This window comes from Cricetulus griseus, assembly GCF_003668045.3.
Source record: "Cricetulus griseus strain 17A/GY chromosome 1 unlocalized genomic scaffold, alternate assembly CriGri-PICRH-1.0 chr1_1, whole genome shotgun sequence".
In the NCBI taxonomy this organism is placed as follows: Eukaryota; Metazoa; Chordata; class Mammalia; order Rodentia; family Cricetidae; genus Cricetulus; species Cricetulus griseus.
Window position 1 is genome coordinate 174,620,581 of NW_023276807.1, and position 72,089 is coordinate 174,692,669.

The 72,089-nt window shown below is 41.5% G+C and overlaps 1 long non-coding RNA gene across 1 annotated transcript; it reads right to left on the reverse strand.

Annotated features, from left to right (window-relative positions):
* Window positions 1-13,226: 13,226 nt before the first annotated feature.
* On the reverse strand, window positions 13,227-35,459 carry LOC113832566. Its single transcript, XR_003479858.2, has 3 exons — window positions 35,334-35,459; window positions 13,818-13,889; window positions 13,227-13,357 (listed from the first exon to the last, which is right to left on the reverse strand). It is a non-coding gene; the product is annotated as an uncharacterized LOC113832566 (long non-coding RNA).
* Window positions 35,460-72,089: the final 36,630 nt, after the last annotated feature.

Consider the following 72,089-nt stretch of genomic DNA (forward strand, 5'->3'; position numbering starts at 1 on the left):
TCTTGTCTTTGATCACAAGCTCAATGGAGCCAGGGACTCTCTGCTGCCCGCTTACCTATACCCAGACCCTAGTAGAATAAATATACTACTCAGCCTGGTATAGTGTCAGCTCACAGTCCTACTCAGTGGACAGTTGAAAAAGTTTAAGAAATGAGTAATTTTCACTAAGAATGTGAGAGAAGACATGATTGTGGGAAAGGATCTATAAAGAGGAGAAGGCAATGGCAAGAGGCAGTAATGGGAGAGAATGAAGTGGGTGTGAACATGATTTACTGTATACATGTATGAAATTGTGGAAGAACAATTTAAACAATAATTTTTAACTTGCAAAGTCAGGGAAACTGTTACAATTGCAAAGAGAACCAGGGTTTCTCTAGTCAAGAATGGAAATTCTACTAGAAAGGATTTCATCCTAGATCCATTATTCATATCTCACAGAAGTCTCAATTACTTATTTAGTCTTTCTCATATGCTATGATGTCCCCATATATATAATGGACATAACTGTATTTGTTGAAGAGACTAACAAAGTCTAAAACACAGGCATAGTGCCTAACACATTATACGTGTTCAATGAAATGTTCATCAGTTGAAGTACTATGATAGGTAACAATTAGACATACAAATAACCATCATTGATTTACCTATTTGTTGCCCGTGTACTAATGAGCAAGATACTGGGGTAGAAGGAAGCAATAAGACCTAGACCACACTATTAGAAAAGCCAAGGATGTGCTCTCCTTAATGCTTCCAGAAACTTCTATCATATGCATATGAACAATACACTTGTGTGATATAGTAAGAATAAACCTTAACCATGTACTCAATATTATGTTTAACCCTTTTCTCATTTAATACTTAAATGCCATTGAATTGTGGCTGAACAGATGGAAAAGTAAGAATGTAGGTTCATAGGCAAGTGTGCCTACTGCACAGTCACCTTCCCTGAGCTCCGTGGCACATACCACCATACCACCTGCACTGTCACAATGATGATATGGTAGTCTTACATTGTTACATTAAGAAAGAAGGTCTTACCACAGGTCATTATGAGGTATTTTTAAGTCTCTAAGACTTGTCTCTATCCTGCAGTCTCCCAGGTGATCATGGTTCATTACCTCCAAGGGACAGTTACTGACTGTTTTAATGTTTTAAGGCTGTGTGCTGAATTCACACATATTCATTTGGTAATATGATGGGTTGGACTTTTAGTATAATTTGGGTCCTTTATGTTCCTAGCAGTGACTTTGTCTTGAAACCTGCCTTGTCAATTAACACAGCAAGTTAACACGTGCTAGGTATACTAGAACAACGAGGTTGGCTTCCTCAGGCCCTCAGATTCCAGTCTCTCCTGAAATTGTTGTCTTTAAAATGTATGATCTGTCATGATTGCACCTGGGACTGAAAGGCTATCACTCAAAGTATAAATCCATTAGAACACAAAGGATAATATCAAGACATGTGATTGCAACTGCCACAGAAAACTCTTTCCAATTCCATCCTCAAGCCCTCCTTCAGCAAAGCAAAGAGGCTGGATTTTTCATGCAGATTCCCAGAGGGTCTGTCTTCATCCTTCTAGCTGGAGAGTAGGCACTAGGATATGCACAGCATTCCCTGAGTGATCATAAAATTTAAGGGCAGATGTCTTGAAGTAAGTTTTATATTCTCAGTTTAGGGGCTATATAAGTGTTTCACTAGTCAATTATATTCCTAGCCTCAGCAATGTGTCATAGATGCTACAGCCACTCCATTAACACATTCATTATTTTATTACTTAATAAAACAGTGCTGCAGTGTGTGTGTGTGTGTGCGCGTGCTGTGTGTGTGTGTGTGTGTGTGTGTGTGTGTGTGTGTGTGCGAGAGAGAGAGAGAGAGAGAGAGAGAGAGAGAGAGAGAGAGAGAGAGAGAGAGAGAGAGAGAGATCTGACAGGTAAAAGACCTGGGGTAGGAAAATGCAATTTACCATGAAAATAAAAAATGTGTAAACATCCCCAATGAGTCTATAAATGGAAAATCAGTCTGCCTGCTATGTCCATCCAAATTTCCTTAATCTAATTGTTTCAATTTATTGTTCACTAATTAGGTAAAATTGTTGGCCAGAATAAAGAAATCACCACCCGGTAATTACTTCATTGTAAAATGTAATGAGCATTGGAACACTGACTCACACTGTAAACACCGCGGCACAATAAATACAACACTGGTTTCCAACAATCACCCCGGCAGTGAATTCTGTTAGTGTATTTCTTCGTGAAACATGTTTATGTGATAGTCTTCCAATTTTATGGTGGAAGTTTATCACCATAAGGTGCATTTCATGACAGCCGAATAACTACATTCAGTTAGGCTTGTCACCATGTGCCTTCCCTATCAAGACACATGCTGATTGTATCAAATACTGTTGACTGTCTTAGTGCTGCAAATAGAAAAGATGATTGCATTGTTCTGTGCAGATATGATGCAATGTTATTCGCATGGCAAGAAATTGAAGGTCAAAGTTGCCTACCAGCATTAGAAAGATTGGTTATTGAGAAGCTCTTAATGTAGAGATGATGCTCTAATGGGCAGATGGCAACAGGACCATGTGTGGATGATCCTTTATGTAAGCAGGTGGATAGAGGCACGAGTACACTGAGTCTCTGTCTTTTGTTAGGGATGGTGTGAGTTATTAATTTACTTCTTGAGAATAAATCAAAACAATGATTTCATTTTCCCACATAAAATATACATATTGACTTAGCTGAGCGAAATAGACTGCAGGACAATGGAGCCAGAGGAGACAGGAGAAAGCAAGGATGGAGATAATATTTACTGGGATGACTTTCAAAACTGAATACTTTCTGTCTAGTCTTCCCCCATGTCTACATATTTATGAACTAACCTAAAACATGTCACCAAGATTTTATTTTAACAATTTATCAGACTAATACATCCTTCATTTAGATGGAGTCATTGTCAGTACTGAATTCAATAATAGGTTAAATGGTGACATTAGAAATTCTATTGACATACAACTATGCCATGGACACTTCCTATTAGCTTTTCAGGAATAAGAGTCTGGTGTAATTAGAAGCCATGCATTGACTATTTGACTATACCATATATAATAGATATTGATAACTCTTTTTTTATGGCCTTTTTTGCCACAGTCCATAGAAGACTGTCCTGGAAAGACCCTACTGACTACAGTAAAAAGGCAAAGTAAGACACAAATAGCCTATAGTCATAACAGGAAACCCTAGGTGAAGAGCTATCCTCAGGTAACAGGAGAACATATTCCGCAGATCAGTCACAAGAACAAAGAATGGAGCATTGGCCACTGCATGATAATTGGAAATCCCATCTTCAAAGAGTTCAGAATGAAATGACAGGCAATTTCAATCCATGGAAGTGTCCAAAATACTGACAGAAAAACATCTGACAAGGATATCTTGGCTGGCAATCTATCTGTCTAGTTATCAAAACCTTGACCAGGGCTACAGGCCTCCATAAAGTGATGGCGAGACCACACGGCAACAGCTTATTAATTACCTCTCCTCAGTACTGTCCAACTTCCTCCGCATCTTGCTGGTGAGTGTCCTGCCTCTCAAATTCCTTCCCAGAGTTCCTATCTCTGTACAGAAGTCCTACCTATCCTCTCCTGCCCAGCTATTGACCGTTCAGCTCTTTATTAAGAAGGTGTGTTAGGCAGATGAGGCAAAACAGAGACACATCTTCACAGTGTACAAAAAAATTATCCCACAACAAGCATACACTTTGATATGCTAATAGCCATAACACACAGAGATAGCCATTTGTTTCTTCTGACAGTGATGGAGAATATGGCTCCTTTGGTAGAGAGACATAGGTGACAGTATTTGGGGGAGCGGCATTTCCTTTGGACTCTATCCATTTGTTGGTGATAAAGGGCAACAGCATCTCTTCTATAACTGATACTTAGATGAAGTTCTGCCACTGTTTTCAGGGCCCAAGAGGGCTGGAAGGCTGGTCAAAAGCCTGGAGGGGTGAGAGGATGCCAGGCTGGGAGACATCTGTTTCAATTGCTGCCCAGGTTCTGCAGGACCACCTGAGGCCAGTGAAGTGCAGGTCACACTGGATCAGTCTGGAGTTCTGGTTCAAGGCAGAGGCTTGGGCCTGTAGGAAATTCATTCAAAGTATCCAGTTCACACCAGCCTTCAACAAGTCCAGGACTCACTGGTTCCCCTAAAGGCTGTGCTTTTGGAGCAGTTTGAAGCCTGCAGTTGACTGGAAATCTGCGGGCACAGATATGGGCTAGGGACAGAGGTTAAGCTAAGGAGCTTAGGAGAAAATCTTTATCTTGGGTGTACACTTGACACTTCCAGGTCCTGGAAGCTGGAGGAAAGGGAGGACTTCCAAGACCAGGGGAAGGAGAAAGAGAGAAAATCTCCCACCCTCATGGGTAGGCAGTGAGTGAGAAAACTGAAGCTATTGACGGGAGCACTTATCTGGAGTCCACTTGACCTGTAAAAAGTGGATCCAAGTCATGACTCCATGAAGAGTATATGAAATTGTTAAGTTTATAAAATGAGATATAGGTTTAAGATATTTTAGCATTGCCACTGTTTGTAATTTGCACTGAAATCCACATTGCAGAAAAGTGTGGTGATACATTATTTATGATTTATTAAAGCTTGCCTGAGGGTACAGAAAGCAAAGCTAACCATAGGCCATAGAGTCAGACAATGGTAATACACACCTTTAATCCCAGGACTCAAGAGACAAGCAGATGGATCTCTACTAGTTCAAGGCCACAGTGAGCTTTGTGAAATTGATCCAGTCCTAAAGAAAAACAGGACACACAAAGATGATCTCAGCACTTAGGATCACATGCCTTTAACTCCAGGAATTTAGAGCTATAAAAGGAAAAGGCAGAATTCTGGGATTGCAGTCTGAAATTTGGTGAAGAGATTTAGTCTCCAGCCACATTGAGGAGAGGCAGGAGTCTAGAATTGCAATCTGAGGATTCTTGGAGCTAGCAGGATCACCCTTGCAGCCTGAGGTAGAGGTAAGAGCTAGTGGTTAGCTGCTTTGATTTTCTGATCTTCAGCTTGAAGCTTGAACCCTAATATCAGTCCCTGGGTTTTATTTTTTGTTACAGAAAAGCAGTCAAAAAGTGTCTGTAAATAGCTGGAGTAGACTCGCATTTTTGAATCAGAGCAAAAGCTATGATTTGGGGTTTGAAGCATGAACACTCTTTCCTCTGTCCAGAGGGCTCGATAGATAGATAGATAGATAGATAGATAGATAGATAGATAGATAGATAGATAGATAGAAGAGTGACGTCAGCCAGTGAGAAGTCCTTTCAAGTCTTTACTTAGGAAATAACCAAAAGAAATGAACTGTGACAGTGATAATAGTCAGAGCTTTACAAGATCTGGGCTAGTAGTTTATCAGAACTCAACTGATTATTTTTTAAACTCTGAACTTTTGAAATTTCATTGTAACAATAGCAAAAGGGAAAGAAATCTGAAACATTTCTCCTTTTCACATACCTTAAATCACATCCTCGGACCTTTATAACTTGCTTTTACATGCCATAAATCACTTTCTTGGATCCTCAGAACTTACTCAAACTTTTACATGGTCAGACCTTTACAACTTACATCAGATACCTTAAATTACTTTATTAGATACTCACAACTTAAACTTCAAACTATTTCTTTTTCCATCCAATCATTTACCATGAGATATAGTGGTTGATTACTAAGAGCAGTCATTGCAAAGCAAATCCTTCAAATAAAAGAAAAGTTATAAGTTACTTTGAAACCCCTTTCATGAGTTTATCTCTTTCCCTGTGAATTCTGCCTTTCTCAGCGGAAGACTTAGCAGCTCTACAAAATAAGTAAATAAATAAATAATTAAATAATTAAAAATAGAAAAACACACACACACAAACAAAACAACAACAGCAACAAATAACCTGTTTTTTTTTACATATGAAGTAGACTAACCAGGCAGCTGTAGCAGTGTGAGGCAGGGAGAGCTGGTTCTTGCCGTTGTTAAACTCATAAAACTACAACTAGCCATCAACATTGCAGATTTGAGAATGATAAATTAGAGCAGGAAGTATAATCCAAATGGCTGTATCAATTTGAAGTGACACCCACTACCTGGATGGTTATCCTAGGTTCCTCTATGGTCTCAGGAGCTTTGTTGGGGACAGAAGTCACCAGCTTTCAGCTGTCACAGGATAGCATTAATTCCTCAGCTGCCACATAGGACCACATTAGCCTTCAGCTGCCACACCCAAAGATTCAAGAGACTTTCCTGGAGATGAAGAACTTGGGAAAATGATGTGCCTTGGTCAGGCAGAGTAGGGAAGGCAATTCAACAGTGTTCACAGTTTGGGTAGGGCCCTGGTGGTAGGAAGGCAGTTCTTTGCCCAGTAGAAACCTTTGTCACATTTGAAGCAAGCTTGTAATGGAGTTCATTTGTGCCCTGTCACCTTCTTTGGAGGAGACCTTAGGACCAAAGTTCAGAGCTGTCATTTTTGTCTGTAACTGGAAGCTTTTTCATTAAATAATTTAAATGGCATATTCAGCAGATCTCTGGGGTGTTTTGAGGGCCATAATCTGTAGGGAGAATTCCCATGTACCTGTAGCACTGACCATGCCCATTTGGGCATGGTCACAGGTACACAGAAGTGATGGAATAAAATAACTGGGAAGGAGGCGCTCTCTCTCTTTTCAGGGTTCTGGTAGGGTCTTGAAAGGCTGCAGAGACTAACCTGCGTTTTCAGTGTAAGTAATCTTCCACAATAAAATACAAATCTTATTCTTATTATGTATCCTGTTATATTTCCATTACATCTGGTATCAGAAATATACCTGATTTTAATCAAATTTTACTTATTTTTAGTTACTTGCTTCAGTTCTAACCTTGAAAACATACATAGAGATCTAAATAAAGCTTGTCCCTGCAAATGAGTTACATTTTTACTTATCATCACTATAAGCATAGCTCTGAGCACATTAAAGAATTTGATCATTTATAAGGTGAATGAACATTAACTTGCATGTCTTTTATTTAACAGTTTCCAAGTTAGTAGCTTTTATAAGATTAGCCTTTTGCAGTTTTATCCCTGTTAAGTTTGAGCCTTAAAAATCTGAATTGAAGATACTTTAGCATCAAAATAAAACTTAAAACAATAAATACAGTCCACAGAGAGACTGGGAACTTATACAAGACCACAAATGCAGTCCACATAGGGATGGAGGACCTTATGTTTTCAATTCTTTTATTGTGTACCTATATAGAATATCACAGTTTCTTGTATGGCTCAGTTTATCCAAATAGCTTAAGCTTAGCAACATTAGCAATGATAAAGGGAATAGATATCTATGTCAGTTTCTGTTAATCTAACTAGAACTTGGGAATTTATAAACCTTATTTATCAAATATATTTTATTCATTAAATATGTTTATTATCTAAAATTTTTACTCTCAGAACAAAATATACATTCAAATCCAAAATATATTGAAGACTTGCTGTTGTCTCCTTAGTCTAAAAAGGAGATACAATGATAATCAGAGAGTTCAGTAGGACTAAGAATTATAGATGCTGCCTTAGATGGTTTATACTGCATGCTCTTCTTAATCAAGATGGTGGTGAAGTTACAGGGTGTATACTCTCTTTTAACCTTAGTAAAGATGGCTGCCAACCACACCATTGCTTCCATCCTGATGAAGACATCAGCCAAGACTAAGGCAAATACATGGTTGCTAATTAAAAATATCTATTTTCCTAAACAAAAGTTGAATCCAAGTTACACATAAGTCATACCCAATGAACTTACAAATCCTGAGAAAAAGACAATGTGTAGAGGGGTCTTGAGATTGTTTTTGAGAGCCGAGAGCAAAGAAAGAGATTTTCAAGTGGAAAGTAAAAAAACTTAGAAATAAAATACTTTAGGGATTTCTTGACTGTGCAGTAGCAGAAGCTGGTATAATCTACCAACTTGGTAACATCTACCAATGTTTCTGAGCAGGTTCCATGCTAAATCTGGTGTGCAATCTTCCTACGTGTTAACCATTCTGTATGCTTCTATGCAGTTGGTAGATTTTGTGAGACAATTTCTTAGTAAGAGCAGCTGTTTGTATGTTCAATGAAGTAGTCAGAGTTTGGTGTGTGAGAGAGAAGTCTTCTAGATGACTGACAGGAAGTCACCTATCCAGTCATCATGAGCCACAAGCTAAACTGCTCAGAAGTCACACTTGGATTCTTGTATATTCCTGTCTTTGAACATGACTATGCTTCTGAAGTGTCTAAACTATGAAAGTATTGGCTGAGTCTGGTTCCCTGCTCTGAAATTAAAACATGTTTGGGAATTACATAAATCCTTTTGTTTTAACCACCCATTACCTTTCTTATTTTTTCTCTTATTAAACTTTAGATCTCATATAGCAAAGACTGACCTTGAACATTAGATAATAGAAGATAGTCCTGAACTTTTGATCCTCCTGTTCCATCTCCCAAACATGCCAAAACTAGGGAGTGTTTTCTATTAATTGTTCATCTGTTCATTAAACAAACGATACTTAGTACTTCTGTGCACCAAACACATCATAAGAGAAGATACTGGCTCAGCCATTACCACTTTACAGTGTAACTGGAAGAGGTATTCACAAATGAAATGCCATCATAGGGGCATGAAGTAAAGAGAATAGAAAGATAATAGACTGTACAAAGGCATTTGTTTAACTAAGATATCAGGGGGAAAAAACAGTGTTTTAGGGAAGATTCTCATACAAGATTGGGAAATTTCATCTTCAGGCAAACAGAACATTGTTCCTGGAATGACAGAGAAGAGAATTCATTCTAACAGCCCATGGGCCAGCATGGCCAGAACACTAGCATGCAGAGGTAAGTGGAGAAGAGGTAGGAGTTGGTTCATGCCTAATGAAGATCTGGGTGGGACCGGGGCTGTTCTTACACAGTCAAAGCCTTGAAGGATTTCTATGTTCTAAGCTTTGTTTCACTAGTAGGGAGGCAGTTTTACTGAATCAATCAATTTACAGAGAATTCTGAGACTTAGGAAAGGCAAGCAAGCAGGCAAAAACCACACTTCAGGAGTCACAAACCAGAACCTTACACACCCAGCTGCACTTCACTTTTGCTGATATTCTTGCTTACATCATAGAAGGAAGCTGAATGTTACATTATCACTAATGCCTCCTCTGCTTCTTAGGTTAGGCCTGGTATGGCAAATCCCATAGGCCTGAGATGTAAGCAGCCTTGATTCAAAGGCCTACAGGCCCCCCTAGAGAATCTTGAGCAAGACATTTAATTTTCCCAGACCACTAAGGCTCATATTTTTTTTTAATTAAGAAAGGGATAATGATGCCTCGCTCTGGGGAGAAATATGAGGACCCACCATTAAGGGGTCTGTAATATAATGGCAGTCATGATGATTCCCAGAGACCCCAAGATGGAATGTAGATGTAATGTTTACTCATGAACATTATCATTCAGTGGTAGGAAGTCCTGGGGCAGTATCAGGATCACTGACATTGAGCTGCCTGGGGATTAACTTACTCATTAGCAAGAACCCCTGCACATGTCCCAATCCTTACTCAACCTTGGAAGTCACACAGCCAGCAGGCCTCTCCTACATCCTGTGATAACAGGAGTGGAATCCCCTCCAATCCACCCAAAGGAGTGTCCATCTTAGCCTCTAGGATAGTGTTGGCCTCCTAACTCTTCCCATGTTCTTCATTTCCCTACGTGCCTTGCTTCTTGTTCTCTGTCTCCCTACTTTTGAATTGGAAAGCCTGCTTGTCTTGTCATTGGGAAAAGCAAACTGCAGGACTGCCCTATTTTAGAAATTAGCAGCAATATGGAAAAACAGCAGCAAGAGGACGGAGCAGTTAACGGCCCCTTGGTTACAGCTCTGAGGTGGTGCTTGGTCTATGGAATGGTATGTTCAGTTCTAACTGTGTGAAGTTAGTATAGTGTGAAGGTGACAAGTTGGCATCTCCGTCTACATAATGAACCCCTCTGAAGCTGTTTTGTTTATCAAATAGTATATTCACACTTTCCTGGGTCTTATAAGGAGCTGGTTAGGCCATGTAGAAGACAGCCTGGGGCAGGTGCCTTAAGGTCACTTGTACCTTTCACATTAGGTGAGAACAGTGGGCCTGCATTCTGTGACACTCATACTTACCCCAGAAAAAGCTCAAGGCCCCATTGTCAGTGCATTTGCCTGCTCAACAGGGGGCAGGCTGTTTAATTAATGAAGAGCTTCCTTTCCAGCCTGCTGGAAACAGGCAGGCAGTCACTTTGGCCCACCTCTGATCAACCAGCCCTTGGAAGCATAAGTTATGATTATCACTGTCCCCGCAGAGAGAGGAAAATAACTTAGCTTCTCTATAATAAATTCATATTATGCTAAAAATATTTAAGGGAAATAGAAAATTGCTATTTTGGTAGGTCAGTATTTGATTGGTACTTAGATAATTGTCAATGAAGTCTGGTGGTAACCATAGTATGAGTCAGTTAATATTTGTATTTTAATTGTTATTTTACTATTCCTCTTTTCATTTTGGTCAGGGCAGCCACTCCAGCTGATTTCTGTCTTGCCATTAAGCCCTCTCTAGCAGCAGCATTTCTGGTTGTCACATGACACTAGTGGGCCTCAGGCATTTCAGATTTAAGAAACCATGAGGTAAGGAATGTCTCAGTGTGAACCTTCCTGTGCCTCAGAAAATGGAGGCAACTTTGTGGCAGGGAAGGTCAGCACAGAGGTTCCTCATTTTGTATTCTTGCTGAGGACATTCCAGGTTTGACTAGAATCTGATCTTCTTGATGGAAAATCCTGTGGAAAATGACTCAACTCTATGCTAGGAACCCAAGGTCAGGATGTTCTAGCTAACTCATCTTAGCCTTCATTAAAACTGTCCATTTGTGTGGAACTCCTCCAGCTAACTGCTAATTTTAGCTTCTGGGAAAACAACTTGCTTCAAACTGCCCACTTCTGCAAAGCTCCCAGCCTGCAACTGCACAGCAAGATGGCAGATTGTGGTTTAAATTTAAAAACCCCATGTTCTGTATACTCTGCCACACCTAGGTCTCTGAATACCTGGATGTGGTCTCACCCAGCTAGAATAAAGACTTTTGATTGGCTATAATTTGTAAATGAGTTATCATCTCTGATGAACTAACCATGAACAACCTGATGTAGCCTTCCCTATGTTTCCCAGGGACTACTGTGCACAAGACATTCCCATATAACCTGATGTGTAGATTGAACCCCAAAGTGCCAATCCAGCTTCCTGGTATCTGCACTCTATTGTCATCACTGTCACTTTGATGAAACTCCATTACTGAAAAGCCTTGTTCTGAGAAACTGGGGCAATGATACATTCAGTGATTCCCTCTTTGCTTAGTTGGGCTGTCTTACATGGGAATGTTTGAAAAACTGCCCATGGTTCAGCAAGAGTCTATTATCAGTCTGCTCTCTCAGTCCCCCCTAAATATTGAAAGAGAGAACTAATATATCCCCTGTATCATTTAAAGCCCCAGCATGGAGGCAGGGGAACAAGACAAGCTATCACACCATAGATGGGCACTTGGTGCCACACAGGCTCATGGAGAACAGAGTTCGGAATGACCAGTTTCAGCCAGAAAGCCATTCTGCTGCCATGTGGCTCAGCATTATGAAACGGGATGAAAAAAGATCCATTGACTATCAACTACATTGCAATGTCTGTTTCTGTGTGATGGCTTCCTATTCAAGAATAAGATCACCAATTGCTTTCCTTACTGAATATAATCAAGAGGGTTAAAACTGATATCTAATGGGTTAGTTGTGATTATTACAGAATCCCTCTGTTAAAAGAACCAAGAAAACATGGACATTTGTGAAGACTCTACCTCTGTTTGCTTACTCACTCATTCATTCAGCAAATATTTACTAAGAATCCCCAAGAGTCAGATACTTGTGGCAGGTTCTAGGGCTATAAATACAAACAAAGCCAACATCGAGATATGCATTCACTTGAACCATGCTAGGCCATTTAAACTATCAAGAGACCCATTGATTACATAGGAGAAGAACTTCTAGTCACGTGTAACTTTCACATAATCAGCAAAGAATTAATGGATCTGGATGCTCTCTGAGGTAGAAGTAGAATGATGCAGACACAGGAAGTGCTGTGTTTCAGTGCTTGCCTCAGACCTGCCATGAAACTGATCTATTCCTCTCTCCTTGGAGTTTCCACTTCCTCCCCTTGATGAGGCCTCTTCCTGGTCTAATGCTTACATATGAAGCCTAGTTCTGGGGATCTGTAATTCAGCTGCCAATTAGCAGTTTGTAAAGTCCCCTTTATTATTTTGTATGATCAAGATAAGGCCGCTCACTCTACATTATGTGGTGTTCTTATTCTCTTTTATATATGACTTTGAATGAAATACAGAAATAAAAAAGCTAAGGACATGATTACTGCTAGGTATGGTGGAGGAGAAAGTTTATTATAAATAAAAGAGGGAGAAGAACCAGAGGCAGTGACCTCTGGGAGAGTCCAGAGTGAACATGACCAGATTGAGGAGAGGGTGGGGGATGAAAGGGGAGAATAGCTGCCAACCAAGAGGGGCATCCTAGGCCAACAGACTGATCAAGAGTGTAGCCAAAACCTCAGAGAAGGGCACCCAGACCCTGTACTGGAGAAGTTCAGGGTAGTGGGTGGGGTATGCCATCCAGGAGGGCCATGTAAAAGGTTGGGACTGAGGGATGCTGGGAGAACTGACTGCTAGGTTTATCCAGGTTTTGAGATCTAACAACTTTAAAGTACACATAACAACTGAGATGCTTCATTGAAACATCTTGACTTCTCTTGATGAATTACAAGGGTAATTCTCAGGGTAGCAGCAGGTTAGGGACCTCAGTGGGGCTATCTTCTCAGGAGGTCATCTGAGTTATCTGCTGTCATCTGCTTCTTCCTTTTTAGCCTGAAGAGCCATCTCTTAGGACACTACCATTATTCCCAGAGCTCCACACAGTTTCATGTTACCTGTGTTGCTGGAATTTCTTTTCCCACCATGTCCCACCACCCTTCAGCCCAAAATAAACACACGGATACTATATTAAGTATAAAATTGTTAGCCGATGACAAGGGCTTCTTATTGGCTATCTCTGTCTTAATAATTAACCAATTTCTGTGAATCTATGTATTTCCACATGGTTTTGGCTTACCAGAGAATGCCCAGACCTGTTACTCCTTTGGTACATGGCATTCCTGGAGGTGCCTCTCTCTGCTTAACTCTCCCAGAATTCTCATCATCTCCCAGTTCCACCTATCTTCCTTCCTCTATCAGCCAAACAGTGCCTTATTCGTCAACCTATAAGAGAAACATATATACAGAAGGACATCCCCCATCATACCTGTCATGCTCCAGTCTGTGTTTCCCATCTCCAGAAGGATTCTAGATCCACAAACAATGTCTTTCAGGGGCTCCTTGAGTGGATTAGGAATTAAAGCACTGTTCTCACCTGTTGTACACCATACCCATCTAGTGAACGTTGGAAACATACCAATTCCCCAGACACCACCCTTGGCTGATTGAAAGCTGGAAGAGGGAATCAATATTGTTTAAAGTCTCTCTAGGTGATGCTAACCCAGCAGCTACAAGCACCCTGGAGCTCTCATGAATCAAGGTGCCCAAATGATCTTTTGTTGTTTGAGCTCCAGGAGAATTCTCTCTTTCCATGGGACTTAGATCAGAGCACTCCAAGCTTGCTTTAAGGACTGCCTCCAAGGTAACACATACAACATGCTAAAAAAAAAGGCTCTTTGCTTACCTTAACGCTCTGTATGCTTCACCTCGAACTTCTCATTGGGTTTGTACATAGCTGGTGTCTTAGTTAGGGTTGCTGTGAAGAGACACCAAGAGTCATGGTCTTATAGGGAAAACATTTAATTGGGCCGGCTTATAGTTTCAGAAGTTCAGTCCATTACCATCATGACAGGGAACATGGTGGCATGCAAGTAGACGTGGTGCTGGGGTAGTAGCTGAAAGTCCTATGTCTTACAGATAACAGGAAGTCAACTGAGACACTGGGCTTTATCCTGGGCATAGGAAATCTCAAAGCCCACCCCCATAGTGACACACTTCCTCTAACAAGGCCATATGTAGTCCAACACCTCCTAATAGTTGCTGCTTCCTATGAGAATATGGGGGACAATTACATTCAAACTACCACAGGTGCTAAATCTTCATACCAGTCCAGCTTGTTCCTGTCCTGGCACTGGACTTACTCAAGAGGAAATCAGGCCTTATATCTGGCCTCTAATGTGAACTAAACCATTGGCTTTTCTTATTCTGCAAAAGGGGGCTGCTTCTGGGAGAAATTTTTTTCTGTATCATTGCCTGTGTTCCCTGTTGATCTATAAGTAGCATCTGCTCCAAGGAGAAACACTGCTAATATTTCATTTTCCATCTTGTTGGTATGACTTCAAGCTCTGTCAAGACACCTCCCAGGCCAACAACATATCCACATCTTCACACCAGGCCTCACACCCTGTTCAACTTCCCTGCTGGATTTGCAGGGAAGATTCCCTGTGCTGTCTGCTTTGCCTTCTGGGGACCAGTGCAGTGGGAGCATGTGCTGCTGCCCTGAGGCAGCTTTCCAGGTATGAATGCTGTCACAGGAGAGCTAGGAGGCAGCATTCAGCACCCGGATTATCTACCCATTCCATTTAAATGAAGTTCCCAACAGTATAGGAATTAACTGGGTCTTGTTTCTCACGGTGGCACATGACTGTGATCCCAGCATTTGGGATGCTATGGCAGGAGGCTTTCAAGTTCAAAACCAGAGTTGTCTACTTAGCAAGACTGTACTCAAAAGTGTGGGGGGAAATAACGACAAGGAGGAGAAAGAGGAAGCAGGAGCCACACCTCACCATCCCTGTTGCCTCTAAGCCAAAACCCAAACTCGAAAATCCATTGAGCCTTTAATATATTTCATTGACTCTAGGATATATATTAAATTTATAAACACAAGATACCAGCACATGGAGGTTAGGTGAGATTGAAATCACGGAAGACAAGAGTAGGGCACCTATTGACACCTCAGGCCCCATTCTAGTTTTCCTGTTCAATGTAGTCAATTATTATGTTGACATTTTGACCTCTGGCTCCTACAACTGTTTCTCTTGCAGTGTTGATCTGTGGCAGGAAAAGCACATGATTGCTAGTCCACTTAAACCATGACACTGGGATTCTGAACTGTACTTTGCTCCTGCACTCTCATGCTCATGTACACATATGCCCTCACCAATTCCCCCAAGAGGCTCCTTCCCTTCAGCCTGCCATCCTAGATTCAGAAAAGGTCTTAGGGGTGGAGGGGAGCTTCCAGCTGACCTCAACTGACACAACCAAGAAGACATGTCTCAGGGTGTTCTGCTTGTCTGCTGCCAGCAAAGAGTAGGTAAGCTTCGGGAGCTGCTGGACACTGTGGGGAAGTCCAATGCTGTAGGATGAGTGCATATCTGACCACACGGCCACCCCACTTTGCTTCTTCTACCTGCTCCTGCAGAGCAGTGGACTGCAAGGATGAGTCCTCCTGAAACTGAATGGGTAGTGGTTATGGAAGCCAATGGTTGAGCAACAGGAAGTGAAGAAGGGAAGCAGACAGAGCAAAAAAGGAAAGTAAAGCCATTCTCTGCTTGTCTGAGACCATGCTGGTGAGTGTAGGCTATGCCTACAGTGTGCAGGCAGGGTGGCAGTGAAGAAGCGGGTCACACAGGGGTCTTCCCTCCAGAAAATAGCCTCTCTTTGGAGCACTGTTTCCCAGTGTGGAGGGTAATGAACACTACTGTTGATCCAATTTGCTTTTTCTCCAGTGTAGACCCCAGCCTGTGTTGTCAGCCTGTGGATTTATTGATACTGCAGGGAGTTTGGAGAAATACAGACAATGTTACGGCTTTCCGGTTCTTTGTTTGAAAAGAAATGTTTGAATTGTCCTATTTGACAAACAGAAAAAGAAAAGAACAGAAAGTAGAATTGACAGTCAGAATGCCTATTTCTTATACTGAAAGCAGGGAAATTGGAAGATAAAAGCGAAAATAAAATGTTCTTCTATAGGTTTTTTTTTTCAACTAATGACATAAAACTGAAATGATTTTTGTGAGAAAAATATTACATGTTAAACTAAAATACACACTACTAATATTGGATCACTCTTGATTATTAAGGTGGTAGCATTGCCCTGCAAATATCAGAGCAACTGGCCAAAGAAATGGCAGATTGTGGTGTGTGTGTGTGTGTGTGTGTGTGTGTGTGTGTGTGTGTGTGTGTGTGTCCCTAACACTAATATATAGAACAGTTTGGGTCAGGTCCCATTACTGAACACACCTAATATTGTTTTCTAAATTTTCAACAACTATTCAAATAGAAGCCAGAGAAGAAAAATTGCCTCTCACCGGAAAGCCTTAAAACACACAAAAAGGCACCATATTGCCACTTTAGGGACACATTTGTTCCCTGCTGTTGCTATTTTATATGTCATTTCAGTCCTGCAGTTAGCTATAAAGCAAATCTTTTCTTTTTCCAGAGAGGAATAAGAGCTGCCTGAAGGGAAACAAGAATGGGAAGCATCCTTAAGATGACTGATTTACAATTGGCAAGGAGATCCAATATGAAAATTGTAGCTCTCCATTTTAAAGGTAGGAGCCTTGGTTCTTACTCTAAAAACATCCCCTGAGGGCCCCCTATTGGCCAAGCAGAGAGGCTGTCATGAAGGGGCTGCCTGACTTTCAGAAACTATTGGGAGCAGTGCATGGGAGTGTGTGTGATGACAGCAGAGAGGGGGAGATCAGGAGGGCTAGGTAAGAGTTAAAATGAAAATCAGATTGCTTAGCCATGTGGGCCACAACTCACTGTGCACCAGAGCTGGTCTAGCCCAATGTAACTTTGGAATTCAGCTATGTGGAGCTGTGATCCCTATTCTGACAATAACATATAGGATCCCCCTAGCAATTTCCCTGTGTTTGACACTATCTTATTATATGCAGTAAGCAAAATAATACCCACTGAAAAGGAATAGTGTGGAAACTATTTACATAGTCAAAGGATATAGGAGAGCATCAGATCATCAGTGGGAGGCTGGAGATAAGTCAGAGACTGCCTGCCAACAATGCATATGTAGCTCATGTGTAGTTCTCAAGAGATTCTCCTGTCTCTTCAGGAAACAGCCCCCTGGGTTTTAGCTAAGTGGGAAAGACTCCTATTTATCTCTCAAAGAAGAAGGGAAAACTTTACCCAGCTAGGTGTGTTGACAGGCCTTAAAGATGGTTCCATTGATCTTCCCCTGGAGTGTTGCCCTCCTCATGTATCCTCCCCACAAAGTGTGTCATAGCTTGCCTGTTCACTCAGAGCATGCAAGTGTTCAGGTTCCAAGGCATTGTGGTTCCTTTCATCCAACTTCTTTGAATTGTTTCCTCAGAGTGGGTGTCAGCTTCCATTCGTAAAGAGGTTGAAGAAACCCCAGTAAAAAAGCCCAAATACAAAAGGATCAACTTGTTAGCACTTAACTGAGTCACACAGAGATGAAACTTAGAGACAACAAAGCCTTCACTGATATTCAGATACACAAGCTAACTTGCAGGCATTGGCATGAGACAAGTCTAGCACCATTCTATTAAGGAGTCTGCCTTCAAGGAGTGTGCCTTTGGAGTATTGTTAATCCTTTCTGAAAGGTCTACTGATGAAACCTTTCATCCTGTAATTCAGCGAACATTCACCAAGCAGGCATCTGACAGATCCGAGATTGTGCAGTAAGTTCTAGAGATTATAGCCCAGTTAAGGATAGTCCCATAAGATGTCCATCTAGTCCCAGTGGAGTCAAGAAATTTACATAGTAAAAATAAGGATGGGACATACACAGGGTATTACAAAGTCCCAGGATAAGGAAGTAACAAACAGGATGCTGAAGGGTAGAAAATGGCTAGGGTAGGAAGGGGCATTTGATCGTCTTCACCAGTCATGCCAAAGCATCATAGTGAAGCCAAAAGAAGGCAGGAGGGGCTGCATCATGCAGAAGAATGAACTGTGCATTCGAAGATAGAGTCACAGGCTGAAAACTAAAGCCTGTTGCGGGGGGTACCAGTGGTGTCTTTAAAGAAAGGAACTTATACCTTAGGCAAATGGTCCTTCCTAAAATAATGACCTTTATCTTGAGAAATCAAAGATTTCAACAACATGAACTATAGGATAAACAAATGATGCCCTTTCATTTCAGTATCAGACAGCCTTCAGGTTCTTTGCCTGGGCCTCTGCTTTCATAGGGCTGCATGCTTATCATCCCTTCTACAGCTAGTGAAGGGGTCATCCACACCTCAGAGAAGGTGCTCCACGAATTATGAATCTCATTGAGTTCATCTCTGCCATGGTGATGTGTCACCTCCTCCTCAAAACATTTCCTGCTCTTCTATACAGAGGTGGGTTCTTAGAATCCATGGCAGTAATCACAAGATACCACATCTGGAGCTATCACACAACCCATTACACTGGAGCATCACATATTAGTTCATTTGTCATGTGTCTCAGTGTCTCAGTCTTGAATGGCTTGCCTATTTGTCCTCAAATTGGCACAGTTGTAGAAGACTCATAGAAATGGCAATGTTCCTTTGCATTTTCTTTCTTTTCAGAGATGAGGTCTCTAGTATAAGCTCAACTTCACAAGGTAGCTGAGGATAACTTTGGATACTGATCATCCTGCCTCCACCTCTCACCTACTGTGATGATAAAACATCCCCCATGTTTCAACCAGTGTTTACACACAGTGCTTGACAAATGTAAAGAATGCCTTTGACACAAACCTAAAGGTACTCCCTTTGCATTTCTTTGAGAAATCTGGATCCCTCCCCAGGAGAAACCTGTCCATATGAATGGCAGCAAAGGGGTTTTAATAAGGTCCTAAACAGAAATCTTTCTTCACATTGCTGATTGGCAGGTAGGGCCAAGAAAATGAACCAGAAGGTATTCCTGATACCTTAAGAAGGATCCAGAGCAGACAAGGCTGGAAGCTTCTCTGGCAGGGGCCTGGAAAAAGCCCCCAAAGCCTTGGTGAAGATCTGGGCATTATATCCAATGACTCAAGGCCTTGTAACCAGCATTGGTTAAAAGAAACAAGAAATGGAGAACCGAGAGGGGCTTCATCTACCACCCACCCCCAAGGGAGCCCACCTTTCTATACTGTCACTGGAAGGCCTCAGCCAGATAGGAGGTGGTGATTTGAGAATAAAGGGTTTCTAGAACACACACCTCTGCTTAGAGGATGGACAGTGGAACGTTGATGCTGTTTTTTTCCCATAGTCTCCCTTGGAAAATGTGTGTCACTGCTCCAAGAATTTCAAAAGAACAATGACCTGGAAGAAAGTCTAACATAGAGATATTTACTTACTTGAATGAATCATGTGGCTCTATCTAAATACAGCTCTGAAGTTAGAAGAGAAATGTTTTGATTCAGAATTATAGTCACAAACCACAGATTACAGAAGACAGCACCTGAATTGATGGCTCTAAATTCAGTCTCACCATTTGTAAGGAGAGGACGAGAAGAACTCAACTATAAATGTGTATGTTGTACGGGGGTAAAGAGAAGGGTTCCAGGTCAAAGTTTGCCTTCACTAGTATTCCGTGAATCTTTAAAGCATAATTCAAACAAATGGGTAAGATTTCTAGTCAATCAGCTGTTTGAAATTGTGTGTATGTGTTTGTGTGTGCACATGTGTATGTGTAAGAGAGAGAATATGTGTGGATATATGTATATATGTACATGCATGTATGATGTATGCACATGTGTGGGAATGTTGTGCATGTATGTGTATTTGTGTGTACATCTGTGTGATGTGTATATGTGTGTGTATGTCTGGATTTTCCCTGGCTGACCTGAACACAATCTAAGTTTCACTCCTGCAACTATTCAACGGCACTTATGGAACACCGCCATGCAAAGAGGCATGTTTCCGAGACAGGAAATTTATAAAGCTTGGTGTTTGCCTGCAAGGACCTTGGTGCTACAGTCTAGGCTTTGGTCTTGACTTAGCATCCAAACATATCTTTCTTTGTTGGTTACAATGCCTTTACCACACCTCAATGGAAAAATTAAAGGTGAGTTCATTTATAAAGAAAATGTAATGCCATTTAAATCATCACTTCCATGGGATCCTGAAGAATTCATGCAATTTGAACACAATCAGTTTGAATTTTAAAGATGCAACACTTTAGAAAGTTAATAGATGTGGCAAAAGTACTGATCTGAAAGAACTGAGAAGCAGCTAGGCCACTCCATTGACCAATCAAGTGATTACACTTGCTGCTCCCCTTTTCAGTGCCACCCTCAGCTTGTTCTGTTACAAATCTCTTGTAAACTCAGTGTTCAAGGTACTCGAGATTACACAGACTGTGACAGTTTCTTATCCCAACAACTTATTTTAGCCATGGGAAGCTAAGATGCAGAAACACAAGGTGGCTTGCCTCCACATGTCAACTCCAGAGACTCATATAACTGTAACTACAGCTGAGGTCCTTTTGAAGACTTCTCCAGAAATTACTAAAATGATTAGGATGGTTGGTCACACCCCCAGCATGCATGAGTGAGGTCCTTAGGGATATTAAGTTCATGGCTCTCACAAGGAAGTGCTAGCCATTATGAAATAAAAGCCCAAATAGACCCATTCATTAAGCGTTATGCTGGTACAAGTATCAGAGTCTAAGAAGGTAGCAGGATGCTCTGGTTTGGCGTGTGCTCTAAAGCACTCTGTTCCCATGCACTAAGAAAGAGAAGAAAGGTTGTCCTAGAGGGCCTGGGTGATTCCTTTATCAGAAAATGATTTTGAATAGCCCAAAGGAGAAAATAAAATCATGTGATCACCTCCATTTTTCTACTTGCTTCATGACCACTAAATTCCCTACTCCTTTGTTGTTTGGGGGTTGTTTATCAGAGAGCAAGACCATTGTTTGAAAGGGAATATTGCTTTCTGGCTACAGTGAGATGAGCAGCTTGCTCTATACCATGAACTACTGCTTGCCAAAGGCATCTGAGCCAGCCCTAAACCGAAATCTAAGAAATGGAAAGAAAGGAAACTTACCCTCTTTTAAAGTTGATTTGTTTCTGATATTTATCACAGAGATGGAAATGTGTCCAGTGCAGCAGAGTCGCTCAACCTCGGCACCGCCAGTGCTCTGAGCTACTCTTGGAGGTTGAGATGTCATGTGCACTGCAGGATGTTTCTCAGCACCTGTAACTACATCCATCCCTGCCAGTAGTATCAACCAAACACTCCTCCAGATAATGTACTACACCTTCCAAAAAAACCCCCCAAAAAACAAACAAACAAAAAAAAATGTTGTTCTGAAATGAAAGCTAATTCTTATTCAGATGAGAAAGGAGTGTGTTGCAACTGGATGATGCACAGCCAGCCATCAGCAATGCCAACAAAAGCAGCATGATTTTTTACCTTAGAGAGAGAATTGTCCACCTGGACCATGGAGATGAGACTGCACTCCTCCCATGAGATGATATGGGGGGCATGTGCAGAAGGACCCGCTGACATTGTAAGTCTTGCTGCTTCTCATTGGCTGACTTATGAACACAACCCACTAATTTTTAATGGAAATGATCTAAAATTTCCCCTAAAGCAGGTGTCCTTACTAGATAGGATAGAAAGGAAAGAAAACACTTAGCTAGGTAGTACCATGGCTTAGTTTTCAGACTCATGTGAGCATTTTAAACTTAAGGGCTGATCATTAGTTAGCTTACTGTAGTGGTTATTTTTAATGGGTCCTCTTAAGTGAATGATCTTATGGGGCCTAGTTTAAATACTATAGTAGAAGAATCTGTAAAAGAATTTGTTAGGTATGACCTTTTAAACCAGAAGGCTGAGTAAATTACTCTCCATTATGTGGACAGACTTTGTCTGTTCATTTGATGATCTGAAGAAAATGATTGAGGTGCTCTGAAGAGGAAGATATTCTGTCTGTAAATAAACTGCCTTCCAACTTAATACTTCAAAATCAGTTCGTGATGATGCTCTATCCTGTTGAAGCATACAACAGAGTTCTGTCAGCACTTAGACCAGTTCCCTGAAATCTGTAGATAGATGGATAGATAGATAGATAGATAGATAGATAGATAGATAGATAGATAGATATAAATGACATAAAGATAATAAGTAGATAAAGATACATAGGTGGCAGGTAAATAGGTAACAGAGGGATACTAGAAAAATAGATGGTAGATAGATTCTTTTTGTCTAAATTCTCCCTGCTAAGGCACTATTTAACCACTGTTTCAGGTCATTCTTTAGCCATTTCAATTCTAATATTTTCTATTCTACTTACACAACCAGTATTTTAATGTGAGACTCAACAACCTACAAATCAGAGATCACTAGGGTGCAGGCTATGGAATACTCTTGATCAATATTCACATAAGTCTCAACAGAAGTTTATTGTTCCTCTGAATTAGCATCATAAACTTCAATGTTTATGGTAACTCCAAACAGGGTGAGCAACCAAGTGAAGAATCTCACTCAGAATGCAAATATTTCCTTCATTTGAATATGCTTAAATTCATACTCCATATATTTTATACTGTAACAACTTTTACTTTATTTAAATATTTCTGTAAGTGGTGTTTTAATTTCAATAGCATTATATTACATGACCATACCATAATTTACTAACCTACATATGCAATATTGGGCACTTAGTTTGCTTCGAATTTCCTGTTTCAGAAACCCCTTCCCTGACTATTACTGTACACACATCACTTTTCAAATTTTATTTTCTAGTCATTTTTATGCTGATAATTAGAATTTGTGAGTAGAGGACTTTCCTATCCCTATATTATTCTGGCCATGATAATCTGTGACTACAGTTTGGACCAGGCAATGTAAATACCTCCTGAGGGAAAGAAAGCAGGCTTTTCATTTTCTATATTTATCACACAAAGTATTAGGTGTCCTTGTGGCATTTTCAATCTTCCTTCATTCTTATAGGTATTTTTGAAGCTGAGGTAATTTCCTTTTAGCCATGGAAACCATCTAAATAATCACCGTGTGTGTGTGTGTGTGTGTGTGTGTGTGTGTGTGTGTGTGTGTGTGTGTGTGTGTTGTGTGTGTGTGTGTGTTTGTCCATGTGTAGAAAAGAGATCAACCTTAGGTGTCCTTCCTCAGGGATCATACCTGTTTTGTTTTGTTTTGTTTTGTTTGTTTGTTTTGTTGTTGTTGTTGCTGTTTAAGACAGGCCATCTGCTGATCTGGAACTTAGCAAGTAGGCTAACCTTACTGGCAAAAAGCCCTAGAGATATACCTGTCTTTTTTTAAATGTTAAACATGGGTTGTGGGGATTTAACTCAGGTCCTCACATTTTCAAGGAAAGTGTTGTATGGACTAAACCATCTTCCCTTACTTCATGTTACAGTTCTTGTGGTCTGGCTCTTGTGGGAACATTGAGCCAGATGAACCACTTGCCTATTTCCTAGGTATTTTATGCAACACAAACTCTAAGAATGATAAATGACAGACCTCTATAGATCACCTGACATTACACAATTTTGTCCCTTAGGGTATAGTCCATCCACAAACATTCATGGTAAAGCCTCTAGGGCAACTCATAAGAACCCAAACCAAAGCCTTGACTTTAGGGATGATATAGAAGTCAGCTCTGGGCTCCTCTCACACTTCTGTGACCTTCTGACTTGAGTTCACTCTCCAGCTTCACAGAATCTTTTTGTTGAGAGTTTTACCTTCCACACAACCTCAGTCAAAAACTGTCACGATTTCTTCTCCAGGACTCAGCTACCCCTCATCTCTGTTGAACTGTTCTTAGGGAGGACCTGGCCACTCTTTGCCCCCTGGGTTCTGGGAACTTTCCATTTTTCAAGCTTTCACCAACAAATAGAAACCTGATCTGAATTGCCACACTAAGGGAGTGAGGCAGGGTTGTGCCATTGACCCCTGAGGCTGTAGTCAGACTCCTTGAGTGTGAGTAAAGGCTTATGTTTCCTTAACACTTATGACCTCTCCTTATAGTCAAGGCATGAGAGTGAAGGGGCTAGAGAGTCAAGGTAGTAAACTTTCTAAAGACTTCAAGATGCTATGGAGCATATTGCTTAAAGAAATAAGAGTGTTCATTATAGAAATGGGGTACTCTTAAAATGCCTGGAGTCTCCAAGGACAGAGCCATTTGTGCTGTGTAATCCTAATGGAGGTGAAAGATATCTCCAAGCCATGGTCAAGCATTTTGTGTGTCCACTCAACACACTTATTCTAAACCTCTGTTGTCACCGAATGTATCAATTACTACTTTGGGAAAAACAAACCTCTAAAAACTTGGAAAACTGTTTTTCACTCAAATTCTTTGTTAGGATTCATGGCCTTTTATGGACATTTAAAGAGAAATCCCTAAAATGGAAAATCCTTAAAAGAATAATAAGAGAACAGTGTGAAGTTCTGAGTGGGAAAACTCTTAAGAGCAAAGCCAGAAGAGAGCTGGGGGAAGGGTTGTCCTCTGTATTGATACTATTCACATCAGCCCTCCATAAAATGATATGCAAATTTATATGACATTCATGAAATAGTACAACTCAAGTGATAGGAAGTGGTCCTCAATTGCACATGGGTCAAAAGGTAACCCACCAGAAAAGAAATAGTGAAGTCACAGCTCAGATGGTACCAAGAAGTTAGAGAGAGAGTTGAGCATTGGAACTTCCAGGAGGAAACTTCAGGAAGAAAACATCCCAACTGATCCCCATGCTCAATTTTCCCTTTGGAAACCAATGGTCCCACAAATACGGACTTAAAGCAAACTTTAGAAAGAATCCAATGACTAGCATTTTTCATCATTAAATTATTCATGGGAATTCTACTTTACTTTAAGTAAGATGTTTTCAATAAATTATAAAACCATGTGTACCTTACATACAGCAGGTCTCTGAAAATAGAACAGCAAAGTTTCCATTTCGTGAGTTTCTTTGTACAATCATGACTTGTGAAATCAACTTTGGAATATTGTCAACAGAACCTGGAAGAAGCTATGTTTTAACCTCCGTGCTCACACTCACTGTGGCATCAATCAAAACAACTACTCACCAACAGATGAAAGGTCTGAAGAAAATGTGGTACATGCATGCAAATTATATTATACAGCCATGCAAAGAAGACACTGATACAGACCACATAGTAGGTAGACCCTGAGGATATGGCACTGAGCAAAAGCAGTCACTTACAGAAGGCCCGGTTATCTGTGACCCTATTTAGAAGAGATGGCTTCTTCGCAAGTACAGTTTCGGAATGTTTGGTGAAGAAAATGTGTGAGGTCTTTGGGACTGATAGTTCATGATGTTGCACTCCCACCAAAAATTTTAACAGAGTAGAGTCCATGTTCTGAACTGTTTTCCATGGCTTAAGACTCTGATGTATATTCCTTTTCTTGTTTTTTTTTTTTTGTTGTTGTTGTTGTTGTTGTTTTTTTTGTCCTTATGGTTGGGCCCAGGGCCTTATTATTTCACACAACTGTTCCACCACTGAACTTCATTCCCAACCTCTGGAGTCACAGATGTGAACTCCCCAACATGGGTACTAGGAACTGAACTTCAGTCCTCTGGAAGAGTAGCAAGTGTTCTTAACTGCAGATTCGTCTCCCTAGCCCTGAAGTATGTTTTCAGTGCTCACTTACAGCCTCTGTTGTGTCAGTGTGTTTTTATTGTGCTCCCCGCCATTCAGTTAGCTACAGATGAGGAGATGGAGTCAGAGAGAGGTCACATGAGTCACCTCATATCCCACAGTACTCATACTAAGGAGCTGTGTTGAAAACCAGCTACACTGACTCCACATCTATACTGGTCAGCAAGTCCTCATTTGAAGGGACCTTGAAGTCTATAGCTAGGCTCTTCCTGGGTGTGTTCCTACTTTCTGTGATAGATTGGGAAGATATGCAAGCAGCTGACTCAGGTACGTCTTCACAGGTAGGAAATTCTAGCCTGACAGTGGTAGAACAAGGATTCAGAGGTTAATGAAGATTGTTAAAACACAACAGAATTTCCCCACATCAAAGACCAACAACTGACATCTAAATGTCCCCTGAGCTCTCAGCCCAGGCATGTCATCCTACACTCATCCAAGAAGAGAATAAGTTACATAAATTGAGTATGTCTTGCAGCATGGCACAGGACCCAGATCATCCCAAGTGCAGAGGAACATCATCTGATAATAAACTCCTCAAATTATTCCCTGTTAAAATAAATAGGGAAAGCTCATTCCTTCCAGAGATATTTTATTCTAGCTTCTGATTCAGTAAAATTTGCAGAGACACATTTACATTCTCAAGCAAGGGAGAAACGTGTAGCTGTCTCACAGAAAAGGCAAATAAATGCCATGGTAAATGGGTCTAAATATATTTGTAGGTGGCTGTTAATTCCCAGTGTAGCTCAGAATCTGACCGTGATGTGACAAACAGATTAGTACCAGGCCTGGGTTCTTGTCCGGTTTCTGCCAATTCTGATTGCCACAACTTTGAGAGGGGAAATATGACCTCTGTGAGCACCACTCTCACCATCAAAACACTTCTCAGGGAACTGGAGAGATGGCTCAGCAGTTAAGAGCACTGGCTGCTTTTCCTGAGGACCAGGGTTCAATTTCTAGCATCCACATGGCAGCTCACAACTGTCTGTAACTCCAGTTCCAGGAGCTCTGTCACCTTTGTACCAGTAAAAATAAAAAATAAAGTTAGATATATGGTTATAAAACCACTTGTCAGATAACAATCTTGTAGTGATAGGTAGAGTGGAGGGGCTCCTCTTGAGGAACAGACACTTTTTTTATGGATACCAAAACCACAGGATACTGTCCCTATTCATTCCATCAGTATTATAAAGAGGTGCAGTCACCAGTCATTTCTTTATTTCTAATGTTTCTTCACCTCAGCTATTCAACTAAGAGGGCAGATTTTCTAAGCTGGTCCCAGTCTCCTGCCCAAGTGGATCTGAGTGGCTGGTTCATATTGCTGGGGTAGTTCTGAGTCTAAATTGGTAGGATACAGTTTTGTCCTATAAGCACTATCCCTTCAGCCTCCAGATGCTTGTATGAAAACAAATGTCCTCAGCAGAAATGCAATGGAGCTCCTTCCAGGCTGGCCAAGGCAATTCCGCTGAAACTATCAAGAACATTAAACGTAACTACTTGCTCTTAAAATGTTAGTAAGATAATACAGACTGTTCTGAAACATAGGAAATGCTATTGTGGTGGAAATGGAGAGACATAAGACAGAACTGTAATGGTGTATTAACTGTGTGCTAACTGGCTTGACTGGGGGAATGTAGGGCAAGATCTGCCTTCCTTCAGTGTGGAAAGGGAGCACAGGCGACAGCAGACAGAGACAGCACAGGTTGCAGTGAAGAAGACAGCCCAACTGTGGAAGCACATGCAAGCTCTTCAGTCACTGAAAACCACCTGGCCTTGTCGGGACTTGTGTTTGAAATTGATTGTGGGGCTGAAGAAATGGCTCAGAACACTTAGAGTGCTAAGTGTTCCTATAGAGGGGTTGAGTTCAGTACCCACACATCAGGTGGCTCACAACCGCCTCCACTTCCAGTTCTAGGAACCTACTGCCATAGACCTCCAAAGCAATTGTACCTCTGTGGTACACACAGATTCACATATGCACACATAAATAAAAACTAATAACTTTTTAAATTGGTGATTGTGGCCAATGGGTACTAAACTACAATAAGTGCCTGTTTTGTTGTTCTAATACTCATAAAGATATATGACATAAAGTTTGTTTCCAAACAGATTGAAAAAAAGATTTTTATTTTTTTATCACAAAGAAATGAAAAATTTTTGAGAAAAAAGACACCTTAAGTGTAACACAACACAAACAAATATGGAAAATTTTATAGGTTAATAGCTCCAAGAAACAGCTGGGCATGTTGGCACGTGTTTTTAATTCTAGCACTTGGGAGGCAGAAGGAAGGCAAATCTCTGAGTTCATGCCAGGCTGATCTACAGAGCAAGTTTCAGGACAAATGGTACTACACAGAGAAACCCTGTATCAAAAAACAAAACAACAAAAAGCTACAATCAAAGTACTGACAACTGGTCATCAAACACATACACACACACACACACACACACACACACACACACACACACACACACACACACACACACACTCAGTGGAAAGATCCTATGTCATATAATTGCCTCTAGACATTAAAAAATAGTGGTTTGAAAAGGAATTTGTGAGAGTTAACAAAGCAATAGATGAAATAGATGTGTGACCTATGCCAAGTAGAGTTTCCCAGGCATCTTTGAAAAATCACAAAAAGGATTTAATGTATTCTCAAGTGTCTTAGGTAGGATTGGTTTGTGTCTTGGTTTATACATACTTTAGGAATGTTTACTTAACCTACAGCAAAAGACAAAGCTTTTCTAAGTTTGAATCAGTGTTGAAACATGATCCTGGTCAGCCAGACTCTGCTTCCCTCTGCACACTTCCCACAAATTACCTGAGATGATGTCCTCTGCCACACTGTAAGTGTAGAAACTGTTGTCAGCTCTGTTTGATACATGAAAAAAGTCAAACTGAAACTACAGTTTCCACTCACACTGGAAGGACAAGCCCAAGTTTGTTCAGACTCCAATCTCCCCATCCCACAGTCAAGTTCTATGCTGTAGTGTTTTAAGTGAGATTGTCTCCCATAGGCTCACATATTGAAACAGTTGGTTCCTAAAACATGGCACTGTTTGGGGAGATTTAAGAAGTGTAGCCTTTCTGGAAGATGTCACTGGATGTTGGCTTTGAGAGCTTAAAGACGCCTGTCATTTAGTTTGTTCTCTCCCATTCATGCTTGTAGTTCAACATGGGTGCTCTCAGTATCCTGCTCATGCAACCATGCCTGTCACTCCCCTACCATGATAGACTCCTGTACCTCCCTGTAACCGCAGGCCAGAATTAACCCTGCATTCCTTAAGTTGTCTTGGCCATGGTGTTTTATCAGAGCAAATAAATAACCAATGCATACTGTACCAACTTCCAACGAAAATCGGTATGCATAGCCAGGTCTTTCAGCAATGCTAAATACTGATTTTCCTCCTTTCAAATCCTATCCTCTGAGGTAGAATGACAAGATCAAGGTCATATAATTTACATTGCCACCAGTAATGAAGTTATAATATTGTTCTATCCTTCACTCAGGAAATGCTTATCAAGCAGCTACCATATGCAGGCTCTGACGGCAAGGCTCCCTCTTTCTCATCTTGAAGAAGCTGAGTCAGCATGATGCTTGTCTCCTGGTTTGGTCTACACAAAGCATTGTCCCCACCACTTAAATCTGCATCTTAAAAATGAACAGTAAGGGTAAGTGTGAATCCCAGTAAGATCCAGTGCTTGTCAGCATGGGGAGTATAGAGGTCTGGCGGGAAATGTTTAAACTACTCAAAGAAGATGAGTGATATGGAAGAATGTGTAGTGCATTAAAAAATGTTGAAGGTTTGAGTGGGTACGCATGGTCTCCACCATCTAATGTAAGACAAATAGCTAGGATTGGCCTGTTGCCTGCCTGCCTGCCTGCCTGCTAGGAGTGGGTCGGTTACTACTCAGATTGTCACATTCAGATTTTTAAAATGGATTCATATTGTGCCCATGAATAGAAGAAATAAAAATGTTTTGTTTCCCCAAAGGCAGATTCTAAATGTAACAGTGATACTGTGATAATGTTGAAGGCACCATGTTCTCTGGAAAGTAGAACTTTTATTAAAGGGTATCCGTGTCCTAATGTCTCTGCAGAAGGCCTCTTGCCTATGTCAAGCTTCATCTCTTGAGTTGTACATGCATGATTTTGCTTGTAACGGCAATGTGGACTTGGGCTGTGCTAACAGCAGATGATTTGGATAAACATGTTTCCTTCATGTCTCTCCATACACTCATGGGGATATTTGGCAAGATTTGGCCTCAGTCAGATCTTCTCTATCACCTTTGGCCCCTGCTCCTCCATTTTTGATCCTTGTAGAGCATTAGCTGATTCTAAAGCCCTTGCCCACTAGGCTACTTCCCTTTCGATTGTTTCCCTGGATTCTTCCTGCAATCTGCAATCTGGTGGCATAAGAAGTGTGTGTACCTTGACATTCAAATATAATATCCTTTCATGGAAAACAATAACCTCCCCTAAAAATATTTCACAACGTATTGCAACCCAGGTGGTTTCACTATGAAAATCAAAACCCCATCACATAAAAAGCTCTAACTGCACATGTAAACAGCTGCATTCTCTAAGTGGTACCTAATGTCGATTCATGTCTTTAAATTCATTTGATTACTGGCTGTATTGTAGCAAATGAAATGCTGGGAAGTTGAAATGAGAAGTGACTGCACCATTTCCTGGTTTATGAGTTTCATAACATTCACTTAAGGTGCAGTCTTCCACCAGCAGCTTTCCCTGTACCTCTAATCCACAGCAAGCATCCTTTCTTTATCTCCTGTAAACAGGCTGGAATCATGACCTCTGGCCCATCTATTTCCAAAAATAAACATAAAAAATGAAAATGTCATTTGTTTCAAACCTTTAATCAGTTGACATTATGTCTTCTTTATAAGCCTATGGTGGGTTACATAAAGTTCAGCTTCCTAGCTTTGCAATAGGGGTGCTGAGTCACAGAAAGGGGATCTGTGTATATACCGTTACAACTTTCTGTGAAGCCAAATAAATTTTTAAAGTATTTTTCAAGTTTTCTAGCTGTTGTATGTATGGATGCAATGTGTGTGGGCACGTGTACTAGAGCACACTTGTGGAGCTCTGAGGAATCAGTTTTATCCTACCATGGGATCCAGGGATGCAACTGATAGCACCAGGATCGCTAAGTAAGTGCCTGATGACCCATCTCACTATCCCCCTTTTAAAGTTTCCTTGCCCTACAGGGAAAACCTTTGGGTTGAAAGATAGGGTAGCATGTGTTAGCAGAGATCCAAGAGGCAAGTTGTGTAGACATATTGCCCAAGACCGAAATCCCATTGCACTGATATTTTCTAGTATAATTGTTCATATGTACGCCCTATGAATGGAGCAGAGCTTCAGTGCCTCTGAGATCTGCTCTGTATTGACTCCCAGCGCCACATGAATGACTAGTTTAACACCTCTGTTGCCAACAGTACTGAGACTTGAGTGTCAACTATCACTCTGGTAAATCTTACTTATCACAGCTTAACCATCAAGGTAGATGTGAACTAGACTAAATAAAATTTCTATAGGATCAGGTTCTAATGCTGGGAATGATGCTTCATGTGGTCTTTGCAGGTGTGATTAAGCTAAAGCTCTCAAATGAGCAGACCATCTCAATTATTTGGGTGGCCTAAAAATAATTATAATGTCCTATTCAGGCAATAGACTCTGAGTCCAAGAGGTTCCATGCAGGCACTCACACAGGAGATGGCAACATGAAAATACTTGGGCAGAGAGCAGATTTTCCCTGGAGCCTCCAACAAAAGCATAACTCTGTCACTTTCTTGACTTCAGTCCAGGAACAGGGATCCTGGAAGTTTGGCCACCAGAATTTTGAGAAAGTACGTTTCTTGTCTACAGCAGCAAGTGTGGTGATTTTACCACAGCTACTGGAACCAGACACCTCATGATGGGCGGAAGTTACCTATGCTGATGCAGAACAAGAAAACAAAACAAAACAAAACAAAACAAAACAAAACAAAACAAATGAATCTTGGGGTATGTGGAAGCAGCACGGATCCCAAGTTCAGATGCGGCATGCATTCCAGTTCTGAGAACTCTACTGATGTAGCAGTCCCTATTAGTTACTTTTTCATTACTGTGACAGAATGCCTAAAGAAACCTGATAAGGGAGGAAGGTTTATTTTGGCTAAAGCTTTCACTCCATCATTGTGGGACAACATGATGAAGAAACTCAAGTGATGTGGCAAGTGTATGTCATAGACGCTAGTCACAGTAGGAATCATAGAATGTAGCAGGTCTAGGGACCACACATGACCATAATGTCCCACACCTAATGACCAGCCACCAGCTAGGCCTACCTTCTAAAGGATCCACAGCCTCCCAAAATACTGTGACCAGCTAGAGCTCAAGTATTCAAGACATGGGCACAAACTATAACACAAACAACCTAGTGAATGTCTCCATTTCTGCTTCTGTTGAAAACCCTGTGTTCAGTTGGGAGGGGATTTATTCTCTGAAGTTGGTAAATTCTATCTCATAGTGCACCCACATATTTGAAAGCTAAAGCCCATCCCATCATAGTACGTGACTCCAAGCTGGTCCTCCCACTTCTCATTAAGTTGACAGAAGTCCCTAGAATACTACCTCAAACTTTGTTTATGAGCCAGCAGTATGGATGTCACCTGGAATTTCTGAAAAATATAGACTCCTATGTCCTACCCCAGACCCAGAGTCTGCCTGTCACCAAGGTCTCTGGAGACTGTGTTGCAGGCACTGGAGATGCTGAAATAAGAATCAGGAAATCAGCACTGAAATGGTCATAAGCAGCTGAGCCTAAGCCCATCCTGGTTCCAAGACCTTTAATTGCAGTTATACTGCATATCAATGTAGAAAGATTGAGAACCAGAGGCCAGGCAGGGAAACTCCGCAAGGCTCAATCTCAAAAAGGAAACAAAAGGAATTGGAGTGCAGTGGATAGTGCTTGCCTAGCATGTGAAGGTTCAATTTCTAGTATGTAATAAGTAAATAAATACTTGGCCCATGTGTTAAATACATGACTGTCTGAAGTATCATCAGGCAGAATATCTCACTGTTTTACAGACCTCTTAATCTATGTTCACAGCACCTCCTGTCCTGGCTGGCAGAAGATTGCTTTGCCATAACACATTCCTTAATAACATTGCAAAGTGTTTTAAGAAGTAGAGATGGTGTCTTTTGCCCAGGATTTGCTGAAACACAGCTTGTATTTGGTTCCCCCATTTGCCAGCTTCATGTTGCTTTCTGTAAGCTATGTGAGTGTCAGCAGAGGATGAGCTTGTTCAAACCAGCTGGGCTTTCTATTAGCTGTTGTCTGCGGAGATGAGCAGTCTTGCCTTACCCGGGACCCAGCTTGAGAGCACTGTGGGTGTTCTCTGGGCTTGTAATTGCAGGGAGTTTTGGCCACTTCAGTGTTTCCATGGAGCCAGTTGCTCTGTTTATCTGGCTTACCATTACCGATGTTTTGATCTCTCTGAAGGTAAGTCATGTGGGCAAAACTTGTTCAGATTTGTTTTCTTAAACCTGATTCACACGACACAGGAGCATTTTGACCAGATATCCAGAAAATGCCCCGGAACCTTTTCCTTATATTCCTCCAATTCTTCAGCTCAAAACCTTTAGAAATTGGTCTGCTCTGTCCAGATTATATATAGCAAGAGCCATATTCAATCTGTTTGTCCCTTCAGAGCCTGACCATAAAAGGCATTCTGACCATAAAAGGGGTCGGTGTGATGAAACAGCCCACCTAGTTCTTGCTGGTTTTGGAGAAAATGCTCCTCCTCTGTGTCCACTTGAAATAGCCAGGGACCACAGCAGAGAAGAACAGAACAAATGCCTAATTACTGGAAGGAAAACTCTTTGCTAATGACCTTTTAAATAAAAACGAAAAGGACAATGTCACACAAACTGCCTCTAATCCCAGCTCTCTCCTTGATCAGGCCTTGGGGCTGCAAAATATGCCACTGAGACCACCTTCATGAAATCACAAGACCTTGGGGGGTGAATGCAAGAGTGTCACATTTAATTGTCTCCTTGGGCAGGAAAAGCAATCAGAGGAAAAAACAGGAACACATTCAAATGTTACCCAATCTTCAAACCAAATATTTATTTAAAATAACCATATGGCAAAAGAAATGTTGAGTTGATTTGATATTTGCTTTCTGTTCCTCTTGGGTAAAGCAAGAACTAAGTGACTTATGTTTTTTAAATAGGATTAACTGGTTTTAAATGAAAGTATATGCGAAGTTAAAAAAATTTAATGTAGAAGAGGGCATTGCTTTTGCTCTAGAGGAAAGCGTAACTGGCATCTCTGTTGTTTTCTTTTGTGAGTAGATATTTCATAGTTCACATTTCTGAAATTGATTCTAATCTCAGGGTAGCAAAGATTCTGTGATCCATTCCTGTGGCAGACTACCACTGTCAAACTGGGGACACAATTCAGCTTCCAGAAAGCATCTCTCAGAGAAGCCACATTGAAATGAAGGATAATGTCAATAGAATTTGGATATTTATGGGAACTGCCTAAATAGGTGATCTCCATCTGAGATGGGACAGGAAGATCAGCTTGACTGCTGTGAGACTGTATGACAGAGATAACAACCTTCCAGAGGTATATTTTATTGCCATGTGTGTCTGCAATGGAACGAACCTCAGAGATTCATGTTGTGAGCACTTATTCCCCATAGGTGCTAATATTTTGAAGCTTGTGAAGCTATTGGTGGATAGTATAATTAGATAATTTAGGGAGGTGCCCTGAAGGTGATATCTGCCCCTGTCTGGTCTAGCTCTAGGCTTCCTGTGTGGCACCATGTAAACAAGGTCCTGGCTACTCCTGCACCCATGCTTTCCCCACCTGACAAACTGAATTGTATCCCCAAGACAACCCTTACTACCCTTAAGTTGCTTAACTCAGGTTTTTTTTCCTAACAGTGACAAGAAATGTAAAGACACATCAAATAAAAGGCACGGTAGCATTTGTATACCTAACAACGTGCTTGAGGTGGTTGGATGGGATTCTTCAAGTCAACCACCTAGTTCCCCCCCCACACACACACACCTCTCTCTGTCTCTCTCTTTCTCCTCTTGATGTTTTTGTTTTTGTTTTTGCTTTTGTTTTTTTGAGACAGGGTTTCTATGTGTAACAGTCCTGGCTGTCCTGAAACTTGCTTTTGCAGACCAGGCTGGCCTAGAACACACAGAGATCTGCCAGCCTCTGCCTCCTGAGTACAGGGATTAAAGGTGTTCACCACTGCCACTCAGCTGTACTCCGTTTTTGTAACATCTATTTTTTTATTTGTGTATGTGTGCACATATGCAGATATGTGCTATGTCCTATGTATGGACGTCAGAGGACACCTTGTTGGAGTTGGTTCTCTCTATTGATTATGTGGGCTCTGGGAATTAAACTCAGGCCATCAGTCTTAGTGGCATGCACCTTTACCCCCTAAGTCATCTCCTTAGCCCAACCATTCACTGCTGCACAAGGGCCCATAGTTCATGTTTCATGGGTCCCCTTATTAACAAGCACCTTTTCAAGGGCTTTCCCCTAGTATGTCAATCATGTAACAGTGAACATCTTCATGTCCTACATACCTGTCTCCAGAATGATCCTACACAGCCAGCTTTTCCATGACATTGGACATCTTCCATGCCTCTTCTTTCTATCTACCCTTCCAGCTTGGCTCTGCTGAGGACTCTGATTCTTTCAGTCCATGTTTCTGAAAGACATGAGTACTTCCTGACATGATACACAGACAGTCCTGAGTAGGGCACAGGGTCTGTAAGAAGCTGACAGAAAAGCCTGATTGTTTTTTAGGTTTGTGTTGTTTTGTTTTTTCATTTTAAATTTTATGTGTATGGGTGATTTGTCTGAATGTATGTCTATGCATCAAAGTATGTGGTGCCCATGGAGACCAGAAAAGAGCATCTGATGCCCAGGAACTGAAGCTACAGATGATTGTGAACCACCATGTTGGTGCTGGTAATCAAACCCAGGTCTCAGGAAGAGCAGCCAGTGCTCCTAACTGCTGGGTCATCTATCTCTCCAGCCCCTTGATTGCTCTGTTAAGGGGAATAGTTGAAGAAGCTTCCCAGAGTAGGCCACTTTCCCATGGATAACTACTGTCTTATGAAGACTTCAGAGCCTACCAGATGGAGAGACTGACATAGTAGCCCTGAAGGCTACCCTTGGCTTGCAGTGCTGTGTCAGGACCACTGTTCAGAAACTGGCACAGTACACATTTGTCAGTGGACTCTGAAAGTGTAAATCATTGATTCACATAACTAATTTTCAGTTATTTCATTATAGTGGATATCTATTTTAAGGTTTATTTTTATTTATTTGTGAGGAGGGACATGGCCAGTGGTGGTAGCTGCTGGGAAAGCTTGGGCCTGAGTAATAGGCAGAAGATGCAGAAGCAGAGGATGCCTCCAAGTGAGGAGGCAGGAGCAAGTGCCTCTCTCTCTGGGTTGTCTCAGAGAGAGAAAAAATGGGCTATACCTCTTTGTTTTGGTCCTTATGCCCAGAGAATTGCAAAGGTTGTCATTATCTTGTTAGGTTTTTAAGGAGTATAGGGCTATTTTTGAGTGTTAGGATGTATGAAAGGGAAAGTATCAACTCAGGACACCCAAGATCAAGTTCTCAGCACAAAGGAGGTTTATTTACCCCAGAGGGACAGAGAACAGGGATAAGGAACAAACAAAGGAGATAGGAGAAGAGGAAGAAGGGGAAGGCAACAAGGGAGAGAGGGCAGGGGTATTTGTCCTTGAGGGACAAAGGACTGCCTCTGTATAGAGGGGGATACAGATGTGGCGCAGAGGCAAATGGTAATCTATAAATGTAAAGGGGGCCCTTGTCTGCTTTGGGGAATTTGATTTGGGGATGGAAACTGCCAATGATTAAGTTTTTTTAAAACACAGAATCAAAGGAGAAGCTAGGAGTTGCTGCTTCTAGCACCCCAGACTGCATTTTCCTGGTTTGAGCTTACACAGAGTCACCTGAGAGCTTGTCCTGCTATTGGGGAGGTTTCCAGACTTCTGACTTAGTAAGTCTGGGGAAAGGAATGTCCCATTTGATATATTCAAGTCAATCCCAGTGCTTCTCAGCTGGGAGCTACACTTCCAAAATTACTTATTCCCAGAACAACCCTGGGTCCTTTTTTGGTGAGGCCAGTTTCAAGGAGTTTTTCCTTTACTAGGAGCTATCTTATAGTTCTCCAACAAATCCAGTTCTCCAGAAGCTACTTCTACTTACTGGACACAATAACTGGTGATAGAATTTTGAACTTGTGAGATAATTGGGTACTTTTGATTAATCAAATATGCACACTCACAAGACCTGAGGAAGCAAGAAGGAACCTGCCTTCCACCATTATTTCCTGACTTCCATTCAACTTGAGTTTCCTCGGCTACTTGAGCCAATCCTTAGGTTCTTAAAGCCCTACTTTGGGTTCCATACACTTAAACCAGTGTTCCTTGTACAAGCCTTATGGTCTCTTCCTTGGAAAACAGAATAGTTTGCTAATTTACCTTAAGTTTTTTTATGTGTCCAAAATAAATCTTCACTTATAGCAGTGATCTCAAAATGTTTGTTTCTGAGTGCTGGAGAGGAAGCTCTGTCTTTAAGAATATGGACTTCTCTTGCAGAAGACTGGAGTTCAGTTCCCAGCACCCACAATCGACAGCTCACAGCAGCATGTAATTCCATGTCCAGGAGATCCAATGGCCCCTCTGACCTGTATAGGTACTGTACTCATGTACACAACACCTCCCCCCAGCCATCACACACACACACACACACACACACACACACACACACACACACACACACACACACACACTTTTAAATTCTAGATGGCATCATCAAAGTGAGTATTCCACATGGGACATTTTCTCCTCTTCAGGGTCCTTCCTTTGAAATCTAAGCACCATGCTTGATAGCCAGCTCTCCTCTCTGCTAGCTTCACCAGCCCTCAAAGTTGGACTATAAGGTTGACCAATTACTGTCTTTTACAAATGATGAACTTAAAAATAGAACAGAAAAGTAGCGTGTCTATCTGGTCAACCTCTACCATTCCCATAGATCTCAGCTTAGACATCACTTCTAGGGGAAGCTACTTCTTACCACATAACAGAGATCATTGTCCAGATTGTGGTATCCCTAACAGCAACTATTACAACTTCTTAGCAAAAGTAAAATCAACTTCCTACTCTATTGTATTTTCTCAACTCTGAGCCTCTTTGTGATTCTTTGTTATTCTATCTCCAGTGCTCACTCTGAAAGTATTAAGAATGCCTATGTAGATTTATCCTGCTCAGCATGCCAGGTAATCTAGGGCTCCAGTGATGGTTAATTGTCAACTTGTCAAAAGTTAGAATCACCTGAGAGATGGAGCACTGGGCCTGTTTCTGGGGGACCATCTTGGTTCTATTTATTGAGGCGTGAATCCCTAGATAAGGAAAATGAACAGGCTAGTAACATGCTGCAATTCTCTACTCTTCCTCATCAGAAGCCTGGAGCTGTTTTCACTGCAAGCCAAGGTTATAGTTAGGATAGGTTGGTTCTTCACATTTTCCTGGGTATTGCTAATGAATGGCTACTACTCAGCCAATGGCAGATGCACTGAAGTTCTATGCCTCACGACCTCCAATGCAACTGCTACCACACTTTGGCTTTGACAAAGACAACTAGTGTGGTTTCAGAGATCACCACTTTCCATGCCTTCCAAACCTTAAAGACAGCTCTTGACAAGTGGGGGCTCACAGACTCTGGACTGATCACTGGGGAACCTGCATGGGACCCACTTTGTTGACTCCCCCAGAGATGCATTACCCCTTCTAAGGAGTGGATGGGCTGTGAGAAGCGGGAGAGGTAGGGAGAGGGTTGGTGTGTAAAATGAAAAATAAATTTTTAAATAAAAAAATAACAAAAATAAACATGTAAAATGCAGAAAACAAAACAAAACAAAAGACAGTGTTTGAGCCTTCTGGGGAGCTGAATGTCAGGGAAGAAAATGACTCTGCTAATTTGTTTCCTCAAGTGGACCTTCACTTTGCCACAGCATTGAGGTATAAAGTAGACAGAGCACTGGGGTATTAAGGATTTTTTTTTTTAATTTTAGAGGGACCATATATACATATCCATCCCCTCATTCCCTCACCCTCCCATCCTCCCATGTTACCCACCAACCTCCCCAACCCATCCCCCACCTCCACTCCAGGGATAGTGAGGCCCTCCACGGGGTACCATCAAAGTCCATCACATCATTTGGGGGAGGGCCCAGGCCCTCCTTGCAGTATCTAGGCTGCAATAGTATCTCTCCATAGGGAATGGGCTCCCAAAGTCCACTTGTACACTAGGGATAAACACTGGCTCTACTGTTAGAGGTCCAATAAACTGTCTTGGCCTCCTAGCTGGTACCACATTCAGAGGGCTTGGTTCAGTCCAATGCTGGTTTCCCAGCTTTATAACTAGTGTCTCCATGCTCTCACTAGGTCAGGTCAACTATTTCTGTGGGTTTCTCCAGCACCATCTTGGCTCCTTTGTCATCCCTCCTCCCTCTCCACAACAGGATTCCAGGAGTGTGGTTCAGTGCTTAGCTGTGGGTGCCTTTTTCTGCTTCCATCAGCTACTGGATGAAGGCTCTAGAAATGGTAACCAAGGTAGTCATCAGTCTCATTATTGGGGAAGGGCATTAATGGCATCCTCTCCACCACTGCTTGGATTCTTAGTTGGGGTCATTCCTGTGGATCCCCTAATATTTCCCCTGTGCCAGACTTCTCTCCAAATCTGTACTGTCTGCCTCTGTCAAGGCATCTCCTATCTTGCCCTCCTCTATTCTTCTCCTGTCTCAGTCCTCTTCCTCTTCTCCCTGTCCCACCCTTTTCCTCTTCCTGCCACATGCTCCCAATTTTCTCAGGGGTACTTGTCTCCCTCCCCTTCTTTGAGGGACTATGCAATCTTCTCTTGGGGTACTCCTTGTTTTCTATCTCCTCTAGCAGTGTGCATTGTAGGCCTGTAATCCTTTGCTTTATGTCTAAAGAATATATATGAGTGAGTACATTCCATGTTTGTCTTTTTGTGACTGGGTTACCTCACTCGGGATGGTTTCTTCTAGTTCCATCCATTTTCCTAAAAATTTCAAGATTCCATTGTTTTTGTTTTGTCTTTTTTTTTCACACTGAGTAGTAATCCATTGTGTAAATGTACCACATTTTCTCTACCATTCTTCAGCTGAGGGGCATCTAAGTTGCTTGCAGATTCTGGCTATTACAAATAATGCTGCTATGAACATAGTTGAACAGATGTCCTTATTGTATGAATGTGCATTCTTTGGGTATATGCCCAAGAGAGGAATTGCTGGGTCTTGAGGTAGACTGATTTTCATTTTCCTGAGAACACACCATACTGATTTCCAAAGTGGTTTACAAGTTTGCACTCCCACCAGCAATGGAGGAGAGTTCCTCTTTCTCCACATCCTCTCCAGCATAGACTGTCACTGGTGTTTTTGATTTAGCCATTCTGACAGGAGTAAGATGGTATCTCAGAGTTGTTTTGAGTTGCATTTCCCTGATGGCTAAGGATGTAGAACACTTTCTTAAGGGTTTTTCATCCATTTTAGATTCCTCTGTTGATAATTCTCTATTTAGTTCTGCACTCCACATTTTCATTCCATTGTTAGGTGTTTTGGTGGCCAGCTTCTTGAGTTCATTGTATATTTTGGAAATCAGCCCTCTGTCAGATGTGGGGTTGCTGAAGATCTTTTCTCATTCTGTGGGCTGCCATTTTGTCTGATTCACTGTGTCCTTTGCCTTACAGAAGCTTCTCAGTTTCAGGAGGTCCCATTTATTAATTGTCAATCTCAATGTCTGTGCTACTGGTGTTATGTTCAGGAAGCAGCCTCCTGTACCAATTCGTTTGAGGGTACTGCTTACCTTCTCTTCTAGGAGGTTCAGTGTAGCTGAATTTATGTTGAGAGTTTTTTTTTATTTTAAGATTTATTTATTTATTATGTATTCAATGTTCTGTCTGCATGTATGCCTGAATGCCAGAAGAGGGCACCAGATCATTATAGATGGTTGTGAGCCACCATGTGGTTGCTGGGAATTGAACTCAGGACCTCTGAAAGAGCAGCCCGTGCTCTTAACCTCTGAGCCATCTCTCCAGCTCCCTTTTGAGGGTTTTGATCCATTTGGACTTAATTTTTTGCATGGCGATAGATATGGATCTATCTTCAATCTTCTACATGCCAGCATTCAGTTATGCCAGCACCATTTGTTGAAGATGCTTTCTTTTTTCCATTATATAGATTTAGCTTCTTGGTCAAAACTCAGGTGTTCATAGGTGTGTGGGTTAATATCAGGGTTCTCAATTTGATTCCATTGGTCAATGTCTACTTTTGTGCCAATACCAAGCTGTTTTCAGGACTATGGCTCTATAATCGAGCTTGAAGTCTGGATGGTGATGCCTCCGTAAGTTCCTTTATTGTACAGGTTGTTTTGGCTATCCTGGGTTTTTGTTTTTCCATATGAAGTTGAGTACTGTTCTTTCAAGGTCTGTAAAGAATTGTGTTGGGATTTTGATGGTGTAGATTGCTTTTGGCCTGACATTTTTACTATGTTGATCATACCTATCCAAGAGCACGGGAGATCTTTCCATTTTCTAAAGACTTATAGATTTAAGGATAAGTTCATTCCCTGACAGAGAGTAAGGATCGACTCAACTTGGGCTAGCATTTATCAGTTAGTATCCCATTGCACATGCATTTTGTCTAAAAGATAACTGAAAGAAATTCCTCCATCATTGTTACTCAAGAGACCCCCATTTCCAAAAAGGCCTAGAAATTTTAGGAATACCACATGTTTTTGGCTTTTTCACTGGAGATTTGCCTCCACATATCCAGACTTCAAAATCCCCCATAATTTCTTTCCATGTGCTATCCTTATCCTTTTTCTGATGTTCATGAACATCATTACTGCATGGTCACTGTAAGGACTGTCTTCTTCATAGAAATGTGCTTCCATGAGGAAATGGCCTCAGACAAACATGTATTCCAAATAGATGTCTGATTTTTCTCTGCTCTGTACGAATCTCTTCCTCTGAAAGTCCCCTTTCATGCTAATGTTTGAAGATCTGCAAGATACTGTCCTGCTTCTGATGGTCAGGAAGATGCTCCCATCTCCAATGTCTTCTCCATCCTTTGGTTTAGATTCAGTACAAGTACTTCAATGGGAAGCACCAACCTATGACACTTATCAAACATTGCTTTTCCCAGTGCAAATCACAGGGTTACATGGCTATCTAAAATGATGCTCACACTATGGGGTGCATGTGTGTGTGCAAGTGTGTGTGTGTGTGCTAGAGGTTTTGGAGGGCAGAGTTAAATCTCAGGGTCACTCCTCAGCAGTGATCACTTTGTTTTTTGAGACACAGTCTCTAACTGAGACCTGGGGTTTATTGATTAGTCTAGGCTGGTTGTCTAGTGAGCCTCAGAGAACCTTCTGTAGTTGTTTCCCAGTGCCAGCATTCCAAGTGTTTGCAGCCACACAGAGCTTTTTGCTTGGGTACTTAGGATCAAGCTCAGGTGCTCAGGTACACACTTTACTAGCTTAGCTATCCCCACCCTGCCCACTCTGCCCCACTCCTACCCTACACACAAAGAAGTGTCACTAGCCTTGGATGATTTCTTAAGACTGTAGGATGTCACTGAAAATCCTCTGGAGAAAGAGAAAGAATAAAGAAAGAAAGCAGGCATTTCCATAGACAACCTGCTGCTTCTCACTATGAATGAGTAATGGTGTTTAAGTGACGCTGATGCAGGTGAGTACTGATGATGGAACTTAAACCTCTCAAATACTAACAAGTGCTCATAATCAATCATTCTCCTCTCCCCACTCATCACTTACACTTCTCTTAGCTGATGGCTTTGGGTATTGTAAATGTCTCTTCTCTATTTTCAATTCTGTGTGACAAAGTTCCTTTCTTTGGGTAACTGCGTGTAATTTGTTAGTCTCTTAAGAGGTTGTACAAAAGTGTTCTTGGACTGTTACCAACCTGGCAATGTTCTTCTGGCAGAGTTCTTGGTTCTAGCAGAGCAGGATTGGACTGATTTAAGGTGCTAAGGCCTTCTATGTAAATGTTCCAAATCTTTTCTGAAGCAGTAGCAGGGTGTTTTCTAAGCTGAAACAGATAGCTGTGAGTTCTGGCAGGGGAATGAGCCTTTGGTTCTGTTTACTTAAATACCAGATTATTTATTTCAGCAGGAAGCTAATAAACAGGTTATCTAGAATGCAGATCACTTGTCATTAGTCATCTCTCAAACATTATATGTTCACTTATTCAAAAGGACAATACTAGTACTCAGCTTTGAATTATAAAATTCCTGCATATGGCCAGAATCCAAACTCTGTTCTATCTAATATTTGCTAAGCCCTACAACAATGGTTTTCAGCTGGAGACAATTTTCACCTCAGATTGTATCCAGCAATGAATGTCTGGAAACATTTCTACCAGAAACATGTTAGGCAAAGAGTCCCTACTGTCACTTCTTTCCTTCCTTCCCTGAGTCCTTTACACTAGTGCCCAGGCCATGGGGGACTAATCCTCGGAACATGCCTCCTTTCTCTTTAACTGTGGCCAGTGTCTCTCTGCTTGGCTCACAGAGCTAGGATCAGTTAAGGAGGTACAACTGTGGCTTACCTCACCATGGAGCTAATATCCCAATTCCTATTTTCAGGGCACATCTCACAGCAGCTGCTGCTCTGAAATTGCCAACTCTGTATTTAGTAACATGGAATTTTTAATTTCTGGTTGAAAGAATTTGTAGCAATATTACTTTTCACACAATATTACCCATTTAAAAATAAAACCATCTAAGGGGGCTGGATAGATGGCTCATCTTGTTGAACTAGTAAAGAACCTAAGTTTGATTCCCAGCACCCACAAGAACAACTTACCACCACCTGTAGTAACTCTAGCTCCAGGGGATCTGATTGCCTCTTCTGGCCTTTAGAGGCACACATGTAAATACCCAAACACAGATAAACACCTGCCACATAAATAACAAAGTACAGCAAATATTTCAAAAGTTAAGTAAGAATAAAACCATTAGCTATTACAGAAAAACACCCTAATGACTGCTGTTGGGTGGCATTTCCCTTAATAGTTAGGTCTCTTTTGTTCCTGTGGTCCCATACAGAAACATTGGGAGGACACAGCAACACCTTACACTTCCAAATACTGTGTGGTCACTTTCTACAGAGAAAACCCCCACTGCGTCCTCATACTGCAGCCAGCACACACTGCTGCTGTCTCTACTTGTGAGCAAACGTGGAAAGACTACAGTGAAAGAGGACAGTTTTGCCTTGTGAGAAGAACATGAAATGCCAAAACCTGCTTCTGAACAAATGTAGAAGTCTGTGGTCCCTGCAGCTTGTCTCAACTATGGATGCTTCATACAATAGTGGCTGGTGTCAGATCACACCTGTGCACTCTCCCAGCACTGGCTTTGGTAACATATCTTCCCACATGCAAAGATTCCCAAGAGACCTTAGAATCCTATAAGCACATGGAAATTGCCCAAAGGAAGGAAACTGTGTCAGAAAGACAGGAAATTCCTTCATAATGATTAAAATATGCACAAAATAGGCACTAATCACTTAGTTTACAGGGCTTGAACTCATCAAAGGGAAACATAAAAGAGATTACAATAGAATTCAGATGTCAACACCCTAATGTTATAAAATGTAAGTCTATTTAAAATATGAAATCTTGGGACTAAAAAGCAAATATATATAGTTTCTTAAATTTAGTGTTTCAGAAATAAGAGGATAAAGAAGATAAACAAGGGAAAAATGCATGGCTCAAAATATTTCAAATTTTCCAAAATCACACACACACACACACACACACACACACACACACACACACACACACACACGTACATGTACATATATATATATATATATATATATATATATTATATTTAATTTATAACTTGTTTGTTTTGCAAAGAGTTAAAAAAAACTAACCAAATTCCCAATAAAGTGTTTTGTCAAAATATTTAATTCTAAAAGTTAAAATCCTAAAATTAAAATAATAAAACTAAACAGAGAAAAGTGAGTTTACATACAGACAAGAGAATCAAAATATTACTGCCATTTTATCATAACTATTGAAATTAAGATAAAAGTGAAATAAAACTAATAAAGCTAAGATACCATATAAACTATCAACCTGGTTGCCTATGCCAATCCATAAGAATGAATGTTAAATAAAATTATTTCCACATGGAAAAAAAATCTATAACCTCAGCCAACTAGACTAAAGCAAACACTCAAAGAGTCAGTCATTCATTCAGTGAAATGACACTTGTCATAATTAGTCTTAATTTTCAACTGGACGGGATTTAGAACCACCACCTGCCCACTGTGGGCGACACTGTCTGCTGGCTCTGGTCTGGACTATACAGGAGAAAGTGAGCCAAGTACTTGCATCATCAATTTCTGCTTCTTGATGCAGATGCAGTTTAACTCAAAAGTCTGCCTATGAGATTTCCTGCCATTATGAACTGACCAGTTAACGAAAAGTGACTAAGACGATACACAACAGAAATCCACAGTGCCACAACAGAAGGAAAAACATGAGAAAAGGCAAATATGTGATTATAAAGATTTAATTTTAACATATCTGAAAATTTAAAGTAAACTATATGCATTGAGGTTTTTACATAAATAGATGCCACACATGTAAAAAAAAACACCTCCTGAATGAGGGAGGAGAGATACGTGGCCCTAGTGATTGCAAGCTTTTAATGATGTACTGTGCTGGATTAAAGACATTCATTCTAACATCTAGAAAACTATTAGCATAAAATTCAACCAGCTATATCTTTAAAATAGTGATTAAGGTAGAATTATAAAAAATATCTATCAATTCAATAGCAATATATAAGGAGAAAAGAAAAAGGCCATAATCTAAATTAGTGAACTGATATACTTAAATGACTATGTCTACAATTATTTTAAAATATTAAAGGATGAAACACTGTAGCATGGAGGGAATAGCATGGTGACTCAGTTATGTGGTAGGTAAAAAGGGAAAAGGATGAAAAATTAAATAAAGTATTGGGAATGTTGAACCGATTCTGTTAATGTCAGATCAATAAAACTTCACAGCAAGAAGAACAATGATAGAAAATCAATCTCCCAGAAACGCTGCAACAAACAAGCATGTAAATCCCCAGTCAAGATCAAAATCCACGAAGTCAACATTGACAGAATAAAGTAAGACTCAGATAATTCTATCTTCATAACTGCAAACATGAGACCCCGCCTCAGTCAAACAAGTAATACTTGGAAATGCATTTGAGAGCACAATTACAAACAAAAAATAAATCTTTAAAAGTGTAATAATGATTACTCTCAGACAGAAACAAAATTAGCCCAGATGTGAATCACAAGATATCTAGAAAAATCACAAATAAGTGACAATAACTCATGCGTTTCTAAATAAACCTTGTGTCAGAGAAAAGAAAATTAGAAGGAAAATTTAAAGCATGTCTAATTAAATATAATTATAATGCCATATATGGAATTTAGGGAATGTATTTAAAGCTGTGCTTGTAGATGGCTTTGTTGTGATAAATGCTAATACCAAAAATAAAGGAAAATTAAAGTCAATGGTATAAAACTTGCTAGATAAAAAGGTAAACATGAGCCAGGCTTTGGTGGCACATGCCTTTAATCCCAGCATCGGGAGGCAGAGGCAGGTAGATCTCTGTGAGTTCCAGGCCAACCTAGTCTACAAAGTGAGTGCCAGGATAGGCTCCAAAGCTACACAGAGAAACCCTGTCTCGAAAAACAAACAAACAAAAAAGGTAAACATGAAATAAGTAAAGCAGAAGAAAATAATCAAGAGCAGAATTAAGATGAAAGTGGACAAAAGGAGCTTTTTAAAATTAATATTTTTAGTATTTTTCTTTCAAGAGCAGAACAAAATGTATAAACTTGCACCTATAAATTAAAAAAGAAAATAGGGTGTAGTGCCCATTTGAGAATAAAAGACAGCTGCATTGTTTGGTCTCAGTACCAGTGTCACACTCTAGATGCTTTTGTGAAACTCCATTGATATTCTCTCTCCACTTACCAGGTGTGCACTTTATGCAAACAAACCTCAATAAATAGTTTAACCAACAAAGAAAAAAACCAAACCAAAACAAAAAGCTCACATAGGATGTAAGCACTGTGCTCCAATCTTTGCCCACTCTCCAAGCTTGAAGATTCGTAGTGAGACAGAGTCACGGAAGGAAATACCACAGATAAGGGATCAGCACAGATGTATCCCCATGGTCTGCACAGGGTTAGGTACTGATCTGCTCAGGGTCCACTAGGGTTGACGTCTCTGGTTTGCAGACAGGTGGCTCCTCTGCATGTCTGCTCTCGGTATGTATGTGCAGACAAGTTTCTTCTCTCTTCTAAAGGTGCCAACCCTCGGAACCCTACTCTTATGAACTCTTCTAACCTAAGTTACTTCCCCAAAGTTTTGTCTCCAAATATTATCACGTGTCTCTAGTATGTTGGAGGGAGGAAGGTCACATGTCTCAACCTGTAATGTGACAGTTGTTCTAAAATTACTGTATTTTAAAGATGAACAGTAATTTTAGAACAACTGTCACATTACAGGTTGAGACTTCGATGTATGAACAGAGGCAGGGAAATTTAGCTCATAGAGGATCTATCGCTGAAGGATACATTTTTTCAGGAAATTGGCTCTGAGCATACAAGAGACATTTATGTAAGAAATGTTCTTGAAATTAGCAGCCATGGAGGTCACAGAAGAAATAGGATTGTGTGAACAAAGTGAGACTTGAATATAGTCCCAGAAGAAAAGCCGGGGACTCCAAACTGAACTCCAGAGCTACTCAGAGTCATCCCCAATTAGAACAAAGCCTTTGCTTCCTATTCTGACCAGTGTCTGGGTGACCTGAGCCCTGGGAAAGGCTCCCTTCAGCAAAGCCAGTTCCAAAAGAGAAGTGGTGGCCAAGTGAGGAAGTCCTGTGGTCCTTGAAGATTATCTTGTTGTTGAAATCACAGCACATCTATGGCACATTCCTTGGGACAAGGTACCAGCCCAGCATGGTGAATGTCATGTCACGCCATGCAGCTGAGGAACATGGCATTCACACCAGTGAGTTAAATGATCTCTGTGTCTGGTAAGGTGGAGCTCATGAGTTTCTAGTCAATCATCAAAGAATCCTCATTCAGCACAGGAAAAAAAAAAAAAGGCAAGAACAGCTGGCCATATAATGTAAATATTCCATGACACCAGATCCCAATTACTCAGTTTGTATTGCATGCAGTAGAGTCAGATATGTGCCAAGTCTTCCAAAGAGCCCTGTCAGCCACTATTACAGAGCAGTTAAATGTGTGTCTACTATTTGCTAGGCTTTCTTGCTTCCTTTTCCATGTCTGCAGTAATTAAAGTAAAAATATGCTATGACTTGACCTGGAGGGGCATTCAACACTCTGCTTCTTAAAGGGATGACACTGAGAGATAACTTCAGCAAAGCAGAACGAAATGAATCACTGTCTCCCCGGGGGTGGTGTGAGCCTTTGTCATGGGATTCGTGAACATTTCAGTCCGGTGCTCTTTCACGCTTGGCTGCTGGCACACAAAGCTTCACTGTTTACCTAATGGTGCTACAAGTGGCGACTGCCTAGGCTGATGTGGGTAGACAGATGAGCAGGACATTCAGGAAAGCTATTCAGAAAAGGGCAGGAAGAACAGTGCATCCATCAGACCACACCAAGAAAAACCTGGGTGGAGGCTTTTGGTGGGGTGAGCCTGAAAATGTTCTCATGCCTGAAAACACCTTTCCTGCCCAAATCCAGGCCTCTCTCCTGTCACCTGTTTCTGAGGCAGTCTTTCTTGGTAGTTTCATCTGGCCTCCAACCCTCAAACCTTCTGCCTCAGCCTGTGAGCATTGTGGTAACAGGTGTGTTCCATGCAATCAACCTACTTCTTGGGGAGATGTGGTAGCATTAAAACATCAATAAATCCCATGATGAATGGAGCAATACTCAAAATGGAACTACAGTATTGTTCTTGTAGTGTTTTGCTAACTTTAAAGCCTGTCCTTGGGCTGTTTGTACAATGTGCTTCAGTCTCCACAAAACTGCATTGAATTCTGAACTCTTACTAGGAAGTAAGCCTCTGGGGGTTAACCATGTACCAAGAATGGAAACCATGTGACTGAGAAAGTTCCCTTATAGAAGAAGCCTCTGCGACTGTCCCTGTCCCTGTCCCTTCTGCCAAGTGAAAGCAGAGCAGAAAGGTGAAATGTGGTCATCATTCAGAGATGAGGAAGTGAGGCTAATGGGTTCCACAGCCAACTTCATCTTGGACTTTCAAACTAAGAGAAATAATTTTCTGTAAATTATCGGCCCCTAAATGTGTTTTGTTTTAGCAGCTTGGATGAATGAAGATAACCCCACTAGCATATTTTGTGGCATGACTAGAAATGAGAATGCAGAAATATGATGAGGGAACTTATCACAACCTTTGTCTTCATGAACTTGTCTTTGGTCATCTCTGTTTCTCTTGTGTCATAACTGTCTGAGTCACTGTTCTATTGTTGTGAAGAGACACCATGGCCAACTCTTATAAAAGAAAACATCTAAGTGGCAGCTTGCTTACAGTTTCAGATGCTTAGTCCATTATCATTATGGCAGGGAACATGGTAGCACACTGGTTTGGTGCTGGAGAATAAGCTGAGAGCTACATCATGATCTGAAAGCAGAGGAAGAGGGCAGGGCCTAGCATGGGCTTTTGAATCCTTACAGTGCTACACTTCCTACTCCACAAAGGTCATACCCCTTAATCCTTGTAATCCTTTCAAAGAGAACCACCCCCTGGTGCCCAAGCATTCAAATATAGGAGCCTATGGGGGAACATTCTTATTCAAACTAACACAGTAATCTTAGTTTTTTCAGCAACAGCATGGACCATTTTCTCAGCCAAGAGAATGTTCTACAGTTGTTATTCTTTTGCTTTAATTAGAAATTCAAGCATGCCTTTAATCCCAGCACTCGGGAGGCAGAGGCAGGCGGATCTCTGTGAGTTCAAGGCCAGCCTGGTCTCCAGAGCCAGTGCCAGGATAGGCTCCAAAGCTACACAGAGAAACCCTGTCTCGAAAAACCAAAAAGAAAAAAAAAAAAAAGAAAGAAATTCAAGAGATGGACAAGGACTATAGAGAGCACATTAACCAGTTTATTATAGGGTGGGAGAGAGAGAGAAATGGAAGAACAGAGCAGGGCAGAGAGTAAGGAGAGAAGAGACACAGAGAGAGGTCGACTACTGGAAAGAGAAAGAGGAGAATAATGCTGAGGGTTTAAAAGTGGGAGCTCACACATGCGCACTGAGTCCCTATGCAGCCCCATAATGACTGACATAGCCATGACGTGGCCATACAACACAGGGCCCTTTAAGCTGCCTAGGTGTCTGCCTGAACCTTTCAACAGTGGTCTTGACATTAGACATTAGGCATCAGACATTAGGCATTACCGGCACCTGTTCAGCAAGGTTTTATTGTGCCCAAAGCTGCATTTAGTACCTGTGCATTAGCAACAGACAGGGAGAGCAAAGCCTCCTTCCTCCCTCCCCAGTGAGCCAATGTTATAATAAAGAAGCCATTTAGTGACCAGATAAACAAGAGACCATAACAAAGTTTGTCTAGGATGTGGGAGGCCCAGGGTTCTGTCTCGGGCATGGAAACAAAACAAAACAAACAAACAGAGAGAGAGGGGTGGGGGGAGATTAGGAAATCACTGGGTTAAAAAAAATGAGAGTTCTTGAAAAATTGCATTCAGTGCTATGAGGTGGAAATATTGCTGAGGTGGACACACTAGTAAAGAGATCTCCATTTTTGTCAGGGTGAGTAAACACTGAGATTCTATGATGAGTATGGAGAAGCCTTGGGAGAAACCGCGGCCAGATCCTGTCTGTAGGGTGCTCCACAGCTGGAGCATTTCTTCCCTGGCTGGAAGAAATAAGGGAAAGCAAGGCAACCCCCAGTGACCTGCATCTCATTAGGTCTAAGCACAGTACACAACTTTTCTATTTATGTGTAATTCTGTAAACAATACTTTCACCAAATGAAATAATTACAGGCTCCTTCTCTCCTCGCAGACTTTCTCAGCAATTAACCACTGTGTGAATGTGTTCTAAGTAAATTGTGCACATTCATGTGTGATGCAGTTTTCTGGGGGGTATTTAATGGTGTGCAGAGAATAGAGCCATAGTGTGGTGAAAAGTGGCAGGACAAGTCCCCTGAGGAGAAGAGCAGACCCCTGGAAGGGAAGGGAGAGAAGCAAGAAGCAGCTAGGGGTCAGACAGGCAGAAGGCTGCCCAGGGCCAGGATGGGACGTCACCCTCTTCAAATGTCCTTGTGACCACTGAAGGCCCAAAGGGGACACACCAAATCAGTCACAAAATGGCAACAGATGTTGTGATAGTTTGTGTGGAAGTCCAGGCAGAAGGAACACTAATGTTGCCTTGGATAAAGAACTGCAATTGTGACAATTGTGGGCTTATAAAATATAGATATTCCTACCACTAACATCACTTGGCCGGATCCTTCACCAACTGCCATCATCCCACCCAATGACTTCCTGTGCCAGCATTTTGTCATTGAGTGTATCCATGGAACTCTAAAGCCAACATTGCACATGCTCACTGAGTAGACAAGAAGCAGACTCTTGAGTTGGATGTCAGGTAGCCTAGCTGCACATGCCCATTGAGCAGATGTGGTATGCAGTTTGTTAGGCAGTACTGTAGACCTAAGCTAGGTTATCTGAGAATTTGTGACTGTCTCCTCCAGTGTGGTGGGCTCTGTGTGGCACCTGACTCCACCAGAGACCTGTGAGTTTTAAGACTCAGTCATTGTAAGTAGGAGATGACTTACATTTAAGGCAGGGATCTGTGTCATCCTTAAACACAGAACTCTGCAAAAGAGATCATCTATAGAATCAAACTGAGCCTACTTTCTAGAAAGCACAAGATAACCACTCTGAGGTTTCAAAACTCTGAACTAGGAAGCGCAAGATTCATATTCATATTAAGACGAAAAAATAGATAGCAGTGTCGACTTGTTTGACTAGAAAGGCTTTTATGCGCCAATAAAAAGCTGGTTTGTCAACATTATGTGGCGTGCGGCTCATAAAGAACAGTTGCTGAAAGTCTCTGCACATTCAGATTAAAATAAAACTGCTGAACAAAAGCTATATTGTACATAGACCTAAAGTTGAATGGCTGGAGGGGGTTTTATATGAGCACTGCTAGTGACAGGCACCAGGCATATACCTATCTCTGGCTCATTGCTTATTGAAAAGCCAGAAGTTTTTATGGGCAAATGTATTTGACTGAGCTGTGTGCATTCTCTGAAGGATTACTTTCTGCTTCCAAGTGCATTGAATTCCCATCTAAAAGGCAAAGGTAAGTGCTGAAAAACAAGAAGCTCATCAGAAAGTGGGCAAGTGATTTAATGCCTTATTTTTTAAAACATCATTTCCCAATGTGGTGTCAAATCACCCAGTGGAAAGCAAGGCCTCAGTGAGTCTCAAGGACAGAGTGTGCTGCGTCCTCACATTGTCTGAGCTCAGACCACAACCCAGAGACTGACAGAACCCACAATCTGCACTGGGATTTGTTCTGGCCATCTGGTGAAGGAGGCAATTAAAACCTGTGCACATATGTTGACTGTACAAGGTAAAGGTGTTCCTCATGACATCACCATAGACCATGCTGCCACTGAAGTCATCACTTCTGTTGCTTCCTTTTTTTATTCCTTCCCCCTTTTATCATCCCGAGTACTACCCTTTTAGTTTGTTTTTGTTGTTGTAGTTGCTTTTTAAGGTAATTTTTGAAAGCAAAATGGGAAAGACATACAAATAGCACATATCCAGTTTCATGCATTATCCATGGTGGCACTGGCCACACTGGAGATCTTTAAGTCTCGTGCATGCCCAAGCCCTTAGCTCATTGCTGTGGCTCCACAGGATGCTTCTGCCCACATGGGCCCCAGCATAGTGATTCTGGGGCTACCATAGCAGGAAATTTATCACCTAGTGTCACGATTTATGAATCTAACAGTGCACAGACAAAAACATCAAGTAGACCTCTGCTAGTGTGGGAAGGCTTGTGTAAGCCCCATTCCCCAGACTCATCTACTGAAATCCTCGTCCCCAGAGATTGTATGAGAAGGGGGCCTTTGGAGTATGTTTAGGTCATGAGATCAGAAATATCAAAGAGTCTTTGCAAAATAGGCCCAAGGGAGCTCATACGCCTTCCGTGCCTTGTAAAGACAAAGCAAAAAGATGTCATCTGTGATCATAGGGTTTGTCCTCACCAGACTCACAGCCAGCCAGGACTCTCAATATCTCTGTGTGCAGACTTGTGAGAATACACCTCTGTCCCATAAACTACCCAGCATATTTTTTTTTTTTTTACAGCAGCTGGAATGGACAGACACCTTCCGAAAGGAAGATTCCTGTGGGAAACTCTGCTTTCTTCCTGCTGATCTCTCAGCACTGTTAGGTCATGAAGTGGCTATGCAGCAAAGTAAGTGTGTCCACCCACCCCGCACAAGGGGCTCCATGTGAAATGACCACATTTAAATATGCTATTAAAGAATGCTGATGTAACTTTCACACACATGATGACATTCACATTCTGATTATGCCTGGAATGTCTTTAAAGTTGTAAGCCAATGCACTGGGAAGAAAACATCAGGAATCTAGAGCTCCATTTTCTCTTGCCTTAGCTCTGCTCCTGAGTGCATCAAAACCCTTTTCTATCCCTTAGATTCATGTCATAGCGTAGATGGGTTTTAGGCCTCTCCGCATTATAAGTCTGTCATAATATGAAACAGAAAACAAGTGGCTTCCTGTCAGAATAACAAAGCTGTTTCTGCTAAAGAAGCCACAAATTTCTGGAATAAAGCATTGTGAGAATCCATGGTAACCAGCAAAGCAACTCACCGGCTTGATGGATCCAGTTTCACAAGTAACCTCGAGATACTTCATTGTTTTTCATCCTGCCCCTAAGCATCTTGTAAATAGCACTGGAAAAGCCAACAGTGGTAGTGCAGCTAAGAGCAAGCAATGTTTTCCTGCACTGTGTTTGCTGCCCCTTGAATCAACAAATTACATTGCGTCTCTCCAGTCAACTAGTCATTTCCAAGGATTTCAACTACATTTGCAATTAACATTAACAATATTTAAAATTATTTTCAACTGAGAATTTTAAGCATTTAGTGCACGTTATTTCGTCAACCAACTGTTCTTAGTTATCATTTGTGTTGACAATAAACACTAATGACATGTTGACATTTGAATGACAAGCTAACTTTGTCAATGGATAAACTTTCTTTTTCTGTTCTGTTCCAATTTTTAATGATCAATGTGGCTTGAAGATGAACTGTGTTGATTTGAAATCTCATTTTGTTGCTTGCAATTTTGTGTTTGGCTTTTACATAGTGGGATGCTTCATTGCTGCTTAGTAGCAGCTTCAGAGCAAATATGTGTCAGACTATTGCTTTAGAGGAGAAATGAGTCCTTTGCAGGACCCCAGCAAGGCAGCTCAGTAAACGTGGTGGCTGTTAGGGAGGCTGAAATCTGAAGTAGAAGAAGAAGATCATCCAGAGTTTCTGGATTCTGCAGAGAATCAGATTTTATACAAACCCATGACATACAAAAAATTGGAAAAGTTGATGATCACAGAAACAGAGTAGCAGAGAACAGCTCTTCCAGTGGTAGTGTTTGGGTCCCATCAATTCCAAACATCACCCTATGCTGAGAATACCAGCCAATTGACTAGAATCTGTATCTTTAGCAATCATTCCAAGAGATTTCCAAATCTCACTGTTTTTGTTTGTCTGTTTTGACCTTTTTCAGTGCTTGCTACCAAAGCAACTAATGATTCATATTTTAAATAAATACAAGTTAATAGAACTACCTCTCTTTATTTTTCATTCTAGACAAAATTATAGTCTGTATTCCATGGTGGTGCTGCTTAATATCACATAAAATTAGTTTAAGAAATGAATTATTTAGGAGAAATGAAATGCTTGGGCCAGAAAAGAATTGAAAGCACATTGTTCTCTTCTAAACATCAAATAAAAGATCCTGAATGCTAAGACAGTGACTGGATGATCAATATGCAGCAATGACTTCATCATTAAGTTTGTGGAAATGGCTGTTGGGCATAGACAACTGAGAGTATATACTCAGAAATGCCACCAGAGGGCAGGAGAGGAGAGAAAATCCAAGCCCAAGATTGCTGAGCTCTGAGCTGATTTGCAAGTGGGGGACAGTCTTCAAACTAAGTGTGGGTCTGCTAAGCCATCCACTAGATATCTACTTCCTCCTGCACCTTGAGGACAGATGCAGCCTCTTGCAGTGGAAACCTAACACATCTGCTCTCTGTAACGTGGCTTAAGGGAATGCCAACAGGCCTTATTCACTGCTCTTCACTGCTCATAGGACCTTGGTATCCCTTCTGTACAGCAGGAATTTGGGAAAGATTCTCTCAGGGTCACAGCTCCTGGGTTCTTTCTTTATAAAAACCAGTGGTCAGTTCCTGCCCAGTACTAGACCAGTTGAACAGAACTTCTTGAACAGAACCAGGGGCACCCTAGAATACTTGGTCAGTAACATCACCCTAAGTTGTAGATCAGAGGTGGGATGTACATCTGCCACAATGCCAGCTCCAGTGATGCCACAGGCCCCAGATGTGGCAATAGTGCCTCCTATTGCACCTCACTCCTTGTGACTGCTTCACGCAGTGGCTGTCCTGTGTAACTGTGGGCCTAGCCAAAGAACACAGATTCCTGAAAGCATTGCAAACACCTTGGAACTGCAATGCTTTTATGATTCCAAATGTCTGTGTGAGCTCACAGGTGTGTAAGCAATACATAACATTATGTTGCATTGAGTTGCTGTGCTGTTCCACTTGGACTTGTAGACTTGGAGTTTGAATACTTCTTTGCCCAGTGCATAGTTGTGTGGCTTAGAGTAAATAATTTAAAATCCTCTATGACTCAATTTTCTTTCTTTTGTATTTCATTAATTAATTTTTTTCATTTATTTTACATCCCAATCACAGTTTCCCCTTCCTCCTCTCCTCCTGTTCCTTCCCCTGCCTCCCCTCTACCTCTCCCCACCTCCCCTCTACGCAGCTCATTCAATCCTCCCTCTCCATTCAGAAAGGGGAAGACAACAAAGCATGTATACCTCAGTTTTCACATTTTATAAAATGAAACTAAAAATGTCAGCATGCTATGAATGGGGCTATTAAAAGACTTTTAAATGTAGTTTTGAGTGTGTGTGTGTGTGTGTGTGTGTGTGTGTGTGTGTGTGTGTGTGTGTGTGTGTGTGTGTGTGTACATGAATGCAGGTGTTTAGGAAGGCCAAAAGAGGGCTGAAACTGGAATTGCAAGTGATTGTAAGCTGCTGTGAATGCTGGAAACTGACCTGTGATCTTCTGCAGGAGTAGTAAGGGTTCCTAACAACTGAGCCCTCTGAAAAGCCCAGAATAGGGCATTTTAAAGACATTTATAGATAGTAGGCATAAGAACAGTCTTAAAAATCTTTAAGAGGGCTTTATTGTGCTGTCAGTTTGCTAATTTTAAGTTCAGTTCTCCAGTTTTCTTTCTGCTCTGGAAAGCTAATATGTTCCCTCAAAGTCTCAAACATTTTTGTACTTCGCTACCAAGTCATCGACCCTGGATGCCTGTGCCTATGGGGTAACTCATGAGGCATCCCTTCCCTGTGAAGCTTAAATCCTCATATGATGCTTCTTGTTACACTGACCCTCCAGGAGCTTTCAGCTTTAGCAGAATGACTCATGGTACCAACTCCACAGTTCCCGAGACTCCCGGGAAATGTGACAGATTGACCAGAATCAGCATGTGGGCCAGACAGCTAAAGGCATTCAATTATAGTTTCTTGAAGATTTAGGAATCCATTGATAGCCAGGACATTTACCAAAGCAGTCACACATTCTGGGGAGGGCATGCAGGCCTCAGGGAGTGCTTCTAATGCTGTCCAGTGATTCCAGGCCTAACATCAAAGCCTATGGTTAGGTTGAGAGCAAGCATCACCACGTGCCTAAAGACCAGAACTCAGCCTCTTCCCAAAGGAACAGGAATGCCTGCGTTTATCATAGTGGCTCTCAAGAACTGGAAGGAAAAGCAAAATCCCACACAGGCTGGCTCAGGAATCTGGACTCCCAGCAACCCTAGCTCTTAGCAGACCTTCTCATGCACCCTGCTTTTCTGAATTACTACTCCACAGAAACATACCTGTGGTTTGCTATTCTCAAAATTGACCTTATCAGAAGAACTTTCAAAGATAAGATGACTTCAAAGTGTCTGATACTATCCATATAGCAGGAAGGCAGCAGCCACCTTTTCGGCCAGCATACATAAAATTGCCCTTTCTGTATGTGTGAAGTAAACTTGCATGGCCCACACTCATTCTTACCAAGGGCTCAAGGCATGGGAGGAGCAATTCAGAACCTCTTCTTCCTGTGGGATCTCTTCATTTTTCCACACACTTGTGTTGTGCTGCCCTGTCTTCCTTTGGGACATTGTCACACTGTAGTGCAGGCTTGCCTCAGATTCGTGGCAATCCTCCTGTCTCAACTTCCTGAGTACCAATACTACAAGCCTGAGCCACCATACAAGATCTTCCACGCCACCACCCAAGGCACTTCCCCACATGCTACTTTAGCAAGCTCCATTTGGCCCCTTGTTTCTTAGCAGTCAGGATCCATAACCACTTCTTTGGACTTTCTTCTGATTACCCACTCCTCCCTAAGAGTGATTTGTAGCACTAGCTGCGCCTAACACTGTGAACAAGGAGGTTGCCCTAGTCTCTGTGTTTGTTAGATTTTTCATCCTGTGGCAAAATTACTTGAAAAAACAACATGTGTTAGAAGAATTCATTTGGGCTCCTTTGGTCCACAGCTAGCTGGACTCTTTGCTTTGGGACTGAGGTGAGACAGGACACTGTGGAAGTAGGAGACTGGTGAAGCAAAGTTGTGTATCTCCTGGCAGCCAAGAAGCACAAAGACAGACAGCAAATGGCCAGGGCAACAGGCCCTGCAAAGGTACTCCCACCCAGTGACCAACTTCCTTTAACCACTTCAGCTCCTAAATCCTCAAATTATAAACTCCATTAATAGTCTGCTGAGCCTCTTTGGTCCAGTCAGTCTCTCAAGGATTGACCCCACCCGCTGCAAGCCAAACCTTCAATATGTGAACTTTTAGAGATCTTCATTCTGGAACTCTAACAGTGCCTCATGTGGGGATGCTGAGTGGGTTTTTCGTCTTGTCTTCTCTGTCACATCCCTGTACCTATCTTGTGGCTTGCCCTTGCTCTGTCCTCATTCATATGCTTACAGTGCACCTGTCTTACTTGGTGACTGATGATTTCATGAAATATCCCCCAGTTATTGCCTCATTTATCACCAAGCCAAGAATCTCCAATATGCCTGAAGGGTACCTTTGAAAGTCCCATGAAATCCTTTCAACCCAACACAACTTAAAAACTCCAAAGTCTTCTCTAGGATGGGGTCTGTCACTAGAGTAATGTGCCTGGCTGTCATTGAGTCATTTTGTCCTAATCCTTTCTCAGGTTCTAGACTAACTCCTTTGGGATTCTAGTAGATGATACATACTCCATAGCCACTCTCTGCTGTGACGTCTGCCTCCTTCTAGTCCAATCCGATGGCTCCTCATCCTAGTCTAATCTGATGGCTCTTGTCTGGAATATTACGCCTCATTAGGAGTTCTTGATGCTCTCCTGGAGGAGGTACGGGCCTGGGAGCCTCTCCTACAAAGATGGCTCCAGCCTGCACTCTCTCTCTCTCTCTCTCTCTCTCTCTCTCTCTCTCTCTCTCTCTCTCTCTCTCTCTCTCTCTCTCTGTGTGTGTGTGTGTGTGTGTGTCTGTGTGTGTGTGTGTATGTGTGTGTCTGTGTGTGTGTCTGTGTATGTCAGCCTCCACAGGCCACCTGCCTGGCACTCTGCTGCCCTCTTCTGGCTTCTCTTAATCCAGCATCAAGTCACTGGTTTAGTGCTTAGAAAGGTTCAATGGAAATCTCTGGGGAAAAAAAAAAAAAAAAAAAAAAAAAAGATAACACAGGAAGTTGCCAGGGCTTAAGAAATGCAAAATGCTGGAATTTCTCCCAACCTATTTTTTTTTACTTCCTTCCTGTCTTATTTTTCCCTGAAACAGAATCTGCTCAAGTAATTCAAACTATTTTCTTTAATCAACTGGCTGGCTGGCTGGCTGGCTAAGAGATGCTGACCACTAAAGCGAAGATGGAGAGATGGCCTCTGTTCAAAGCCACTGTCGCAGTAAAAAGAGGATGGAAACCATTCTGAGCTCACAGACATGGCTGCTGCAGTGCCCTACCAAGTGCTGGCACTATCCTTTCCTACCTTGGCACTGTCTACTGTGCTCTTACAACAAAACTACTGCGTTTGATTTCATCCTAGTCATGACTGTGGCTGATTTATTCTCAGCATATGACTAGCTACTATTATTTAATATGAGGAAGACATCTCACAAGAACTAAGAAACTTGCCCAGTAAAATGTAAGTTAGTGTTAGGGGCTGAATTCTTTTAAGATTCATGCTGGTGTCCTAACCCCATGCACCACACAGGTTCTTTGCCTTATTTGTGTTTTGTCCTTGAGAGAGACTGACTTTGGACTCCATCAGGATCCCCTGATGCCCCAGCTTTGGAGGCAGGCTCTTGAAGGATGTAATCAAGCTGAGCTGAGATACCTGGGAGGCAGGAGGGCCTATAGGATTGGCATCCCTAGAGAAGATGGAATCTCAAAACAGTTGATTACTGAGGAAGGAGCACATGAAGGATTGGGAGAAGGCCACTGCTCACCAAAGTGTAGCCAGGAACGCACCCTCCTAAGGTTCTCACCACCCAGCCACACCTTCACCCTGGCCTTGTACTTTAGCTTGCAGAACTGTGAGAAAAACTGTTGAAACAGCTGAGTCTACTACACTTTGTAATGGCAACCCAACCAAACATACACAGCAACAGATGAGGATCTGAGCCCAGGTGTGGCTTATTTGCAGCCTTTACTACCTCAACCAAAAGCCGTAGTCCTTGAAACTAATCTATGGCTAGCCATCACCTCCAGTGAGTATAAGCTGAAGTGTTGTGCCCTCACGTTCATCTTTCACCTGGTTGATTATTGAGTTTCAAATTGGCCTGTAGGCCAATTGCCTATAGTGCCTCAAAATATCTCTATAGACTTTAGAGGAAGTTTGATGTTTCCCTTCTCTAGCCTGGCCATAGAAGTTAGCTTCAGTATTTGAACTTTCACCCCCCCACACACACACACAGATATACAATTCAATCTAAAATTGTAATCATTCCCCAAACCAGAGTCATAAGCATGCCCTGTCTTCCACTCCACCATCTGATCTGGTTCTCCTGGATGTGCTTTTAGTGCTTCTCCAGCCTCCGAGAGAAGTTAGAATAGCCCCATATTTTTCACATTAAAAAGTAGCACCGCTTAGCTAACTTTTTCCAGTAAACAACTAGATAATTCCTATTGCCCCTTTGGCCAAACCCTGTCATTAGCTGATGATCTCATGAGTTCTGCAAAGGATTCATCTGTGATTTTGCTAATTTGGAATCTTGCCTTTCCCTCCATTTAACATAATCTCTCTTTGGTTTCCAGTCTAAGGCATGGAGAACCTGCCCACTGTTCCATCCAGTTCCCCATCGCGAATGAAATAGCACTCACATATTTTTGGATCCCACTTCCTCCTCTGTGCTCCCTCTTTGCTCCTTTGTTTTTCAAAAACGTTTATGTTAATGCCTTTGTGGCATTTTGAGGCCAGAAAGTAGGATTTGTAGCTCATTCCTGTTGCAACAGCAGGATGAAAAGACCGCAGAAGTTTCCTGCGACTGTGCAGCCCACCTGAGGTTTTCTAGTGACTCAGAAAATTGAGACTGTCTCCGTGAATCATGTAGTCAGGGCAACCACAGGGCTAATCTCGCTCACTCCTTGACTGCTGAGGATAAACATCTGGTTGGAGACAATTCTTTGGCAGAGCCAAGCAGGGGCTTCTGATTAAGTGAGATTCTGGGGTTTCTTTGGAGGCTCAGACTATATCCCACATGCCCAAGAGGTAGCTGAACATATTCCTTGAAGACTTCTCTGATTGGGATTTAAGTTTATTGCAAGTAACAGTAAGTCCGAATGACAGGAGAAAAAGCAATGTATTGAAAACATGGAAGAGTGTCTTCCTGGATTACTCCCAAGCCCAGCACACTGGGAATTGAATTCCAAAGACAGCAGACAACAAAAGAAGGCTGTAAGTAACTGGGCTTCCTCTAGACACAGGTCCAGTTCAGTGAGGTGGCACTTTTAAACACGCTATAGCCCAGCTCTGTGGTGGCTTCCCAAGACTAGACAATGCTTGGTTTCACCGTGCAGTCGCCACTACCACCAGACATGGAAAAAATCCAGGCCAAGTGCAATGGCTGGAATGAAAGCCAGGTACCCTCTCAGATGCCAATGTGTTAGCTAATTAAACATACAGTTTTTGAAAAATGTGAGAACTAGCCTCTGTCCACTGAGAGACTCGCAGAAACAGGGACTCCTAAACACAGAAATGGGGTCCTGGGGCCAAACAGCAAAGAGCAATTGCAGCCATGTCTTATGGGCCCCTTTAGCTGTTGAACACTCCATAAGACTGCTCCTAGCTCAGGTTGAGAACCCTTAATCTGAAAATACAAAATGCTCTGAAACATGAAGCATTTGGAATACTGACAGGACATAAAAACAGTTGTTAGAATTTAAAATAGTCCATACTTTAGATTTTTGGATTAAGGCATTCATCTAGTAAAGTCTATGCCAGCATTCCAACATCCTGAAAGTGTCTGAAATCTGAAACACGGCTGACTTAGAGCATTTCAGATAAGGGATACTCAATCTGTATTTCTAAAAGTTCAGTCCTGCCAAAGAGAAGAAACTAAATGTCTATTTATTTTTGCATCCAGATCTAGGCCAGGATATTACTTTGACTTTGCCATGTTAGTGTAGCTATTTTCTCTCTGGACGCAATTAGTGCAAGTGTACTATCATTCCCAAATAGTGAAGAGTCCCTAACACATGCCACATAACACAACAGTTCGAAGGAAGTTGGAAGATAATCAAAGTTAACGGAAGCAAACCAGTACACATCCCTGCAGGAGAGGAAGAATGAGCGGGCACTGTGGGGCTATGCTTTGTTTTATAGCTGGATGTCTGGCCACAGTTTATATTTATGGCTGCTGTCTGCTGGTCTCCATTGCAAATTGTCACAACCTCAGCTAAGCAGAGCCTTCCGATTCATGAAGTGGCCTGTCTTTGTCTCTAAAGGTGCTGAGCACCATAGAGGGCACCCGAGGTTCTACACTCACCCCTCTTGATTCCTATAGTGTAACAGCACCTCATTAGTCTATAAGAACCAGTATCAAAGAAAGCTTTGTAACCCTCTAAAGCAGCAAGGTTCTCAAGTGGCAGGTAGTCATCCTGGGTGGCAATTCAAAGGAAACCTTCCTGTATAGAAACATTCCATCCAAAGTGTAATAACTCTAAATCAGCATCAAGCCCTACCAGTTGTAGGAAAATAAGTCATATCTCCCTTCATCTGAGTCATAAGAAAAATAGTGTATGAATGTCCTCACAACCTCCTTGCTTGGTTCCTGAGCTTGTATGTACACTTCAAAAATCAACTGAGCAACAACAAAAGCTGCTGCATCCCACATGGGTCCTCTGTTCTGAGTTAGATGCAGTGTACCAGATGGTACCTGACTCTCCTATGGAGCAGCCCTACTGGGGTCATTAAAGAGTATCCAATGAGGAGCCCACCATTTACGAAGCACACATTTTCTGTACAGTACAAAGAATATGCTCAGGCCAGTGGCCCCCATGACATACTGTTTCTTCTCTTACTGGAATCCAGTTCCTCATTTGGAAATATAGGATATTGCAAAGGATGTGGGCATTCAGGAAGTCCACAATGGTGCTGGAATAAACTTGTCACTATGAAAGATGAAGCTAAACTTACACCAAAAATTGTTTATGTGCATGACAGAAAGGGCCCATTAGCAGATACCACATCCTGTTATGTCTGAGGCTCAAGGGAACTCTGGGACAAGACACTCTTAAATCTTCCAAAGAACCAAAGCAAACTTAAAATTATATATATATGTATGTATGTAAATAATATAGATAGATAGATAGATAGATAGATAGATAGATAGATAGATAGATAGATAGATAGACACATACATACATACATGCATACATACATACATATATAGATACTTTGGGCAGAATGAATTTAGGTCTTGGAATTTGAGGAATATGGGATGTTCTTTAAATAATCTGTGGTTTCCCCTTAAGGGAACATTTCAAAAATGTGCAAGTGCTTTGTTCATTGGTTCATTCAAAAAATACTTACATATTACAAAGTGTGTGTGTGTGTGTGTGTGTGTGTGTGTGTGTGTGTGTGTGTGTGTAGAAGTTTGGAAAATAGTAGTAGTTTTGGACTAGGGACAAAAACTTAGTGGAGAATTTTCATATAGCAAATACCTGAGTGGGGAGTGTCAATGGGAATCCTGTGTCAGCAGCTGTAAGGGGTGAGTGAGCTCTGGTCCTGACCTTGAGGAAATCCAATATATACAAAGAGCGACCATGACTGACTTCTGCTATGTTAAATGTAATAAATGAAGCATTTGTTACAAACATGGATAACACACATAAAAAGATAATACAAATAAGGCTACATAATAGATAAGGGTGGCCCAGGGGACTCAGATGATATTGGAAGCTCCATCATTATCCAAGGAATATCCAGCTCCTGTGACTTATTTAGAGAAAATTCTTCCTAATGCAGAGTTTCTCAGAGTGCAGTAGTTAGTCCAAGTGATGTGAGAGCTGCTGAGATTTTCTCCACTCTGTATGTACAAGGAGCTTGAGAAGTCCTAGGGGGCAGAAGAAGATGGGAATAGGAAAGTCACAGTGGACACAGGGCAACAAAGCCATAACAGGCAGGCAGCATGGTGCACATAGCAGCAACTCAAGATGATCAAGATGAGTAGAGCTTAAAGTAAGAAGTTAAGATGAGTGCAGGAATGTTGTAACTTGAGAAAGAAGAGAAGTGAAGCAAAAAGCTGGTCAAGAATAAATGCTGGACTTGCAAAGGACTCTGAGGTCTCTGTTCAGCTAAAGATCACATTTTAAACAGGGTCACTTCATAAGAAGTTAAGATAACAGGATCTTGCTAACATTAGAGGTATTTTAGTACTTGTACCAAAACAAACATGTATCTAAATTTAAAAATTCTGAGTGTTTGGTATGTAGGTTACAAAATTACTACATAATCAATTCACTGCAGAGTTGGTCACCTTTGATGGCTTTGCTGATCAGATATGCTCGCTACTAGTCTGCTACCTAGCAGATCCTCTCACAAAGCCAGAGGCTGAAAAACATCTGTGACATAAATCTAAATTGCTACAAACAATTCTTTACACTTTCTGTCCTGATTTTCCACCCTAGACCATTTTCTCTGAAGGACTCCCAGCCTCCTATACCCTAGCCAGCTCCTATACTTCCCAGCCCAAGGTCACAGATGAGCACTGGGCACTAAGTCACAGATCACTCTTGGCTGCAGAAGTAGGGGTGCTGTTCTATCAAAGAAACCCAAGGCAGGTTTCACAAGGTCAAGAGACCTACCCCTGCTCAAACAAGAGCAGGTTAGTGGCTATTACCACAGGCCAGCAGGGGGCATCTTCCTATTGACCAGGAAGGATAAAACAAGAGAAAGCAAGCAAACTGTGTTCTCTCAGAATTTCTTGCTACCTCCAAAGGAAATCCAAACTAAGAGAAATGTATGATAGATATGAATTCTATAGGCAGGTAAATAAAATACCTCATTTTTACACTACCTATTTGTCCTAAGCAACAAGAGCTTGATCCTACCCCTGTGACTTCTATTCTGGGATCTCATGTCCTGTATGTCCTATTTCCACAGAGATATTGTTGGTTCCCAAAGACAAGAATGTTTTCAGTGTGTCTGTACCGACTCCTTCTACAAAATACATATTGGACAAAGGACTCATTGACAAACCCATTTTCCAAAGTTATTCAAGGACTATTTTGAGAATGTTATACAAGTTCCATTTTCAGATATGCATTTCCCCTAAGGAGCTCTAGGGGCAATTATCAAATTGTTTCAGTACACTATGTTTCCTACACATTTTTCCAGCCAGTCTTTCCATTAGTGAAACCAACTAGAACAGCCAAAGAAATATTTCAGAGACACAGCAGAATTTTAATATCAGCTAATGAGACTAATTTCTTGATTCATCTGTTTGCTTTTAAAAAGGCCATCCAACCAACAACACTTTCAGAAAAAAAATAATATGTTGTCTTCCTTTTAGCAAACAAATCCCGAGAGAGATTAACTAAAAAACACTGCAGAAAAGATGTCCAGGGAGACCATTTTAATCCTCCTCTTACACCAGGGCTCATTAAAAAAAAAATCAAGGCATACGCCTTTAATCCCAGCACTCTGGAGGCAGAGACAGGCAGATTTCTATGAGTTATAGGACAGCCTGATCTACATAAGAATTCCAGTCCAGCCAGGACTATCCAGAACCTGTGTTAAAAGTTAATTAACTACTTATTTAAATACAGGTAGCTCAGCTCTTTATTTGGGAAAGGGTGCTTTACACATTTATCTCTTCAATTCTACCCTAGTTTGGACTGTGTCTTGGAATTGAAGTGTTTCCATTGGTTTGTTTTCACTTCAAAGGCTGGGGCATTCTCACAATGTTACTGTAAATTTTACATGAGTTTTGTAAAGTAGAGCATGTTATTGATTGCAGACACCCCTCTTCTTAAATGTTGTTCTTAGTGATTTAAGTTTATAACATTAAATGTTTATTGTGCACTGCTGAATCGTATGTTAAGACTTCTTGTGTGTCTACCTCTCTGGAAAGAGGGGACAACATTGGAGCTCTACTAGGTTTTCTGATGTTCTTTCATGCTCTCACTCTGCTTCTTGGAGACTTACTTCCCTGACTTGCTTGTGAGCTACCCTCAGAGAACTTCCCTTGGACAACCAGGGCAGTTTCCCCATAGATAAGCAGGACTGGATACATTTGGAATGTCAAAATCTCCAGGTACAGGTCATGAGCCATAGCCACCCAAACAGGAACACCTATTGCCTTGTGGGAAGCCAGTCACATTCAACTTTCAAGGCCTCCTATTGGGGCCAGGCTGAGCTGGGTCATGATGGCAACCTAGACTCTTATTTGTCTTTTTCCCACTTCCTGGTATGTCTCCTGTAGAAGTACTTCCTTCCTTACAGAATACCACGCAATGATTCTCACATCATAGCTGACTTTTCTAGTGACCTAAGAGAGCTGAACTCATCACCCTATAAGAGGAACTCTCCTGTAGTACTAGTCTGTTTGCAACACTATTATGACACAGGGCTTCCTGGGAGGTGTCATCATTCCCAGGTATATTCTGACAAATCGCCATCATGTTTATGTTTCTCTGTGGCTTTATCATATGTAACCCCTTGTTCTCACTAGGGGCCTGGCCTCAGTTCCTGGTACAATTCATGGCACAGGACAGTGCCTTTATCAGAAAATGCTGAGTGAGTGACCAGAGTGAGGATAAACTAGTAGGCCACCTTCACAGGCCCATGAAGAGCTGATCTACACAAAATGCCCCTGAGGCCACAGACAGGAGAGTTCCCCTACAGAGCCTTCAAGAAGACCATCTGTGTGGTCCTGTGTGTAGGAAACATAAGCAAAAACTGCCTTCTCTACCAAAGACTAAATTAAAGAAAACTCCATTGTAAAAATAACTGTAAAGAAGCCACTTGGAAGAAATTCAAATTCCTCTGAGGTCAAATCAAAATAGATGCTCAAGTTTCACCTTGTGCTGTAAATTGTATTAGCCCGTGGTATAAGAATGTAGATCAATGCCTGCCAGATGAACTGCATTCCTTCCTGGATTTTGCACCCCTGTGACCCTTCCCCAAGCCCACAACCCCAGCTAGTCCCCAGCCCTGCTGCTGGGCCTTCCCACTCAGCCCCAGAAGACTTCTACCAAGCAGACCCAGGCCACACAAGCCAGAACAGTGAGTGGTGGGCCCGCCAGCAGAACTGTACCCCATCCTGGATTCTGCCCCAGGCTCATGCCATCCCAGGTTACCCCTGGCCCTGCTGCTGCTGAGCCCTGTCCATAACCCCAGCAGACTTCCCACACTGAGACGTAGACCACACCAGCCATAGCTGCCCTCACCAGTGGAAGAGTGGCCCTTACCTAGAACTCTAGCAGACACAGTCCTCACCAGTAGGACGAACAGACAACACAAGCCCAAGTACAGTCTAAAGTCCATACCATCTGAAAGAACAATCCCAGAAGCTCTACAGGAGGCAAGGCTGGTCCTAGGTAACCCAGAAGACTCGGGCTTTACTGGAGGCCAAGCCAGACCTAGAAACCCAAGAATACTTTGGCTTTATCAGAGGTCAGACCCAATTAAGGGACCCAAGGCCCACCAAAACCCAGCAGAGACACCCTACTGGACCCGAGGACTCACCAGTTACCAGAACCTTTGGCCTCTTAGTCCAGAACACTAGAGAGGAAACAAAAACCAAGGAACAAAACACTGATCCAATAAAGACGAATATAGGAATCAACACCTACACCTATAATCGTCTCAAATCCAGATCCCTAAATGCTAGTTTAAGAACACAACCAATAACAGAAAGGCAATATGTCACCACCAGAATGCAGCTACTCTATGACAGCAAGTCTTGAACATTCCAACATAGCTGAAGCACAAGAAAATGACCTTAAAGATAGTTTTATGAATATGATAGAGGTCTTTTAAGAGGAAATGAAAAAAAATAACTTAAAGAAATTGAGGAAAAGACAAACAAAAATAGAAGAAAACAATATTTTAAAGAATGTCAAGAAAACCCAGAAAAAATTAACAAACAGTTAATAGAAACAAATACAATTGTTCAAGACCTTAAAATGGAAATAGAAGCAATAAAGAAAACACAAACTCAGGGAATACTAGAAATGGAAAATCTGGGTAAGCAATCAGGAACTACAGATGCAAGCATCACCTAAAGAGTACAAGAGAGGAAAGAGTGAATCTTAGGCATTAAAGAATAGATAGAGGAAATAGATTTTTCAGTCAAAGAAAACGTCAAATCAAAAAAAAAAATTCCTAACGCAAACACCCAGGAAATCTGGGACACTATGTAAACCCAAACCTAAAAATAATAGGAATAGAAAAAGGAGAAGAATCCCAGCTCAAAGAAAATACTTTCAAAAAAATTATAGAAGAAAATTTTCCTAACCTAAGGAAGAACATGCCTATAAAGGTATAAGAAGCTTACAGAACACTGAATAAACTGGACCAGAAAAAAAGTCCCTGCATGTTGAAGGAGACTTTCTCTATCTCTATTATAGATCCTCTAGATCAGTTTCTCTATTATAGAGCCATAGTCTTGAAAACAGCTTGGTATTGGCACAAAACTAGACAGGTAGACCAATGGAATTGAATTGAAAACCCTGGTATTAAACCACACAACTATGGACACCTGATTTTTGACAAAGAAGGTAAAGTTATACAATGGAAAATAGAATGCCTCTTCAACAAATGGTGCTGGCATAACTTGATTTGAACATGTAAAAGATTGCAGATAGATCCAAATCTATCGCCCTGGACAAAACTTAAGTCCAAATGGATCAAAGACCTCAAAATAAATTCAGCCACACTGAACCTCCTAGAAGAGAAGGTAGGCAGTACCCTCAAACGAATTGGTACAGGAGGCTGCTTCTTGAACATTACACCAGTAGCAGAGACACTGAGATCGACAACTAATATATGGGACCTCCTGAAACTTAGAAGCTTCCGTAAGGCAAAGGACACAGTGAATAAAACAAAATGGCAGCCCACAGAATGGGAAAAGATATTCACCAACCCATATTCAACAGAAGGCTATCTCCAAAATTTACAAAGAACTCAAGAAGCTAGTTTCCAAAACACCAAATAATCCAATTAAAATTGGGGTACAGAACGAAATCAAGAATTGTCAATAGAGGAGTCTAAAATGGCTAATAGAGACTTAAGAGAGTGCTAAATATCCCTAGCCATCAGGGAAATGAAAACCAAACAACTCTGACATAACATCTTACTCCTGTCAGAATGGCTAAAATCAAAAGCATCAATGACAGTTTATGCTGGAGAGGATGTGGAGAAAGGGTAACACTCCTCCACTGGTGGGAGTGCCAACTCATACAGCCACTTTGGAAATCAGTATGTCGGTTCCTCAGGAAAGTGGGAATCAATCTACCACAAGATCCAGCAATTCCATTCTTAGGTATATACCCAAAAGAAGCACATTCATACAACAAGAACATCTGTTCAATAATATCCATAGCAGCATTATTTGTAATAACCAGAATCTGGAAGTCACCTAGATGCCCCTCAACTGAAGAATGGATGAAGAAAATGTGGTACATTTACACAATGGAGTATCGCTTGGCTGTTAAAAACAATGACATCATAAAATTTGAAGGCAAATGGATAGAACTAGAAAAAAATCATCCTGAATGATGTAATCCAGACCCCAAAAGACAAAGATAGTATATACTCACTCAATAGGAGACATTAGCTGTAAAGTGAAGGATAAACATGCTAAAGTCTAAAGACCCAGAGAGGGTAAATAACAATGAGAGACCTAGAAGGGATGAATGGATCTTCCTGGGAAGTGGAAACAGAAGAGATTTCCTGAGTGGACGGGGCATGGGTGTGGATGGGAACTTAAGGATCCAGTTAGGGGGTTGATGGAGGGCAAGAGTACAGAGAGAGATGACTGGAAAAAGACAGGTATTTGGGGGTCAGGTGGAAATCTGGTGCAAGGGAATCTATCAGGAAGATCCCAGCTAAGACTCCTAGCAATAGTGGATATATAGCCTGAACTATCCCTCTCCTGTGATCAGATTGGTGACTACCCCAATTGTCATCAGAGAACCTTCATCCAATAACTGAAGAAAACAGATGCAGAGACCCACAGACAAACATTAGGCTAAGCTCGGGGATCCTGTTGAAGAGAGGAAGGAGGGATTGTAGGAGCCAGATGAGTCATGGACATCACAAGAAAACCCACAGAAAAAAACTAACCTGGTTCATAGGAACTAAAAGTCTGAACCAACAATCTGGGAGCCTGCATGGAAATGACCTAGGTCTTCTACATATATGTGACAGTTGTGTATCTTGTTCTGTGGAACTCCTAACAATGGGAGCAGGGGTTGTCCCTAATGCTCTGGCTGGCTTTTGGGAACCTATTCCTAATACTGGATTGCCTTGCCCAACCTTCCCTAATATAAGGGAGGTGCTTAGTCTTACCACAACTTGATATGCCAAAGCTCTGTTGATAACCATGGGAGGCCTGTTCCTTTCTGAACAGAAACAGAGAAGGAATGGATGGAGGGTTGGGGCAGAGGGGAGCTGGGGGAGGGAATGGAAGGAGAGGTGGGAGGCGAAACTGTGGTCAGGATGTAAAATAAATAAATTTAATTTAATTAAAAAAGAAACTGTCCACAAAGAAGGAAGGAGGAAGGAAGGAAGGGAGGAAGGGAGAGAGGAAGGAAGGAAGGAACGAAGGAAGGAAGGAAGGAAGGAAGGAAGGAAGGAAGGAAGGGAGGGAGGGAGGGAGGGAGGAGGGAGGGAGGGAGGAAGGAAGGAAGGAAGGAAGGAAGGAAGGAAGGAAGGAAGGAAGGAAGGAAGGAAGGAAGATGAAGTCAAATTCTCTTACTCAAAGTGAGGAACAGGACTCCTAAGTTTTAGGAATGAAAACCCAATGTAAGCCCCTCTAGGTGCATTTGCTTGCTTGCTATGACATACCCTTTGCAGAAGTTTAACTACTTGCTTTGCCAAAATACTTTGGATTGCATGGTCATTCTCTTGAGATCCCAGATTCATTTCCTACAATGTAAGGGTGAATTGTATAAGTTTAGCTCATCTGCTATAGCCATCCCTCTTTTAAAACAGTGTTCTTCCTTTTCTTATAATAAAGTAGAACAAATGCAACATGTTACACATTTAGGTATCAAAATCACCCACATATCCAAGTCAGCACTCCTAAATCAATGGTGACACCAAAGAGCCATTCTAGAAGTGGACCCAAGCTCTCCCTGGGACTCAGTCCTCTTAACTGAGGCCCAGTAGTGACAAGACAATGGAAAGATCTTCAAATAAGCATCAATAGAAAGAAAAGCTAAAGGGACAACCTAATGTCAATTCTAAAGGTGAGAGCCATGTCCTGCTCACTCAACATTGGCTAAATTAATTCATCATAACCCTTTATGAAAGTAATGTTTACAGATAGCAAGAGAGGAAAAACCAGTCTGTGCAAAAGATATATAAACAATTTTGTATACATTATGAAGTTTGTTGTATTTATTCTTTCTCTGCAACACTAAATTCACATTTTTTTGGTTTTTTGATGGTTCATACAGTACTAAACTCAAATTCACTTTATATAATGTCTGCAATAGTAACATCCAAAAACAGTATATAATTCCAATGGCTTCAATTTGACTTGGAATTATTAAGTCAGGAAAGTCGATGATAACTTCTTTGCCAGAAACCATAAGGCTGAAATATGATTTCTTGTATTCTATTTACTTATCATTTCCAGTAAAAATAGTTTATCAAAACATGCAGCCATCACTCACAGAGGAGTGCTATGGGCCTATTATGTGTGTCCTCCAATGTCAAATCTGTAATCTCTGGGAGTAACTAGATTTGGGTAGGGTCATGAGGATGGAGTCACCATGATGAGACAAGTGCCTACCTGAGGAAAAAAAAAAGACTGGGATATCAGGCATCTGATCTTGTACATCTCTTCCTCCATCACCGAAGAAAACAGTCCACTATTTGAGCCACCAACAGCTTATTACAGCAGCCTTCACTATGTAAAGTAAAAAGTCTTTAAACCCATTGAGGAAAGTTAGTGTGGATTCAAAATGTCCCTTCTCTCCTTCCTCCCCTTAAGCTGAATCTTTCTTGTCTACTGTAAAAGAGGCTGGCAGGGAAACAGACAGGAGTTTCCCACTGGTTGAAACTACTCCCCTGTTGTAAAAGTTGATGTCTCCTATTCTACAGTTTCTTTTTTATGATTTGGGTTTAATATAAATCCTGTCACCATGTAAATAATAGCAACGT